Source organism: Amblyomma mixtum, chromosome 1 (genome assembly GCF_055824585.1).
Source record: "Amblyomma mixtum isolate Tamu chromosome 1, ASM5582458v1, whole genome shotgun sequence".
NCBI lineage: Eukaryota > Metazoa > Arthropoda > Arachnida > Ixodida > Ixodidae > Amblyomma > Amblyomma mixtum.
The window spans coordinates 17,579,074-17,632,190 of record NC_143012.1 but is presented as its reverse complement, the minus strand read 5'-3'; the positions used below and the strand labels follow the sequence as shown (position 1 = coordinate 17,632,190).

General features: G+C 48.1%; 1 protein-coding gene across 1 annotated transcript; it reads left to right on the top strand.

Annotated features, from left to right (window-relative positions):
• Positions 1-14,298: 14,298 nt before the first annotated feature.
• LOC149365596 (carbonic anhydrase 6-like) lies at positions 14,299-31,301 on the top strand. Its single transcript, XM_089586969.1, has 6 exons — positions 14,299-14,457; positions 18,780-18,943; positions 21,452-21,544; positions 25,763-25,849; positions 28,714-28,851; positions 31,105-31,301. Exons 1-6 carry the CDS (start codon positions 14,316-14,318, stop codon positions 31,213-31,215), a joined length of 735 nt encoding a protein of 244 aa, XP_089443095.1. The 5' UTR covers positions 14,299-14,315; the 3' UTR covers positions 31,216-31,301.
• The last annotated feature ends 21,816 nt before the right edge of the window (positions 31,302-53,117 follow it).

The window sequence follows — 53,117 nt, the reverse complement described above, 5'->3', positions numbered from 1 at the left end:
GTGCGGCGCCTTCACGCAGGGTCATGCGGTAGTGGCGTCGAACACAGCCTGTGCCGCTGAACAGGTGTCGGTAATCGGGAATGACTATCAGAATTGTTCGCTGTTACGGTGTGAACTTCCCGCGGCAGAAGCCCCAGTTCTTCGCGTGCTTCAAGACCAAGGATTGCTTGATGTCCTTTGCATACTACGAGAAAGTTGCAAACGCTCTTTCGGTTTCTCAGCCCCACTTGAGTACTGAGGATTCCCAAATGTTTGATAACGCCGCCATACGACCTCAGCATCACACTGCTCGGCTTCAATGATGGCTCGGGGTTCATCTGCCTGTACAGACCGAAGGGCAAAAGGTTAGCTTGGAATCCCGTGTCCATTTTAAACTTCACCAGCCTACGGTTCATGCGTACTTCAACGGCCCATTCATTCACGTTGACTGCTGACGCTGGTAGCCGAAACGTGGAGTACGTTGAACTCTTCGGATTCTTGCAGTGCGTCCACCTGGTTATTTGCCTTGCAGCAAACCGCGAAATGGTTCCTTGCTTGACACTTTCTGCATGTCCGTCCAAACGCTGGGCAGCTTCGCGGCGCATGCGTTCGGCCGCATTTTCTGCACTTGAGTTGCTCTGACTGCGCTTTACCCAAAGACAGGGCTTTCCTTTCGCACCAAGTCCACCGTTTGCTGCTGGCGCTCATTCCACATCTTTTGGTGTTCAGCCGCGCGTTCAGCGGCCTTGCAGATTTCTTCTGCTTTTTTCAAGGAGAGCTAGCTGTCTGCGAGAAACGTCTCTTGCACTTTGCTATCACTGATGCCGAAAACTATATGATATCTAATTACTGACTCCGTCAATGTGCCGAAACTGCATGACTGGGCTTGCGCCTTCAAATCACGCAAAAAAAGCTCGAAGGGCTCACCGGAATATTGCACTTGTTTCCTGAAGAGGTACCGCTCGTGGACATCGTTCCGTTGGGCAGCACAGTATTCTTCAAACTTTTTGACCACCGTCGCATAGTCTAGCTCGTTCTCGACGTCCGCAAAGGTAAATGTGTTGTAGAATGCGATGCCTTCCTCACCTGCGATGCTCAAAAGCTATGCGGCCTTCGCAGACGCCGGTGTAGGTTTTTCGGTTGGCTCCGCTGCAGTCAAGAAAAGATCAAATTTCTGTTTAAAGAGCTGTCAGTGCTTGCTAGTTTGCGTGCTAGTTTTATAGCCACTACTGGAAAGAAGGGCGACCTCCTCTCCCAGAGAAGGCGATTGTGTGCGCATGTCCCGTGGCTCCCGGGACGATGATTTAGCTACCTATACAGCCGTGTAAGGTGACTGCAATACCCTGGTGCTCCCTGCACAATAGGCAGACGCGGCGGGCCCATAGAAAAGGAAAGCAGCAAATGCTGTTGCAGAGAAAGAAACAATAGCCACTAGGAGTGGAAAGGGGCGCGCGCAGTGTGCTCGGTTTGGGTTAGCCGTGTTCCCTCGGCTATCCTTGACCTCTACGTATTGAAGGCGTGCATGCAGCCGCTGTGCTTTTCATGGCATGCGCTTGTGTCGGCATGCAGCTGCCAAGTAACCGAAACGAGTGACGACGTAGAAGAGGCCGCTGAAAAACGCAGTCGAGTCGCATCTAGCTATTTTTGACAGGCCCGGCAAACAAAGGAGCAGCAAATCGACGCTTGCAGCAAAGCGGCCAAAAGAGAGCTGCAGCGAAAGACAGAAGAATAGTAAGAATCGTCGGCCTAACTGAGGCACAATGGCAAGAAGGGAGAGAGCGCTTCGGTGCTCGAATGATCGTAACGAGACTGAAATGGTAAGGTGGCCAGGTATTGCGGTGGCGAAGCTTACATAGTAGCCAGGACGTGGGCTCCTTGACAGAGGGCTAGCAGTGGTGAATACCTACACGGCTTCAAACGCCGAGTGGGAGTGCGATTTCTGGATGGTTCACCGCATTCTTGTGACGCATGCGATCGGCGTTGGATTGAAGTGGACCTTGAAAAGGCGGCCTTCCCTAATTGGGTTCTTCAGTGTGGCGTTGTGCGAAAAAACAGCGGGACGTCTGTGAATTTGTGCTGTTCGTGGAACTCCCATGGGTCGTCGCGAAAGCGGAAAATTATATTAGTTACGAAGCATTGCAAGGGTTCTACGTGTTACTGGCCGAAGAACGGGATTTTAATGCCAACGTGTTCTATGTCACCAACTCGTATAGCAGAAGAGCTTGGTCTGCACGTGTACTTACAACCCTGACACAGACCAACCGTGGACAACTGCACAGTGCTGAAACTGGCGTTTCGATAGAAAACTCATAGCGTTGACCGTCTAAATTTAGCGATACGCTTCAGTGGTCATAAGCCTACTAGGTATTTTGCAGTGTAATCAATTTTGAATGGTAATGAAGCATTTGTCCTCGCTGTATAAGTTTGTACAACTTGTGTGCCGCAAAGCCTGAAGCTCACAGACTGTCACCGCTATTCTTTCGCAGGATGCGGCAAGGAACTGGGAATTTTCATTGCTACTTAAGGTCAGCGAGAAAATGCGGTAAGCACAGCAGCGTTCGAAGCAACGTTCTGCGCCTCATTTAGCAAGATTCATGTGCGTGGGAAGACTAGTCGAACATTTTGACATGTTAGAATCTATTATTCTTTTACTACTCTTCACTTCGCCGTCTCTCTATATCCACTCTATATGTTCGTGGTTTGCTTAGCGCTAATGGACGAAGCTTATCGTTTTTGTTATCCGCACCACTTATGTTAGCTGCTGCACCTTCCCACTTCAAAACAGCAACATAACCAGAAGTACAGATTTGTTGAATACGCATTAAGATCAATATCGTTCTCATACCGTTTGAAATGCAGGTCCGTATCTGCGCTCGCGGAATCCCGAGCCTATCTTCAGGCTTACACGTAACCCGGTATCACCGGTTACGGCGAAACATGTAAGGTATTCCTATGAAATTGTCGTAAAGTTGCAGCTGCAACCATGGCGTCAGCGTAAGTAAAAGCGGTAGTACTTCTTCGTGAGCGCATCACTTGAATAGGTTACGTGCTGACAGTTTCGTTTCGAAACCATCTCAGTTCATTCCTTGACAGGAACCGTAAGTAAACACACCGCGCAAATAAAATTTTCGCAGTTTCAGCTAAAATATTAATAGCTATTTCTCTCGCCGCGCTGCACTGTCTCGCTCCCGTTGGTGCGAGATTCTGTGCGGTTCCCCACTACAGCCTCAACTTCAGAGGCTGTCATCCCAAAGGTGAGCAAATGTGCTTCAAACTATATATTCTTCAGCGTGCTTCTTTGTTTTACTATGCTACGCCTCTTTTTTAGGCGAAACCGAAAGGCTTGGTAGTAACAGGTGTCCGCGACTCGCGAGCTTAACAAAAGTGGCAGAGCGGTAGTCATTACTGGCGGGGTTTTTAACTTGGAGAAGTGGCTTTAGAGATGGAGAACGTAGGTAACGCTGACAAGCCCTGTATTGACTGGCTTGCGTTTTGTTTTCCAACTCCAAACTCGCTTCTCTCAAGTTAAGCGAAGCGGTGGCATAAAAGATGCTGTTTTCAAACACACGATGCCCTGTTGCTTCGTTTGTTTCTCGGGTTTGTTTTCTCATCCCATAAACTAGCAAGATCAGTTGCACTGATCTTGCACAGGTCGCTGTTCGTGTTCGTCGTGTGGGTTCACGACGAACATGTTCGTGAACAGTTCATGCTCTCGATTTTCATCGCCTATTCCCATCGTCATTTTTTCGCATGGGTGGCAGTGACCATTTCCATGAAGATCTGTCACCCATTGGTATCATCCGACAAGCGTTAGCAAGGGAAGTCCGTACTCATGCTAATGTTTGAAGGACGATGAAACACTTCTACGTAACTGGCGGATGTGCCCCGTCTCTGACAGAAAAGCAAAGGCCACTCGCTGCCTTTCGCAAAAGCATTTCTGGCCTTTGCTTTTTTACTGTAATCTGTGTTTTTCCTTACCTCACGAGAGAGTGGTGTTGCTGGCTCTGTTTTGCGTCGCCTTCTTTTATTTTTCGGGCGCATCACTGCGGCGTTGGTGATGCCCTTTCCCGCCGTTTTCTTGTCTTGCGCAGAGAGCGGACCGGGTGAGACTGCCAGCTCGTCCACAAAGGAAGGCGACGAGAGCAAACTAGGGCACTGCCGCTTTTCGTACGACGGAAAGGAAGGTACTGAGGCGTGAAGGACGACACATATCCCGTCGCGGAATACGATGTCCGGCATACCGTAAGCGCTGTCCTCACAGCGCCAGCGTGCAATCGCATTTCAACGCTTTGAATTGATGCAATACTTTTAAACAGCGTTACTGTTGACTGTTATCGCCAGCGGCCAATAGCGCATGCAGAAATGGCCAAGAAGGACACAATGGTAGATGATTCGCCCTGTGTTCGTCGCATTTTTTTTACGTTCATTTCTCAATTCCACTGTGCGCTACTCTGGGCCTAAGGGGCTAGGTGGTGTTTTGCTGCGCATACGCTTTTTCCGGCTTGAGGGTAGAGGGAACATTAGCTACATATACGGCAAGACAATGTTGAGAGCGTGCGTATGAGATCGTGCGTACAGTTGAGAGCGTGGATGAGAGCGTGCGTACTGTTATGCGTACAGCGGGTTTTGGTACTTGTGTAATGAGCATTGTAGAAATTTTCCCTTATGAACTCTTTTGAGAACCTCGAAATACAAAGTTTACTTCGCAGCGGGAGCAGCTACTTGGAGCGTACCCGCAGGGGTACACCCGCGTGCCGGAAAACAGTAGCGTAAGGAAGACCAGACTGTTCATTTCCCGTGCGTAAAACATACTGAAGAATATCCCCAGTCTTTACGTACACCCCATTGCACGCATCGTCTGGGCTCCCGGCCACGCGTCCCTTCCTGGCGCCGAGTGCGCACATGCGCTCGCCACCGGGCGACGCGCGGTCACATCTCAAAGACGATGCACCACCGACAGCGCTAATCACGTACTCGCACACCATGGAATGCTACCGACTTCAGCTAAAAAGACTTCTACCACACAACCCATATGTTTCCAGAGCGTATCCCATGGAGCGGCTCCAGCACGAGACGGACTTCTATCCGAATCTCTACCCCAAGCACACCTAATGCCCCTCGCCATACCGCTCACCCAACCCATACTCAACCTTTAAGCCCGACCCACATGGAGCGATTTTCTCGCGAAAATCCTGCGAACGGCCGCCCGGCGGAGGCCACTTAGCAGTGCTAGATGGCTAGATACGTTCGCCCGGCGGTCAGCCGCCCACCGGAAGCGGCGAATGCGAGCTGTTTGCGCGGACCAATGAGGGCGCTCTCTTCCCGCATCTAGCTTCCGCCCGCGCGCGGCGACAAACATGGCGGCGCCCTTCGAAGCCGGACCCCTCGCTTTGGGCAGAATTCTCGTTGTTGCAGCGTTTTTCAGAGCGTTCACTGGCCGTAAATGGAGCACCGGTATTTCGCTTCGTCCCACTTTGCCTATAAGAAAACGTATAAGTGATAAATTTGGTTTTTTTTTTATTTAGAGTGTTCTCCCACTTCTAGGAGGAGAGTCGGTTTGTTTACAGTAATGGTTCCCGTCGTGAGAACCAGATGGCGCCACTATAGGCTGAGTTTATTTTTGCGTCTCTCCTAGCATACGCGGAACTAAAAGTGGGAATGTGCCTGCGTTTAGCGTACGTAAGCATGCATATGCGTATGGTACGCAGGCAGAGTAAATTTATTTTCTTTTCTCACTGTATCTGTGTACGCCGCAAGCGGCGACGTGGTGTAGAAAAGCGAGAAACGGCAGCGGCGCGGCGGTTCTGCCTCGCCCGGCAGTCGACAGATGAGAACAGGTACAGAGGGCGAAACGCTTGTCTAGACCGACCGAACTGTGTGCTCCGCAGCTCCCAGAGCCGCCGCGACCAGGAAGTAACAAAATGACGATGAAATCGTATGAGTTTAAATGCACATGCTTACATCAAAACAACTTTTAACCAAATACTATCGCTAGATATCGGGCGTTAAGCCCGAAACACGCCCATAACGTGTTCTAGACAAGCGTTTTGCTCTCTGTTATAGTGAACTAGAATTCACTATACCCTCTGTACTAGTTTTTGCGGTGAGCGGATCCGCTTCAGATTTTTGAACAAGTGTGAGCGCCTACTCTAGCCTACAGCCTGATAAATAAAGACAAAATTGATAAAATTGAAACAAATAGAAATAATAATTTGTTTCCTTTGCAGCCCTCTAAAAAACACTAGCTTTAGAGTAAGTTAAAAAAAATTGTTGCAGTTTACTAAGATTAAGGCCATGCCGTTGTTAGCAACACTGAAATCGAGAGTGAGTGAAGAAACTTTATTTCCGCCAGAAGAAGACCCGTGCCCCTCCGGGTCCGCACGCAGGCGTCCGGGGAGAGGCAGCGTCGCAGCTGGAAGACTAGCAACGGTATAGTCGCGCAGCTTCTGCTGCCAGGCGGGTAGCATATCGTTGTATGCTAAGGTCGGCACTTCTGAGTATGGTCTCCCATTCCTCTGCATTATTGATTCTGCCATATCCTGGGGCACTGGGGCATCTCCATAGTATGTGTTCGAGTGTAGCGGTATGCCCGCAGAACTCGCACACCTCCGCATCCTCCCTCGTGTCACCTCCTGTCCAGCTCCTCCAGAGCGGGGATGCGAAGTTTCTAGCTTGGAGTCTTCTCCAGTCATAGGCCTCAGCCGAGCTAAGCGATCTATCCGGAGGAGGATAGATCCTTTTGTTCTTTTTCTGAATGTCTGTGATGCTATTAAAGGTATTGGTTTCCTCTTTAGTGCTGAATTCGTATGAGGTGTCCACGGCTCTCCGAGGTAAAGAGGAGCGGGCGAGCCTGTGGGCGGCCTCGTTTCCAACAAGACCCGAGTGGGCTGGGGTCCAGATAATTAGAATATTGTGGGCTGGGATAAAGTCTTTTAGATATTTAGCCGCCATTTCGTGGATGCGTCCCTTGCTGTAATTTCTAATTGCGGCTTTGCAGTCGCTTACTACGTATTTGGTACCTGGCTGAGTTAGAGCGATCGCTATTGCAACCTCCTCCGCCACAAGGGGTTTTAAGTCAAGGTGTCTTACAACGCGTAACGTTCTGCCTGAGTCCCCGACGGCTACGGAGACGGTGTCTCCTAGCGTGCCTACCGCGGCATCAGTGTAGGCCACGGTTCCCTGTGGCATCTTGCCTAGCTTAGCAGTCAGCTGTGCGACCCTGCTTTTCGTTCTGCCTTTGTCGTGGATGGGATGCATGTTTCTAGGTATGGGAGCGATAATAAGATGCTCTCTTATTTCTCTTCCCAGATCTGTTCTGGTGTTCACTGTGCTATCTACGGTTGCCCATTTCGCTAGCTCTAGGTATTTCCTTCCTGCGGGTGTGGATGTTAGCCTTTCGATTTGCGATGTTCTAACCGCTTCAGTCAGTTCTCTCCAATTGTTATGCAAGCCCATTTTCTTCAGTATATCATTGGACGTGGAAATGGGCAGCCCTAGCGCTCGTTTGACACATTTTCTGATGATTGTGTCTAATGCCTTTTCTTCGGTTTTGTTTATTTTCAGGAATGGGGTTGCGTAACATATCCTGCTAACGATGAAGGCCTGCGTGAGTCTTAGTTTGCTGGACTCTGAGAGTCCTTCCCCCCTTCTAGATACCTTTCTGAAGGCTCTGACGACAAGTTCAGCTTGCGCTTTGAGCTTGTCTAGCGTACTTTTGTTTTTCCCTTTTCTGTTAATATACATGCCTAGGATTCTTATTTCCTCGACAATTGGTATCGTTCTATTTTCAAGTGTAACCTCGATTGCCGGTATTCTTTGACTGCGCTTGCTCATTGCTACAAATAGCTCAGACTTTTGCGGAGAGCAGCTGAGACCCACGCATTTCGCATGCTCGTTAATGATATCCGCTGCCTTCTGTAGCTTTTCTTTCATTTCTTATTCGCCTCCTTTGTTTAGCCAGACATTTACATCATCTGCGTAGAGGCTGATGTTTAAGCCTTCTATCTCTCTAAGCTTGCGGGGAAGGTCCCTCATTACCAGATTAAAGAGAAATGGGGAGAGGACAGCCCCTTGTGGGGTTCCTCTGCATCCCATGGGGAACTCATCGGATATGATGCCCTGAAAGGTAATGATAGCAGTCCTGTCCCTTAGGAACGATCGGATGTAGTTATAGGTGTTTTTTCCTACAGCTATCTCATTTAACCCATCAAGGATGGCGTCATGGCTGACATTGTCAAAGGCTTTCTTAAGATCTATACCTAAGATCGCCTCCAGGTTGCCGAGGTCCAGCTGATCTACTATATCTCCATAGAGTCTTAGCATTGTATCTTAGGTGGTGAGCCCAGGCCTAAATCCGACCATTTCATCTGGCCAGAGGCCGTTATCCTCCATGTATTTGGTCAGTCTGGTCAGGATGACCTTCTCAAGCAGTTTCCCTACACATGATGTTAGTGAGATCGGCCTGAGGTTCTCCAAGCTCGGAGGTTTGCCCTGCTTGTGTATAAGCGTGATCTTGGCCTTCTTCCACTCCTCGGGGACAGCGCCTGCTTTCCACACTTGGTTGAGATACCTAGTGAGGCTATTTATTGATTCTTCATCCAGATTTCTCAACATTCTGTTTTCTACTCTGTCGAGCCCCGGGGCTGACCTTCGTTTTAGCTTCAGCAGTTCCATTCTGACCTCGGCTCTTAATATGGGGGCATCCAACTCCTCATTTGGTTGTCCCTTATAGTCGTCATATTGAGCGGCCCCATGGGGAGCAATATACAGTGACTTGAGCGTGTCAATAAGTTGCTCATCTGTGCCATTAAACTTATACCTAGCTTTTATTTGCTCAGTTCTCATAGCCGTCTTAGATTTATTTGGGTCTATAAGAAATTTGAGCAACTGCCATGTACTAGATTTTCCCATGCTTTTCTCCATTTCCTCGCATCTATTATCCCATCTCTGAGATTCCAACTGTCGAGCATACCTTTCTAATTCTACATTGTGTCTAGCTATTTCCCTCCTTAGGTTTCTGTTCCACCTTTGGCGCTTCAGCTGGTTATTTAGCTGTTCCTTCCTTTTGTACATGCTGAAGAGCCTGCTGTCCATTCTATCTTGGGAGTCATCTACCTGAACCTCCTCAGTTGCCCTTTCTACATGCTCAAGCAGCGTTGCCGTCCAGTTCTGGATACAGGTTATGTCACTATGCTCATGTTCTTCTCTGATAGCTCTGAATTTATACCAATCCGTAAGCTTCTCTTGCCTGTAGGTTGTAGGTTTCACGCTGACTTTTCTGTTGAGCTCGAGCTCCAGCAGAAAGTGATCGCTACCCAAATCTTCCTGTCGGTTCCGCCATTTCACAATACCAGCGTTCCTACATAGCGTAAGGTCGGGAGATGTGTCCGCTGTAACGCTGTTACCAGTCCTCGTGGGACAGGAGATGTCATTGGCTATGTAGAAATTGGATGCTACTATATCATCCAGTAGGGCTTGACCCTTGGCGTTGTTGCTTACGTAACCCCATTCCTGGTGCCGGGCGTTGAAATCGCCCATTATGATCAGGGGGTTTTTCCCCGCGAGTTTAGCTGCCCTTCTAAATATTGGGCCAAATTTTACTTTCATCTTTTTTGGTGGGCTGTAAATATTAAGAAGGAATATGCTACCCCTATTCTTTTTTCCAGTTAAAATTTCTACGCATACTGTCTCCGTTTCCTGGTTTCCAATGTCGTGTTGGATTACCGCGATGTTGCTTTTAACATACGTTACTACCTTGGTGTCGTTGCCATCCTTAGCAGCGTACCCCTTATATCCCGATATATTCCACTTCCCTCCCGTCTCCTGCATTGCAATTGCTAAAGGCGGGTAGTCCTGGCTGAGGATGTACTGTTGCAATAGCGATCGTTTCCTGGCAAGATGGCGGCAGTTCCATTGCCATATTTTCGACGTGCTATTGGCCATCAATTTGGATGTTAACATTACAGGCTTGGCCTATGACTTGGATGTGCCTCGTCAGCTGTTCGAGTTGTCTGCACACTACCGACTCGAGGTTCTCTAGTCTAGCGCCGAGGATGGCCCCGTGCTGTTTGAGCTCTTCGAATGACTTCTCCATTTTTTCATTTTCCTTTGCTACTATCCTTTTAATTTGGCTCTCAACTGTTATCGTTTCATCCTGCTTTCGTTTGGCAGGCCTAACTTGGTCTACGCTCATCTCTTCAGAGATGTTTTCAGCAGAGTCGCTAAGGTCACCTGCTTTGCGGATTGCCATCGGGGTGGCTGGTCTGAGTAGCGGTTGCGGCTTTTTCAACTGCTGAAACTGCTGCGCAAGTTCATGAATTGCCTCGGAAATTTTATCTATTTTCTCATTTAGTAGCCGTATGGCTGCTGCGTTCTCATCTACTCGCGCTTCTAGCGTTTTACTTGGGTTGGAGACCACACTCGCGAAGCTAACCGACCTACCTGCTACCGGCGCCTCGCCTGGCGGTGTCTTCTTCCCCGGGAACTTGGTCTTCTCCGCCCATGAGTTTTGTCCCGATTCCCTTTGGGATCGAGGTGGCGCCTCTCTGCTCCTGCTTCTGGATTGCGAGGCACTCCTGGGTCGAGGTGTGCCGTTAGAGGACCGGCTTTCATCTCCGCTCGTCCTTTGGTGGGGACTTGCTTTTTCTTATGGTCTGCCCCTGACTTGCCCTTGCTTCTCGTTCCTTTCCTCAGCATCTTTGGCGATCTTTTCCGCCTGACGCACTTTGATGATGTGGGGTGTCCGGTAGAGATTCTTACACCGGTTGTCTCCCAGCACATGGTTCTTTCCACATAGCAAGCATTTGGGCTCACAGGTGTGGCCCTCTTCAGGATTGCTGGCTCTGCATCCCCGGCATCGGACGTTGGTGGTGTCAGGGCACACGTCCGAGCGGTGGCCGAGCTCTCCGAAGGCATAGCATACATCAAACTTCTTTCTATACAGGTTGCAGCGGTAGGCTACGCCGAAAAACCACACCTCCCTTGGGACCTCGGGACCCTCGAAGAGGATCAAGACGGTCTTTGACTTCTTTCCTAATCTTCTTGCCCCTCGGATGTCCTTATTTTCTTGGAGGCCCTCGTGAATATCTTGTGTTGTCAGGCTGAGCGGGATGTCGTAGATGACCCCTTTTCCGCCTTCCGGCATGGCCGCATGAGCAGTAGCTTCGACTGCCTGCTGTCCCACTCTGAGACTAGTAATCCTTTCGTATTTTTCAGCTCGTTCCAGCGACGGGGTCACGATGAGCAGAGACTGGTTCTTGGCATTCACGATAAACTTGTCTTCCGGGAGGACTGTCAGGCCAGCCGCCTCCACCAAAATCTTTCTTAGGAAGGGTCCAGCCTTCTTCATCAGCTGATCTGCACCGCCTTTGGGGCGAAGGACCACGCGGTGCATCTCTCCGGAGATCTTCGATCTAATTCTGCCAACAGATCTCTCCGCAATGGCTCTTCCTTCTTTGTTATAGGGCTTGGCACGCCCCTTCTCTTCCGCTTCGGGCATATTTGCCCTTTCCTCCACGTATTTGCGCCCCTGGCGGCGAAACCAGGTGCCTGTGGCTTCCTGTTGGTCGGTAATGGCATCATTTCCCTGTTCTTGGCTTATTTCGGGCGCTGTCTGGCAACCCTGGCTGGTTTCCGGTTGCCAGTCCATGATGTCACGGCACTTCCGGTCGCCCCGGCGGAGGCGCCGCTTGGAGGCTAGGCCTGACGAGGCCAAGCGTTCCGGCGTGGGCGCCCGAACTTTTTAAGAATCACAGAAAACGAACAGGTGGTCCTACCTCGAAGCGGGTGGGCTTCCCGAGTTCCTCGCACGTTCCCGGACCTCGTCCGACCAAAATTTTGGGTGAATTGGCAAGATTTCCGCCGATATAGCCATCCAAAGCGGAGCTCGGACCTCGCTGCTTCTCGACGCGTCGGAACGCCAGCGTTCCTCCCACCATAATCCGTGAAATCGAGACGGCTGCGGTCTGGCGGCGGTCGCCTCTTTTTCGCCGTATGTGGTGCAGCATGGCGGCAGTGCGTCGGCGTTCCGCCGCGCCGCATGAAATTCACAGCGTCTGTTCGCTCCATGTGGGTCGGCCTTTACACGGCACGCTGCTCACCGCAAAAACTCGTAGCTGAGGCGAAGGAGCTCGTTGTTTGAGACGACCGAAGACGACGATTCGCTGCCCAGTCTGTGGGCAAGAAGGAACATTGTTGGGGAATGGCAGGAGCCGCCCGGGGCGTGAACCGTGGACGTGGATGGTGTTGATTGTTTTCGAAGCTTATCTAAACGCGGTGCTTATAGTCCGTGGGATGAGATGATGTCGTGGTCACCTGGTCATACAGTTTCATAAAACCTTCTCACTAGTCCATAGCGAAACTTGAAGGCACCGAGCAGGAACGACCGAAAGGATTGTCACCCCTCTGACACTACTATGGCGGCCGAAGTTCAGCTCTTGTCGTGGATGTGCACCAGCTTCAAAGTATCCTTTGCAGAAAACGTTGTCTGACCTATGCCATGACGGTGTCCTGCACTTCCTCGCTTGAATTGTATCGTCCCCCTCCAACCAGTTGATCGCGGAAAAAGACGTGTTCAAGTCACACAAGGGGGAGCTGATTAGTGGTGAACTCTCGCTTCTCGCTAAAAATTTGATCCACTGAATTCACAAGTTGGTCTACTGCCACAGCATACTCTGTCAAGGCTCCTTCACCGTGAGCGCCTTTTCTGCTATCTCGAAATTGCATTCGCCAATATCGCACAAGTGTCATTAACACAGCCCTCAACGCGAACAGTGCTCGTTCTACAGTGGATTTCCTCTACAGTATGCCTGTCCACTGCAAAAATTTGGGACAACTATGTTGCTGGCATTTGGCGGGCTTCTTGATTGTCGAGACTATGCTGACAAGCTCACAGCGAAGCTTCTATTGATGCACTGGTTGCGGCAATGGAGGCGTTATTGCGCTGCCAGCTGCGCGTACGCAACTCGCAGCCTTCGTTCACATACGATTGTTTGCGGCGGCGTCATCAGCTTGAAAGGAAACATCCCTCGTAGAAGTTCGGTTTGGTTTGGTTTGTCGGGTTTAACGTCCTAAAGCCACTCATTCTATTAGGGACGCCGTAGTGAAGGGTGCGGCAGTTCAGGTACGCTGTTATTTTCGTTGTACTTAATGTACTCTGAGTACTGCTGTTCCATCTGCACTGTCTTTCTCTGTCGTAAGCAGTGCTCCTGTTTTCCCTTTATCACTGCGTTTCTGCCCTGCCTCGACCCTCGAGACTTTGTGCCCTTAAAGTTAAGACGGGACGCAAACTAAGCACTATTATCGGAGCACCGCATGGTTAAGTTCAAAAAGACCGCCTGGAGATGTGGAGCAAAAATTCTCAATGTTATTTTCCCCTAACTCGGATAGTTGGCATTGAAAGGGGGGGGGGGGGGGCTACAAGCAAATCGACAGTTAACAGCTGTACCGCATCACGCCCTCATCCTCTCTCCCCAAGGGTTCTTCTTTCCAGGCTTACCTGCGTAATGCATCGCTGCCGACGGGGCGTTCTCCAACGTGGTCACGTGACCCCGGGTGATTCGCAGTGGCCGGTGTACGCGCATTTAGCCTGGTCTCGCAATGAAACCAAGCATTACCAAGTCTGACCGTGAAACCAGGTGGTAACTAAATGGTAACATCGGATGATAGCTGGTGGTAACTATGTGGTAACCGGGTGGTAGGAAGTTAGTAAGCTAGGGCTGTATGGGGTGGTATCCGGTAGTAACCAGGCAGGAGCGGGGTGGTAAGCAGGGGATAACCAGATGGTAACCCGGAATGGTAAACTGCGAAACACAACGTTATAGGGCACATATTCGCTCTAGCTAACTCGGCTAAGCTCGGGTAAGTTCGTAGGAGCGTGGCCAGATGTGCGAGAAGTTGCTCGAGAAGAGCTACATAAGTCGCACAGTCCCTACGGGTGGCTGTGACAGGAATAGCCAGTGTAGTGGCTGATCGCTTAATCGCTGCGCCACTGCGCAGGTAGTGGTATGAGGACTAGCCGCCGGCTATGGATGTTAAGTAGAGAACGTGCAATTCTGAATATATGGGCATTAAGCCACGGAGCTCCGAATGGTGTGCGGTTTGGTGGCCAACGGGAACTAAGTTACAGAAACGCACAGACTAAAATGCATCAAAGGAAACAGCAGTAGTGCACAGTGCTTTCACGTTCATAGCACGTAAAAACACTTTAGTGTCCCCGGTAGTTTTATAATTACCGGCCTGCAGTCGAGACAAAGCAAGACGCTGCTTCTTTTCGTCGTTCGTTTCACGCAGGACCCAAGCCCGAGAAGTGGGGTCAGCTGACATGCCTGAAGGAGAACATGTGCGGCAAGGGCGACGCCCAGTCCCCCATCATCCTCCCCCGCTTCGATCCTTACACTTTAACGCAGGGGGACCTCGAGTTTAAGGGCTACGAGACAGAGTTGAAGAAGTTCGACGTCAACGCGGCGACGGGACATGCTAGTGAGTCCACGAGTATGGCCTCTATATCCCCCAAAAGGACATCACTTGCAACCCGCCGTGGTGGTTCAGTGGTTAAGGCGCTCGGCTACCGAGCCGGGGTACCCGGGTTAGAACCTGACCGCGGCGGCCGCATTTCGATGGAGGCGAAACGCAAAAAGGCGCCCGTGTGCTGTGCACGTTAAAAATCCTCAGGGGATCAAAATTATTCCGGATTCCTCCAATACGGCACCCCTTTCTTCCTTTCTTCTTTCACTTCCTCCTTTATGCCTCCTTACGGCGCATTTCGGGTGTGCGTCGAGATACATGAGACAGTTACTGCATAGGTTACTGCGCCATTGCCTTTTCTCAAAACCAGTTTTTTTTTTCAACTTTCATGCCTTGCGGTGACCGTGTGGGAGCGTGATGAATAGAGTACAGTTTTTTTTTAATTTTCTTTCTAGAGAAAGAGGCACCTGAGGCAAAATGCTGAGAAACATGACGGCGCCTCGGCACCATAATACAGTTTTACTGAGTAGACAAATGACACGATTAGAAAAAAATTATATCCCAACATAATTAGCACATATATATGTAGGAATTACACACGAAAGAGCAACAAAAAGACAAAGTATACAACGAGAATCAAAGAAAATATATAATTGCACTTCTACATACAAGTAAAGACTAATAAATACTTACAAGAGAATCGACTAATATGCAGAAAGCTTGAGGTTTTAAAGTAAAGAAAATTCAATATTGTCGACAGTATGGTATTGTTTAATATTTCGTTTAAAAGTAGTATTGCTGACTATTAAGTTAGATTGCTTAATTAATGTCTCTGATCCGATAGGAACTGAGCTAAGCGGGATCAGGGTGTAGATAAGGGCTGCATCATGTTTGCCTTACACGTGAGGGACGTGGGCTGCCTATAGTCCTCATATACTCATATACTCGGGGAGCTCTCCAAAGGATACAGTGCGGGGTGAGGGGGATGACTCAGAAGAGAGGAGACTTAATTATTCAATTAACTTTAGGTGTCCAGTTGATTATAAACGAGGCGAAATGTACCAGCAGCGAAGAACCAGTTGTTTCTGGTCCTGCACAGGCGGTTACGTGGTTCGAGCCTCCCAGGAGGTAAGAGTGGAGTTTTGATCGTTAGGACTCGTCCGTATCGGCTGGGTCATTTAAATCCAAATTTCGACAGTGTTACATGATAGACCTTATGTCTTCAAATGACACCTCAAAAAATCGCCTTACGGGCCCATGCAGCGTGAAGCAAGGCATTCGTTCAGATGTTTAGTTATCCGGAACAGCATTCAGGGCCATAACAGGCGTTGTAGTTTTCTCAGCTACGCAGGTGGGATACTCAATATCTAAGACTAGTTAGTTCATTGAAGTGCCGAATAAATAAATATATAGATAAATAAAAAGTAACTAAATAAATAAATTAAGGTATGTCACCACCTTTTTCAAAATTTTTTTTAATTTTGAGTATTAAATTTTTATTTCACATTTACGTTATAAAGCACCGTTTTATATGATATTCAAAAGGAAGAAAGAGTGAAAAAAGCCATGCTGGTATTAATAATTCACAAAAAAATGCCCAAACTTGGTTGTTATGCAAACATTCATAACTAGCGAATGGAGAGCAGCAATTGTAAACTTTTTGGCGCAGACTTAGCCAACTAACCATACTGTGCAACCAACTAGGATCTTTGCCATCTGATAATTGGGAAAAAAGTTATAGCAAAAATGCCAAAGAAAACAAAGAAATGTGTCATTTTTGCCTGCATTCCTTGACATAAAACATGATTATATCAAAACTCATCATTCGATTTAATTTATCCTAGTTCATTGCACAGGCTAATAACAAAGGAAAGAGCGTGCAAAGTTTTATTGAAAAATATTTATTTATTTCGAAGTTATGACTGTTTGCGCAACACGAAAGTGCAAGAAATAAAGTTTTGAGAAAAACAAGATTAAAGTTTTTCAGTCCTTGTAGAAAGAAGATCATCATGCCCTAGGAAGTTAAAATTCTTCAGGTTCATAGCTAGGGCCCTCTTTAGCTGATGTGAGCTCTCTTTTGGCATTTGTTGCTGCCCGTCCTTCTTTTGCGGAGATGTTTTGCCTCACCCGTTGATTGTCGTTGGGCCTTCATCACATGATAATGGTCACTGGTGCAACATGGTAGGAGAGTGTGGCGGCCAGATTCGATGCCTGCTTCCCTCAAAATATCTGCTGTACTTCTGTTGCCTTCACTTAAGGACGAATTCGGTAGCATTCAAAGCAATAGCGCGAAGCAAACAACTCAGACGCTTGTAGCCTCATGCATCCCCCTTGCGTAAATTTAAAGCAATGTTTAAAAAACAAAATAAGCCTTAAAAATTGCCTTTGAGTAATCTTTTACATATCACACTAAAACAAAACAAAAAATTTTCAATATACGCCGCTGATTATTGCCGAGTTATCATTTTCTGTTACCAAACCACATTAGTTTCGGTTTCAGAACTGTTCACCACCTGTTAGAAAGTTTTCTATAACTTTTTAACAAAATAAGATACGAACATTATTCTTGCTGCAAAACATTTTTGAATGTTTTGGGATTCCCAAAATATAAAAAAAGAAAAAATGTCATTTTTCCCAAAAAAAGCGCTTTTTCAAAGGTGGTGACATACCTTAACAAATAAATAAATAAGGTATAAATAAATAAATAAATAAATAAATATTTATGCATGTAATGTTTCCAGTATATTGCTACTTTAGTATCTACCGAAGCATACAGAGGTTTGCATACACTGTATGAGTGAAACTGCAACGTAAGTCTAAATCGCTTCGTGACTCCGGCGAAAGACCACTCACCAAAAGAAGAGGCTTCGGGCAGCGTTTACGCAACACTCTATGCTGACTTTCACCTGCTACATGCGGAAAATTAAAAGTTTCTACTAGCGCTGCGCCAGCACAGGAACAATGTCATTAACTTGTAGCGAGGGCATCGTGCGATCACGGAACATTCCGATGACTTTGACCACCCCATCGAATCGAATTCAAGCCTCGGATCCTTACGCGCCACTAAACCCACCGCAACACAACAAGCACTGTTTCCATTGTCACCCGCTTGGCTCGCATGGCGGTGAGCTCTTCCAAGGAACTGTGGCAGTGCTTCAAAGCAATGTTAGAAATCCGCCTCTATGTGCCCTATCACGTAAACCCTGAAGAAAGCGCCGAGTGGGCGCAGAAACGATGCTTCCATGCCCATGAGACGCTGCTTGGAGTTTCGCTTTCTTTTCTAATTTGCCTCCAGACCAGGCGGATCTCTGCCGATACATTCACGTTTGGACATCTCTACCTTTCGTTGTCAAAGCTTGCATAGTAGTGCGAAAGCAATATTTGGCTCATTGTTGGCGTTACTGTTGGCGTTACTGTTGACGTCAGGCGTAGCTTGTCCAGTGTATATCTAGGCAAGGAATTTACTGTAAGACTAAAGAACGTCTCTGGGCCATGCTTTCAGCCTTGAGAGTTGCTACACGCAACCAGCACTATAGCATCCGAAAGCGACTCCTCGCGTTATTAGCTCAGACCTGGTATTTTTTTTTCCTGATTAGCTCTAAATTTATCCTCCATATTTTTTTGAAGAAGAAAGTTAGGCTTTATTGGTCCCCCCCCCCCCCCCCCCCCCACAAAATACAATACAACATAAATATACAGACGAGGGTCCCAAAGTCAAAGACTGCACCGGGACCCTCAAGCATAGTCTAAAGAGAAACTGCATATGTTATACAAATCAACGAGCTTAAAAGGGCCGAATGTGTGAAGCTTGCAGGTAATGCATGCCAAGTCTTTTTGGGCTAGCACTTGAAATAGTGAAGTAATCGCCGATTGAAATTCGGACGCCCTTCAAGCTTCTCCGCAGCGGCCCCAACAAGTGGGGGGCGCATAAAGACGTCATCGAAGGTATCGGTACATTTGCAATGCACAAACGCCTGCTTTGAAGAAAAAACCAACACCACCGGAGGCGAACCCTGATAAGAGTTGTTTGGCAGCGTCTAACGCGTGAGGGCAGGGTGTGGCGGAAAGACAGCGGTAGTTTGTAATCATACCTTCCGTGACGCCACGCTGAGTTTTTCTGCACTCCTCCAGTGTATTGAGGAGAAGCGCAAAATTCAATCGTCGATTAGGTCACTATGTTAAATGCTAGTGCAAAAATACTTGGCGTGCTTTACCTGCAGCCTACATAGATTTGAATCCTTGAATGTCGCGAAATTCTCAAAAAAGTACTGCAGTTGCCATTTAAGCGCTTGTGTGCCCTCAACACATTATCTGTTGTTCCTTCGTTTCCACCACAGTCGAGGTGGTGATCAAGGAAGAAACTCTGCCCTACCTGACTGGCAAGAACACCCTCGGGGATGAGAAGTTCTACTTGAGGAGTTTCCACTTCCACCTCGGAAAGGACGACACGAGGGGGTCTGAGCACGCGCACGAGGGAATAAAGCTCCCACTTTCCATGGAGGTAAGTCCTAAGATGCTTACTGCGGTGGCCTGTGTAGCTCTGCTGTTCATTGTTGGCCATAAACACAATCGTAAAAAAATTAGCCCAGTGTTGTAAATTCCAAGCTGTGGACGACGCACATGCAGCCAGCGGTGGCATTCGCAGTTTCTTTGGCAATAGCTTCTTCAGCCGTTCGTCGTTTATTGACGACGGTTTTACGGTTAAGTATAAAAAGACAAAAATGGGTAATATAGTGTGTGTGACATTACGCGTATGCTTACTGGCTCCGTTTCTTCTGTTTTTTACCTTCTTATTATGCTCGCTTCCTGGTCCACGGAATGCGTTATGTGCGTAATGGCTTTTGCACTACGCTTCTTTCTAAACACCGGCCGTTTTCTGATTCACATATTAAGTACGGAGTGAAGGTTATTAGAAAGCGAAGTAAGTTAAAATCACTTGTTTAATCTCTTGTATAATCATGGGGCAGTGGTTTCGGATTCTAATGCATGCTGAATTTATTGTAGTTTGCTTCTATAGAGAGGCAGGGGACAGAGGCTCTAGATTTTACGTTCAGCGCAAATAAATCATGTTTGGTTACATACTTGATACCGCTGATCACGCGCTCAAAATTCAAGATGATCTCATTTCTGTGTACGAGAGGGCGAATATCTCACTGTGTGAGTAAGCGAAGGCAACACACTTATGAAAAAGCACGAACAGGATTCTGGAACGAAAGGTAAGAGGAGTGCCACGATAATATAGTGTTTTGAAAAGGAATAATGGTGCCAGGATTTATTTCTGAGAATGTAGAATTGCTCCGAAGGTAAGGACTTCAGTCGGGGGTGAGAAATTAACCAGACAGCTTTGAGCATTACGTGCTGAGGGAAAACCCTCAATATCCAGTACAGGGGGATATAGGGTGGATATTTACTGAAGCGCCGGAAGTGCCTTCTAAAATGTTGTGTAAAAAACAGGCGAGGAAAAAGAATGAAAACCGATTGGCACTTAAGTTACAGCCTTTGTAAAAAGTTAAAAGCCCATAGAGTTTTGCTTCTAAGGCTCTAGCAGCATCCAGTCCTATCCTGAGGAGGGGGAGGTTAAGAGTTCTGCTTAGCTGTCCCTTATGAAAATTTCTTTACAGAGTAGGTAAATTGATTTTTGAGGAAAGGAAATGGCGCAGTATCTGTCTCGCATATCTTGGCGGACACCTGAACCGCGCCGTACGGGAAGGGAGGAAGGTGGGAGTGAAAGAAGAGAGAAAGAGGTGCCGTAGTGGAGGTCTCCGGAATAATTTCGACCACCTGGGGATCTTTAACGTGCACTGACATCGCACAGCACACGGGCGCCTTCTGCGCTTCGCCTCCATCGATACGCGGCCGCCGTGGTCCGGATCGAACCCGGGTTCTCCGGCTCCGTAGACGAGCGCCTTAACCATTGAGCCACCGCGGCGGGTTTAGAGACTGGACTGTTCCTAGATATTTGTCTATAAAGTCTGTAGACGCTTTATCCACAATCCTATAGCCTTGTATATAGACGACGAAGATCCTATAGACTGTCTAGAGGCAGTCTTTGCAGTTATAGCCATGCACTTTCTGTAAACTTCTTTTCCTATAGACATTCTATAGGCTATGAATAGGCTAATGGAGGTATCTATAGGAAGACAACAGAAAATCTGTGCACCGTTTATAAGTTTATTTTTATAAGTTTGGTTTATTGGGGTTTAACATCCCAAAGCAACTCAGGCTATGAGGGAAGTGTCATGATATTTGGAACACTGGAAATGCATAACTAACCGCATGGCATGACCGAGAGGTAAACCCCTTGGGCTATAAACTTTTGACAAAAAGTATGCTTCAATTAAACCTATTTTACTAGAATATGGATTTTTCGATCCAGTTCTCTAGGCAGGCGCCATCGATGTCAGTAAGCACCTAGGGTCTGGGAATAATAATGTGGGCCTTAAAGCTTTCCCGGTATACGTGAGGGAAAAGTTGAATGTTTGATCTCTCACGAGCAGGCACGTGACCTAAAGATGCACGTTCTGGTTTCAAAGCGAACCCACCGAAAATATTCTGACAGGAGTGAAAACTTGCGCAAGTCGGTGTCGGTGATTCATGGCATGAGCGGTAGCGCAAACGAAGTCTACGGAAATAGAAGGCATACACACCACAGCACATGCGTTGTGTGTATTTATTATTTTGAGCTACCTTTCATATCATGGACCACCGCAAACGCAACGATGTTTGTGTCAAAAAGCTGTACAGTTGAAGACAGTATAAAGTAAGGTTGAAATGTTGAGAAAATAGATAAAAATAAATATCAATTCGAACTACATAAGCTACAAGGCTTTGGGGCACTCCGTAGGAGCTGACCAGAACTGCTGGTCACAGAGCAATTTTTATGCAGTTTAGAGGTGTACGCAATTTCAAAGAACCCCCTTGTACCGACGACGTGTGCGTGTGGACCTCAACAGCTGCAAGCGGCCCACTTCGTATACGACGATGCCCTCAAATCTTGTCTCTCATGCAGGTGCACTTCGTTCACCTCAAAGCGGGCAAGAACAGTCTTGCGGAGGCCCTCGACGAGCCGAGCAGCGTTGTCGTGCTGAGCGCGTTATACTCGGTTCGTGACTCGGCATGCTTTCGCATGAGTCCTCTATTTAAGTGGCGGTAAAATCAGCTGGTTTGAGAAGGTGGAATCCTCTGCCGCGCTCTTTTTTACCCTCTTCCCATGCGTTAGGCTTCTTGCCTGCTCCGGGCGTGCGCTAAGAGGAAGAGAGCCCCTCATCCCAATAGTGACACCCCATGGGAAATGGGCGAACGTACTTTCGTTCTCTTATTCATGAGGCTGCCCTTTACAGATGGTTTCATGAGGTTTAAGGTCGCACACCAACTCGGGCTATAAGGGACGCCGTAGTGGAGGGCACCGGATAATTTCGACCACCTGGGGTTCTTTAACGTACACTGACATCGCACAGTACGCAGGGCTCCAGCAATCCGCCTCCATCGAAAATGCGACCGCCACAACCCGTGTCGAACCCACGTCTTTGGGGTCAGCAGCCGAGTACCATAAGCACTGAACCACCGTGCTGGGCCGGCTGTTTATAGAGTAGTGATCGCCAACCATGCCAGGAGCTCGCGCTGTTACATAAGCTACCAAATCCCAACAGTGGCGTCACATCGCGAGGAGTGAATCAAAAGTGACCTCCAAGGGGCTCCCATTGTGCAGGGAACACTCTGTGGATTGCACTGAAATGGAGAAGGCGTTGGTTTATATGTGTGTAAGTCGTTACGTGCACATGCATGTCTGTGTGTGCACACACAGTTGCACAGAACTTTCGTGATTTGTGCCTAAGCAGTACTTTCAGACACATCGTAGTGATAGACCTCAGATTGATTGCTACCGTATGCTGAGGCCGAACCCGCGACCTCGTTCTTACAAGCAGAATACCAGTGCAGTGAACCACCGCAAGAATTATGAGCAGAAATTGCACTTCGCAGCGGTTTAGCACTTTGCCAAGTCAAAAAGGACGCCGAAAGCTTTATCGCAAACGATCTCCTGCGATCTCCCCAGTCGTAAAAAAATTGTGTAATTTCAATAGTTGGACTCGCGTGCTATTATTAGCCCTGAGTTATAGCGCTGTCAATATATTATTTCAGGTCTACATTTGTTGTTTTAGGAATGTTCGAATCATTGTTTTACCTTTGAAACGCTAGAAATGCACAATGTTTCACGTTTAGGAAGTCTTAATTGGTTAAAATGAACCCACAAATGTGCAAATCTTCTAGAAGCAGCTTTACTGCGGAAGAAATGGCGTGGTTGTTGTAGCATTCCGCGTTCGGTGTGATCGACGCGTAGATCTCACGTCCCTCAGCGCCGTCCCTATTCTTCAGATGGCAGTCAAGCCAGTATCTTTGCAAGAAGAGCTGCTTGTACGCTTCTCTTCATTTACTTGCCGCAGCTCAAGTTAAGGACAACGCAGCGATCTACGGAATGAATGATTGTAGGTGTAACGTTAAGAGACCGGAAGTGGGCAGAGAGGGTGAGGGAACAAACTCGGGTTAATGACATCCTACTCGAAATGAAGAGGAAGAGAGGGTCTTGGGCAGGGCATGTTACGCGAATGCAAGATAACCGCTGGCGCTTAAGTGTAACGGAGTGTATTCCAAGAAAAGGTAAGCGTAGCAGGGGGCGGCAGAAAGTTAAGTGGGCGGATGAGATTGAAAAGTTAGCGGAGATACGGTGGCCTCAGCTGGCACAAAACAGGGTCACTTGGAGAGACAGGCTTGAGGCCTTTGCCCTGCAGTCGGCGTAGTCAGGCTGATGATGATGATGTGTGGTGAGACTTGTGGGGAGGGGTGGCTTACGTCTTAGTGCGAGATGCTTGGGAACGTGGCTATATATGCGTAAAACAACACTTTGGTAGAAAAGAACGTGGTTTGCGGGAACAATCTCATGTGAGCGGCATTTGAGATAAAGACGCCGGCTTTGTGGTCTCGTGCACTTCGTGCGCAGCGTAGATAAGAGGTTCTATAGCAAATTTTTGTTTCATAGAGATGTGAAAGCTCTTAGTGGATCAAATGACAAGATCTGAATCACGGCAATGTCGCACGTTGCTGAATAGAGGCACGCACATGAGATGGCCTGCTCGCACCCGCTGTTCACAGTGGGGGCGCGCTGAGGTTCGGCTGATTGGCTGCGCAGCATTCCCTCTCCTAAATGCGATTATAAAAGCTGTGATATCTGGCTGGGCTCCTGCACAAGCGTTGCGACGTGCTTGATAATGGATAAGAAAGCACCGAGCCCGTTATGTCCCCGCTTTTCGGGGCGGCAAATCGCGAGGTGAAAAGATGTCGCCGGCAGGACCTCACAGTGCGGCCACCCAAGCTCCAACCTGCAGTGCGTTGCGCCGAATCAACTTGCCTTGAAGGATAGGTGACTTCAGCGTTGAGACCCCACGTTGCTTTCCGAATTGTTCGGAGCAAGGAAATGAAGGCGGGCGATTCCCGAACAAGCTTCGAAAGCGCTTCGCGAAACTCAAGAATAAACAGTTTGGGTTAAATCGCTTCGTACCATCGTCTGTGGTTCCACATAGACCTCGCGAAGTTACTATCAGCTTGCCACTGTAGGCTTCAAGAGGAGGTTGCGACTGCCAGCCTCAGTAGATACAACCTGTGCACCGTTGGCGCTGAATTTTGCGTTATTGCCGTCGCTGTGGCGACAGCTCTTTTTTAAATACTTGCGGTCTTAAATTTGCAGTAAAGCTCTATTATTATATTAATGGAACTTTCTATATATCTTCAAGGCCTAGAACAAAAATTTATGTTCGGTTTACTCTCTAAGCTTCGACAATGGCTTCGTATGTTTTCTTTAATTCATTAACATTTGCTCTAAGCCCAGGAAATCTGGACAAGCACTTCTAGTTCGTGCGGCTCTCACAGCATACTGCATAGTGCGTATGATCAAAGATTACCGCGGGAATTCTGAATGTTTGTTATTCCCCACTGATTTCCTATGTCCGTCAAAACTAGTCCTTGCAAGAGCAGGAAGCATTTAATAAGCGAAATTTTGCAACACGTAGTAACATCAGGGCATCAGTATCGACTTCTCGCACCATTCCTAGGGATGCATCAGTTTTCTTTCAGTCACAAATGAATATATTCTCATTCGGTTATACTGTATTTGCTTTTGGCGGCCGACAGATGACGCCAGTTGCTAAAGTCCTGGAAAGGTGTGCATGCAATAAGTAACATAGATAACGTTCCACAGCGCGGCGTACTAATCATTATAGAAGCCCTTCACACAGCTATGGGTGTGCAGATTATTTTATTTTCAGGTTTTGTTTTAAAAAAATTGGCAGTGGCTTAGCTCTGCTATACCAGGATATACGTATCATGAGCTGAGGGCGAGGTGTACACATTTCGGTGGTCGCCTCAACCATAAAGAAGGCGCATAACTGCCCTCTTGGAACAGTGGACACCTCAACCGTGCTGTAAGCTAAGTGGCGGTAGTGACAGGTTCGCTGCTTAACGAGACAGTTAATGCACGTCGTACAAACCCTCATCACCGCTCCACCTTCTTCGCCCCAATCAGACGCCGCCAAACTCGACGTTTCACGCACGTCGCTACTTACCGGCGTCAAGTCTTTTAAGTGCTGTAGTCCTTCACACACGTCGCAACCCCAGGTGGTCGAAATTTCCGGAGCCCTCCACTACGGCGTCTCTCATAGCCTTAGTCGCTTTGGGACGTTAAACCACACAAACCAAACCAAACCACACATACCAAAACGGATTGTTCACAAAGTCGGCCTGAAAGGCCCGAGTCACACTCGCACTTTCACTGAGTTTCTCCGTATAGTCGGCCGATCGGCGAGTCTTGACATCGTCTTGAGGCTGCTGCTGAGAGGCCCCGGCATGCCGCTCAGCCACCTGGCGACGCCGCTTTGCTAGGCCTTCCTCTCGTTGCTCTGACGTCTCCGCTGCGCGCTTGGCTTTCGCCTGTTCGTTCATCCTCTGGATAAGCGCCAACTGCCAGACAACCACTTCGGGATCCGACGAATTCAACTTTTCCGCTCAGCAGCGGCTTTGCTTTCCTTCTCCATGGATGTAGCCTGGCTGTTGTTCCTCATCATCCTCTCCTTCTTCTTGTCGGCTCTGGCGCACCAGCTGGGCAGCTGTGACGTCACTGGCTCCTCGCGCATGCGCAACTTGGCTCATCCACGCTCACGCGAAACTGCTAATCCACGGCCAGTGTAGCTCACGCTACAATATGCGGATGAACTTCCGCCCTAGGTTCATGCCCGCACAGCACTCTGACTTATATCTTACGAATTTTTTGCAGGCGGATGATGATGTATGGGAATATAAAGTGGACGAGGCCCTTTCCGCCATCATCGATAAGATCGGAGTCACGGGGAACGCCAGTAAGGTATCGATAACTGCAGTTTTCATGACCTTGGACGAGAGTATAATGGAAGCGATTCTTAGGACTAGTTCCTAATTTAACGATGAATCAATGTAGAAAGTGCGCTGCCAGAGGAAATTGTATATTAATGCTACAGCACTTAAGGAATGTAGACTCGAAGGAGTTTCAATATGAAAGTACGTCCGTACCACATTCGCTAGTTCAGTTGTTTTTGCTGTAAAGCGAAGCATTTCAACTGCCTTATACATTAATCCGAAACTTTTATTGAGCACCAAACGGGAGAAAATTCACTGTGTAAAATTTTCGCTCAGTGGGACTCGGTCACTGAAAAGTGCGCATATACTGTGCACATCGTTCACGAAAAAACTAATAAAGTAAGGTCGGTGCCGTCATCCGCCGTGTAAGGAAGGTCTACGTGTATTCTGGCTCAAGGTTTCACGCTTGAGATGAGTGCAGGGAGTCAGAAGCACAGTCTATAAGAAGTGGTAATTAAGAAAAGCAGAACACTCGCTCAACCATCAAGCATTTTTTTTGTGCTTGCACCTATTTTCTCTAAGAACAGAATATCCGCAGAAAAATAACCTTCAGCCTCGAGAGATAGTAGAGTGTGTCATCATAGCAGAGACTACCTCCCGTTTACCAGTGTCTTAAGTTCTTTGCAGTGTCCAGGTCTTCTACTGCTCCCTTTCTACATAGGTGTCGCTTAGTGCGGCGTACACGAGGCAGGACTACTGTTATAGCAGAGTGAAGCATTAACTTTTTGCCGATTGCCTGTACGGAAGTGACGTCACATCCGGTAAAGGCATCAACATTTGCTAAAGCTATCGTATTGCCAAACACCCAACAGATAATGAAATTAGGTGTTCCTGTGATTTTTTTCTTTCCCTACACATTATGTCTCTTCTACGGCCTTCTGTTCTTTCTCAACGGGCCGGACCGCCTTCTTTCCACGTTTGTAACAACACTGTCGCGAATGCGAGCAGCACGATTCACCGCAGTGACCGTAGGACGTAGAGAAGGCGGCCTTTTCTTACAGCTAATGATTCTGGTGGATGAGTTCGCTGTGGTTATCTGAAAGCAGGGTGAAAGAAAAATGTCTCCAAATATAACACGAGGTGTGTCTGCGAAGCTACAGCGGCCAGTATCTTGACTGTTGCATCTTCGAAAAACGTAGCGCGAAAAACAAGACACAGGTAAGGTGTAGACAGGACACGAGCGCGTTCTCACAACTGAATTTTTTATTAGGAAGGATATCAGAATATATACCATAGATATGGAAGCGAAGAGGAAAGAAGGAAAAACAAAATAACAACTCAAAAAAGGAACAAGACGAGGAGATAAAAGGCCGGCGATGGAAGAGTGTACACAGCATAGCAACATAAAAAACACGTGCACTGTTACTTGACAACCGATTGGAGGTACACCATCTCACTTTTTGTTAAGGCGATGGATGCGTCACAGATGCATTTTCCCCCCCTTTCGCGATATAGAACGCTTCAATAATCTCCCTTGTACGTTGATGATATGCTTTGTCAAGTACAACAGTCTTATCGAAAAGGGGGCGGCATTTACAATCCCTGCAATGCTTCGGTAAATTTTCAAGAGCTGTTGGCGTTAAAGAATTTCTGTGTTCGAACAGCCGGACATTTAGACAGCGCCCGGTTTGTCCTACATAGTATTTTTCACACGAAAGAGGAATCTTGTTTCCGACTAGCCCAGTTTAGCTTACTTGTCTTGACTGTTCCCTTACAAGCCTTTGAGCGCGTTGCAGCTACACTCGGTGAGAGATTTTCTTGGCAATAGGGACGGAGCGACCTTAATTGCGTCAGTCTGACAAACAGTACGACCACAGAACGGTGCCAACGGTGCACCTAGTTGTCCGGCACGTTGCTTTCTCACGCGCTTTACACTCCCTTCATCGCTGTAGACGCTGGCGCCATCTATGGAAGTTTCTTGTAATCTGATGTGCCGAGCAAACTTGTTGTAATTGTTAAAAGTGAGGCGTAGATAACGAATAGTGGCAACATAGTGTGTAAGAGAAAACAGAAAACTGCAAGCGTTGACCATATTCCTTGCGTACGAAGAGAAGACGTATTTCGGCTCCATGCTTCCGCTGCATTGCCGGAAAATGTTGTCGCTGAATGGATATACAGCATAAGCGCTTGGCGCGCAAGACTCCTAGAGCGGATTGGGGAGGATGGATGTCAAGGCACGGACAGAACTTCATTCGTTACGAGGTTCTTCCTTTCAAGATGATTAAGACGATTAAAATAATCAAATCCCATCATACTACTGTTCCCACTGATGTCCGCAAGCACAGTAAAATAAAATAGAGAAGAAACTTCCGATTTTTTCAGAAATCGCGAAAAACTACAGGCCTCACTGAAGGCACAGATCAAAAGTTAACGTAATATCTTCCGCTCACTCCGTGGCAGTGTTTTCAGTTTTGAAAATTTAAAACATAATTTACCGCTTCCTATCTGCGGCGTAGCTTAATACGTGAATATCTGCGAAAGCACAAGCAAATCTTGCACAGACTGGAGGTGTCGCACATAGGAGGACAGTGTACGCGACGAAATCATTTTAGTGAATTAAAACAAATATCTGGCTTGGCGGGACGTTTCTTGGTCCAAGCTTCCATTTCTGGACTGCTTATGAAAATACCCAATTTTCACCCGAATTTCAGCTTAAAAACTAGCCATAGATCTCAGCAGCGTGAATTACAAAAAAAAACAATTTTAAGTTAAAAACGAAGGACCCAGGTATTCATTAGTACTATTATGTCTCACATATACTGAAACTTCTAACGTACCAGTAGCCTACCTTTGCACTCTTCCCAATCATTGCACTATAATCCTGCGGCGCAGCCTCTGGTGCTTACCCAGCTCTTCGAGCAACAGCTGGGGTACTACTACGTCTACACGGGGTCCACCACGACACCCCCGTGCACTCAGGGCATCAAGTGGGTGGTCTTCTCATCCTGTTCTTTCGCCAAGTCTTCAACGGTGGGTGGATTAGGAATATTTGCGAAGTTGCTTTGCAGTGGCGCCTTCTTGCAAGCTCTGTGGCAATGGACGCGGTGGATGTTAAAGGGGGCAGCACACTCGTCTCACACGCTGATGTTTCAGTAGCTTGTTGAAGGCTTTCTGCGCCAATGTCTCCAGGGAGGCACGGTCGATAACGTCACATCGTACGCACTTCATACAAGAATTTCACAGGCTGACACTCCACTGGACGGTTTGCCGTCACAGGCTTACGTTGGTAAAACGGAGTTGATAATTTTCTCCCGATATCTAGTGAACAATATCAGAATTTCTCCTCGATACTCTCAAAAAGTAACTACCGGAGGTTTTTTTTGAGGCTCGCTTATACTGTTGCGTTTACGCTCTATAATGATTATTTCTGCAAAGTTTGACAGTGGTGCGGAATTTCGCATCTGCGAAAATTAGTGGTATGTTGCCGTTTTCACAATCTCAACACCGGGAATTTTCGCGGGAATCGTCAATTTCGATGCCGCAGACATGCCTCATACGTAGACTGTCCCCCTGAACTTTCTCAACAAGATTCCCGAGGTCCGTATTCGATAATTTCAGGCATTTCGCGAAACGTTCACTTCTTTTCAGTCCCTATTTTAGCTATCCGACGTGAGTGCGATACCTCTTCCAGTAACGTCTTTGACGTCTTTTGTGCGTCTCAAGTATATTAACCAAGCACTGCCTGTGGCATGCAGCTGAATTTCCGTTTGCAATTTCTCCTGTTTTAAAATTGTTTTAAAGGGTATTGCAATGAAACCTTGCTTTATCGAACCTGAAGTTAATCGCGAAATTGGTCGATAGATAAAAATCAATATATAACATTATCTCTAACAAGCAAGAATACAAGGCACCCACGCAGGCGACGTGCTGCTCGCAAAGGGTTGCCAGATCTATCCAGCTTTACGTCAAAGCCGCTGCGGACGGTAAGATGCCCAGTTATGTTAGCACTGCACTATAAACAGAATAATCGCAAATTAAAATTGAAGTACAGTTAGTACAACGCCTTCGGTATCGAAGGCCGCCATCCGAGGGCCACCGCTTTGTTTAGTTAGGTTGGCTTCACCTCACGAACAATGTGTTAAAAATAAATGCAAGAGACGGAAGGCCACCTTCAAGCACCCTGCACGTTCACATCGTCATGCAGTTTCATAGCGGTAGCGTTGCCAGCAAGTTCCCAATACCCCGCAGCCGACCTGTGTGGGCGCGGAAAGTAGCACTGGTAAGAAAACCCAACTTGCAGGGGCGCGGCACTCATTTCGATATACGGAACGGGTGGCGGAACTGTAGTTAGATATATACTCGGGACTTTCCTATACTTTTAGACAGGATTATCGAGGGCATAATTTGGGTGTTCGACATAGACAATAAGAGTATGGTTTTGCGTCAGCGGCACTGGGGGGCATCCAAGGCTTTGACAGTGCAGGATCGCGATGCTATCGTCTGGTGCGTCGCTCAGTTGAAAAACCTCGCACCCGCAGCAGTTGCGAAATCAACTTTTCTTTGCCTGGAATCGCCGCTTACGATGCGACGCATTAATTTTTATCGATTGAGAAAAACACACCACCGAAACCTCTAATGAAGAAATACTAACCGCGAAATGCTGCCACCATGTTGAAGCCAGTGGTTTTGCTGAGGGAATTCGCCTTAATCGCTTCTCTCTTGAGAGACGCAGCAGTCAAGCATGTCGTGAAACCCACCGCCTGGTGTCGGGACTCAGAAGCGATTTACTCTGCTCACTCGTACCTCTGCCGTTTTAACGCGACGATGTTGTTAAGGCTTCCGTTCTGCAGAAAATCTGCCGTCATCGTCGTCGGCGTTGTGGGCGAAAAGTCCCCGGAGAAGCAACCTGAGGGTTTTGGGCACCTTGGTCACGTGACCTTATGGCATCATCTAAACCTGACCATCGGATTGTTAGAAAATGAACCACCATGGCAGGTGGCAGTTGAATTAGTGATTGGTCGCGAGAGCCTGATTGGGAACAGCAACCTGGGTTGCATCTAGCCTACTGGGCGCACCGCTTGCCATCCCAGGGCAGTGGCACATCGCTGAACAGCCGCTCCACTGCGCCAGGAGGAGGTACAAGGACTGCCAGGGATCTATGAATGCAAATTCGAGAATGATCAATTCCGCATATATAGACATAACACACTAGAGCTATCGCGTCTAACCCTTAAGGCGGACCTTAAGTGTCCCCTAAAATTTTTCCTTCTTTATTTTCTCCAGTTGAAAACACTTCGAGAAATCTCTCCAAAGGTGCCCAAGGACAACTTCCGGCCGCCCAGACCGCCAACAGCCGCCCATAACCTTCAGATGATCAAAGTACCTAGAACGTAACCGCTGCTGCCACACCACCTCCGGACCACTCTAAACAGACTTTATCCAAACACTCGTCAACCCTGGTTTTTATTTCACTGCTGTGGTTCATTGAGAGAGAGATAAAGAGGCAGAGAGGGGGAACGTTCTGCATTCTTATCCCTATCAGGGTAATTAGGGTATGGCGTGTGGATTTGAAGATATGCAAGCTGAGCTTGAGGTACGATAGGCGCCATAGTGTGAGGGTGCCGTAGGAGACAAATACGTTATAGCTTTGTTTCAGCCTTATAGCTCTGCATTCTACCCTGGAATCTGAGGCGTCAGCTGCAATACCCTGATTACTTAGTGAAGTTAATGCGATTTGACTATTGTGATTTAATTACCATTTTTATTTAATTCAATCAAATTACCACTTGCAAAGCATGCAGGTGGCAAAGCGGAAACAGAGAAGAGGGAGAGGCGACGTGTGGCCAGATCAATTACGGCGATTCGCATGAGTACCGCAAAGTTTTCTGTTGCACCTGACCATGTAGATTCCGCGGCTAAATGCAGGGCAAAATGGCTAAGCGAAAACTATAAAAGTTTCTCGTGATTTATCCGCTGGTCCGGTAAGCTTAGCTTTACAGATTTTTTTTTTGTATTGCCCCTCCATCGAAATGCAGCCTCATCTAGAAGCATTGCATCCCGCGGCTTTGATCTCAAGACCCGTACGCCACAACCATTACACCACCGCGGCGGGCATTCAATTTCGTCGCAGTGCTGATTTGACGGATCGTACAAATGCCTGTATCTTATACAGGGTGATTCACGTAACTTGAACGAAGGATTTAAAGTAAGCGTTAAACCGCAGCCTGCTGAAACCTCCGATACCTTGTTCGCCATCATGTGACGCTCCTCAAAATATTTTTATTCCGCTTAATTAGTTAATTATCTAAGGTGAATTATGCAAATTTTCAAATATTCATTTTAGTGCCAAGGCCGTTCAACCGATCCAGCTTATTGTAGCATCGTGTCTCATACGGGGTCCTTTTTTCCGGTATCTAAAGAAAGCCCGCGAAATATGAAAAAATACCACGTGACTGCGCTCGTGCGCTACCATATTGCAGCGCTGTCAACGGCGCTTTGAGCAAACTGAGCATGCCCGCGGACCGTGGCGAAATGAACGGCCGCCGTTCTTAGCAGCTGCTTGACAGTGCGTCAGCACTTTCCACAGCGGGTGGCGGCCGTTCAGTGAGTGACTACGCACGGCATTATAGGAAATGGCTCACGTTAAGAAATACTCAATATTCGATTAAATGCTACGCAAGTGCGATGTCTGCTTTTTCAACAATCTAGGAGGCTTGGTTGTTCGTTGTGGATGGTAGAGAGCATGCTGTATTCTTTTTTTTTGCATTTCGTCTGTTTCGCTGTGCACAATCACCAATAAAGCTCGCCCAGCTATCTATACTTCTCCAGGCTTGCCAGATTGTGTATTTACAAGGTGTAGTTTGTGTAGGACTCTGTCAAGGATAAGCGGGCGATGGTGCGTCGTGTCGTAGGCGAAAGCCCCAGCGTTGACTTGCTGCATCAAGGGAGCGCTATAGAAGTGGCTGTGCTGTGTGAGACGTACGAGCTGTGGAGTGGAAATTGTCGTGAGCGTCTTAGAATACATCATCATCTGCCTGTCTACGTTCCCTGCAGGACAAATCTATCTTCCGTTGACCTCCATTTAACATGAAAGCAGCAATTATCCCTTGGCCCTAGAGTCCCATTAAAGAATAAAGGTCATGCGCGCTGTCGTGGGCAAGAGCAAGACCACCTCCGTTGAAATGCTACCCACTTCGCTCACTTCGCAGCTGAACACGTTTGGATGCCTGAGTTGGATTATTGGTCACGAAGCGGCGCCACATACGGGGGGCGCTCCTGGCGTCATGGTGCGAAATTCTGGCGTGACTGTCGCTCCTGTGAAGGTGAAGTGCTGCCTTGTGACGAAAACTAAACACAAGTTTGCTCGCCCATATCCTGTTAATTTGGCGCCAAAAGTAAACAGCGGGCGGAGAACAACAAAAATGACTGAGGCTTAGCTTAGGTTAAGCCTAGTCAGATGCGAAGCATATTGTCGCCGAGTTGCATATCGAGCACGCCGCTTGGCTAGACGTTCTTCACGCTCTTCATCAGTCTCTGTAGCACGCCGCAACTTTTGCTTCTCATTCCAACGAGCAGCCCTGTCTCCAGGAGGCATCTCTATCCCGTGTACGCCTAGCAGAGGCAGGCGCACTCCCTTCTATGCCACCGCTCCAGCATCACGTGTTCACTACAGCGCACCTAGCGGCAGAAGCAGGAAACACATTGGTGGCAACGCCTCGCGCGACGGCGCGAGCTGGGGCCCCGTTTCTCCTATGTCGTTACGTCACGCATCACGTGGTCGTCCTTGGTCGCGACGCCTCGCGCGACGGCGCGAGCTGGGCCCCCGTTTCTCATCTGCTGTGACGTCACGCACCACGTGGTCATCCTTGGTCACGACGCCTCGCGCGACGGCGCGAGTTGGGCCCACGCGTTTTTCATCTGCTGTGACGTCACGCATCACGTGGTATGACATGGAGGTCACGAAAAGTCAATCGTAACGACACCGCCGCGCTCGAGGAGCTGGGTTGGGCTATTTTAGTATGCTTCGCATAAAACACGAGACCCTGACGTGCTTAGTGTAAAGACGAAGACGAACATACTGTGCAGCGGCGGCAGTGCCATCGCTGCGCGTGCTTTGGGCTCGCTTTGGCTGACCGCAGACTGTTGCCGCCCTGCTCCTTTAATAAGGTCCCAGTGCCTTTAATAAACCCTCGTCTTACATTTGGTGGAGTCGTCGGGTAACGATATCGGCTCTGGAGCTCCGTAACCGCACTCTTCCAACACCTGTTATGCCTGTGGACGCCCAAAATCAAGGCGTGCAAGCAGGCCCACTAACTGTTATCTGTGCCGGCTCCCTTCGCCAGCGGGACCCGGCTGTCTTCAGCGGAACAGATGAATACGACGTGGAAGATTGGATCGCGTCTTACGAACGTGTGAGTCTCTATAACAAATGGGACGACGAGACTGAGCTCAACAATGTCATTTTTTATCTTACCGGTGTCGCCAATATATGGTACCGCAACCATGAACGGGATGTTGGAACTTGGTCGGCCTTCAAGACGAAGTTCCCCGAAATGTTTGGTCGCCCAGCCGTCAGACAACTCCGCGCCGAACAGCGCTTGCGTGAACGGTCGCAGCAGGTCGGCGAAAGCTTCACTAGCTACATAGAAGATGTAATCGCCCTCTGCAACCGAGTGAACGTCAGCATGCCGGAAGCTGACAAAATAAAGCAGATCCTGAAAGCTATTGATGATGACGCCTTTCAAATGCTGCTAGCGCGGGACTTGCTCACCGTTTCAGAAGTCATCACGCTGTGCCAGAGCTTCGAGGAGCGGCGGAAGCAGCGGGTCCTGACTCGTCAGCATTCAGCTCATGTAGAGTCACTTGCTGGACTGACACCCGCAGCTGATAACTCCTCTCTGCTGCAGCAAGTCAAAGACTCTGTGCGTGAAGAGGTGGCCCGTCAGCTTTCTCGTTTGCCTAGCCCCCAGGGGTCGCCACCATATTTGGCCCCGGCTCTCCAACATGCTATTCGCGAGCAGGTTGCTAAGGCGCTTCCGTCCGCCCATTCACCATCACATGTCGCTGCTCCGCTGACGTACGCTGACGCCGCTCCCAGACCTGTCGCCACCCCTCTGAGTTATGCCAACGTCGTCCCAAGACCTGTCGCCCGTCCACTGACTTACGCCGAGGTCGTTGGTCAAACTCAGCCGCCTACATACCCTACAGTGTCAGTGCCCGTACCAGCGCCGGCACCTTATATGCGACCCTCTCCACGAGGCCGAGATCCCTGGTGCACGACGGATAACCGGCCTATTTGCTACACCTGCGGATTGCCTGGGCACGTAGCCCGCTATTGTCGTCGCCGTCTCCCAGTCTCGGCACCGCCGGTCGGGTACTGGCCTCCATCCAGCGCGTCAGTATTCTGCGTCTGCTGAGCCCCGTCCGTCGACTCGTCCGTTCTCCCCCGACCGCTCACCACTTACCGATCGCCGTTCCCCTTCGCCGCGACGCCGCTCCATCTATCCGATGCGTCGTCGACCTAATAATTCTCAAGAGGAAAACTAGATGCCGCAGTTCCTGAGGCAAGAACTGCGTCTCCGTCGAACTACCAAAGACCTCAGCTGTCACCTGCGAACCTTATTGACGTTTCGGTCGAGGGAATTTGTCACGGCCCTTGTCGACACTGGCGCCGCAATTTCAGTAATAGACGCACAACTTTGTCGCGGCTTGAAGATAGTTAAGACGCCAATTGCCGGTCTCTCGCTGCGCACGGCCAGTGCTCAGTACATCAAGCCGTCAGCAGCTTGCACAGCACGAGTTTTGATTCAGGACGTCTTATATACGATCGAGTTCGTCGTCCTGCCGTTTTGTTCCCACGATGTTATTTTGGGCTGGGATTTCCTGTCTCGTCATGCTGCGGTCATAGATTGCGCTCGCGCTGAAGTCGGATTCTCTGCCTTGCCCCAATCGCTGCCGGACGCTGCTCTCTCGTCGCCATGTATTAAAGCCCTCGTCGCCGAAGACATCAACCTGCCTCCGTGCTCTTCCGTCCTTGTGCGCCTCTGTTGTGACCCTCTCCACGATGACATTGTACTTTTCACGCCCGCTCATACTTTTCTCCGCCGGAAGTGTCTTCCCCTGCCTTACGCCGTTCTGACTATTTCTGCTGGCCTATCCGTACTGTGGGTCTTTACCCCGTTCTCCTGCCCTAGTGCTTTGCGCCGTGGCGAATGTGTCGGCAGTGTCCAACCCATCGCGTCTATTATAACCCGTGAGGAGACTGACGAAGCATCGCACATCAATCTCACTGCGCTCAGCCCACCATTTTCTACGCCCACTCCTTCCTCTACAAAACTGTTTCTTCGCTCCATCGACGCAGATCTTCCTCCGCCGCAGCGCACGCAGCTTCTCCACTTGCTCCACCAGTTCAGCGCCTCCTTCGACTGCCATCACAGCTCCCTTGGCCAAACCTCGACTGTCACACATCGCATCGACACAGGTACCCAAGCTCCCCTACGGCAGCGCCCCTATCGTGTGTCGACAACCGAGCGCCATGTCATTGAAGATCAAGTCGACCAAATGCTCAAGAGCGGCGTCATCCAGCCCTCAAGCAGTCCTTGGGCTTCGCCAGTTGTGCTTGTCAAAAAGAAAGACGGCTCCATCCGTTTCTGTGTAGACTACCGCCGCCTTAACAAGATCACGCGCAAGGACGTATATCCCCTGCCACGCATCGATGATGCGCTAGACTGCTTGCAAGGTGCCGAAATATTTTCTTCTTTAGATTTACGCTCCGGGCACTGGCAGGTACCCATGGAAGAGGCTGATCGCCCCAAAACAGCCTTTGTAACCCCTGACGGCCTATATGAATTTACTGTGATGCCCTTCGGCCTTTGTAACGCTCCTGCCACCTTTGAGCGGATGATGGATACCATTCTGCGTGGGCTGAAGTGGAAGACCTGCCTCTGTTACCTCGACGACATCGTCGTGTTTTCGCCTGACTTTGACACTCACCTCTCCCGACTGAAGCACGTTTTGACCTGCCTCTCTGACGCCGGCCTTCAGCTCAACTTAAAGAAGTGTCATTTTGCCGCCCGCCAACTTAACATTTTAGGCCATGTGAAAGAAGCCAACAGCCACAGAAACCAAGGGGCACAGGGGCTTGGTTTCTGCGGCTGTTGGCTTCTTTCACATGGCCTAAAATGGTAAGTTGGCGGGCGGCAAAATGACACTCGGTTATAGCGAACGAGGAGGCGCCGTAAATTACCCCGGGATATGAAGAGGTGCTTCAAGTAAGCGCGGAGATGAGAGAGCGCCTCTCAACCTTCACAACACCGCCCGGGAAAGAATACGTCGACCCAAAAATGCAATAAAAGGCGTCACTGCAGTCCGCAGCGCTAACTGGAACGTGCGGCGTCTGGTAACGCTGTAAACGGTAACGTAAACACGGTAACGATATTCTATAACTTTCTATACAAACTGTAAGTAACCGCCGGCCAAGCCCGCGTCGATGGCTTTACGAGGGCAATCATTGCCTGAGTGTTCGCCGGCTGGCTAAAGCATCCAAGTGGGAGAAGCGCGGTGCGCGTGAGAAAAGGACATTGTTTAAAGCGAAATTACAGAACATGGTTGTGGATCAACTAACAGCGGTGGTTTGGTAATTTTGAAAGCCTTGCTAGCTATGCTGGTCACGTAGTATGCGTAGCCTGCCCAGTCGGCTCCATCTTTTGCACTGCTACCAAGTGCAGGCAGCGTCATAGAACGGGCAGAGCAACTGATGCACTCTGTGCCACGAGCGCTGCGCTACTTTCGTCGCTGCATGAGCCCAGGAACGAAACAAGCAGCTCGAAACACACATGACCACACGCATGTAGATTTGTAAAAACGCTTCTTTGACCGATAGCTGGCCAGATATTTCCTCGGATAACTACGTTCCTGCGGACCACAAAATCGCAGAAGCGCGTGCTCTGACGAAGACGTTGAAAACCAATTACGAGCCCTCCCGTACAGCCAGGTACCTTATTTATGTGGCCGACGTGCCAACGACTGCCGTGGTTAGTTCAACCACGATTAGTTATACCCCGTCCCTAAATTTGATAGTTGGCAGCAAGGGTCCTGACGAGGATTACATGATCGCCCTAGGTAGCCTGGAAAGATCCGCCGCAGTCTCTGCTTTGCCGAAGCAGGTGTGCATAAAGCAGTTTTATAAGAAATAAACGCCACTTTTAGAGGCATTAGTGTTTTTGGTTGTTATACGGACAGCCAACTTACAACGAACATCGGATATAACGAACAGAATTCGCGTGACCGTCAGGTTCGTTATAATGGGCTCGACTGTAGTTTCAAACGTCCGAAAAATCTTTCTCACACTTCAGACATGCACCTTACGCGTTAGGCCATACCTTCGCGCCAAGGAGGCGTTTGTGCCGTGGTCAATGAACTGCTGCCTGTGCGAGCAACAAGGAATATGGGGCACCAAAATTATTTTTTTTTCGTGATGGTGTGTTTTTTTCGGGGACATACTTCAGCAGTCTCTTAATAAAGACATTGAGATCATGCACTTCACTATAAAATTTCTGTCTGCGATGAAAAACTCCGGAATTCCATAAGAACTCTTCGTGTTTATAGGACCACTTAGCATGTGGAAAACCCGCATGATGGATGAACACGCTGAACTGCCGCGTTCAACGAGCTCAATGTTCAGAGAACAGTGCTCTTTACCGCAGAAGGAATATGCTGTGCAAGTTCAACTTCCTGACTGGTTCCTGAATTTTAATGTGCGGGCGGAGTAAGGGAGTCATGGTAGCGTAAGTACTTATACCGAGATCTCTGAATTCGACGAGATCAAGCGAGGCACGAGGAGGGTCAAAAAGGTTCCTAATAATCCATGCAACAAAGATAACAAGAACCCTCGGAGATGGCCGAGTAGCCTAAGGCATCTCTCTAAACGGGGCTCTTCTATTGCGCCGCCACTGGTACGAATGCAACTCGGAGTATGGATACCTTTTAGAGCGCAGCTCTTTGGCGTCCGTTCCTGGGTTTCGCGTCGTCGTCGGCGTTGTCGTTGTCGTCGGCCTCGTAACCAGCTCCACCCCCCTTTCATCCGCAGCTGGGGTTGACTCACTATCGGCGTCAGCGGCATCAGTCAGTCGCTGCTATCTCTTCCCTCCTCCCTTTATCGTGTTGTCCGCTTGCTGCGCGCGCTTCTGCCCCCATCGTTTGCCGCTGGGTGTACACCCCGCCCCCTCCCCCCTCTTCCTGCGAGTCTCCGGTTGTCAAAGCGCCGGCTCGAACTTAATTCCTTTCTTCGCTCCTCCTCCAATGCAACCCCTGTGCGGTGGCAATCAGAGAGCCAGATCGGTGGCGGCGGATCTGTGTATGTGCACCGCCCGAGCCGAAATTGCCGCTGCCGTTCGCCCTGTGCGGTGGCAATGAGAGAGCCAGATCGGTGGCGGCGGATCTGTATACGTGCACCGCCCGAGCCGAAATTGCCGCTGCCGTTCGCCACTGCGAAATTATCTGCCATTTCTTTCTGAGCCATGAGCGAGACGACCGATGGAAGTCCTCCGTCTGCTAAAAAAAAAATTATGTGATAGCGCATACATGTGTTGCTCGATTTCTTTGCCTCAATCTATCGAAAAGGTGAAACAGCTTATTTGCTGCGCTCAAATTTCGCATTAGGAAGTAACGTAATCGTCGGTAATTTTTTAGTTGTTCTTTTTTACTGCATCAGCAGTATAGCTCCTTTCCCTAAAGTAACCACACTCTGTGCGGGGGGGGGGGGGGGGGGGGGGGATGCGCGTGCGTGCATGCAGCCTTCACCCTTGTTGCACACCACACACCCCTGCACCCCTGTGGGCGCACATCTGGGCACTCACTGCTAAAAATGCACTTTCAACAACCTTCACCTTCCCCCCACCCCCCATCGCCCACCTGTGAGGCGGACTGTTGTAACTAACTTTCTGCCGCCCCCTGCTACGCTTGCCGACTCTTGGAATCAACTCTATTGTTCTTAAGGACCATCGGTTATCTTGCCTTCGCATTACATGCCCTGCCCAAGACCACTTCTTCCCCTTTATTTCGAACAGGATGTCATAAACCGGCGTTTGTTCCCTCAGCCACTCCGCCCGCATCCGATATCGTAACGTTACACCTACCATTATTCTTTCCATAGCTCGCTGCGTTGTCCTTAACTTAGGCTGTACACTCTTTGTTAGCCTCCACGTTTCTGCCCCATAGGTGAGTATCGGTAAGATACCGCTGTTCTATACTTTTTTCTTGAGAGATATCGATAAACTGCCATTCATGATCTGAGAGAACCTGCCATATAAGCTCCCCACCATTCGTATTCTTCTAGTTAATTCCCTCTCATGATCCGGATCAGCGGTCACTACCTACCCTAAGTAGATATATTCCCTTACTGCTTCCAGCCCCTCGCTACCAATTGCGAACTGCTGTTCCCTTGCTAGACTGTTGAATATTACTTTGGTTTTCTGGATGTTAATTGTTAGACCCATCGTTTGTCTCTGCCTGTCTACATGCTTTGCAGTTCATGTACTGAGTGACTTAGCAAGGCAGTGTCAATAGCGATTAACAGATTACTTAGGTATTCTCCATTAACTCTTATCCCCAACTGCTCCCAATTCAGGCCTCGGAATACCTCCTGTAAACAGGCAGTGAATAGCATTGGCGAGATCGTGTCTCCCTTCCCGACACGCTTCCTCATTAGAAGTTCATTGCTGACTTTATAGACTACTATGGTAGCTGTGCAGTCGTTGTAGATATCTTCCAAATTGTTGCAAATAATGCTCTTCTAGGCCCTGATTTCGCAATGCCTGCATGACAGCTGGAGTTTCCGCTGCGTCAAATGCTTGCTCGAATAAATGAAGGCTATATATATGGATCTGTTATATTCTGCGCATTTCTCGATCAAATTATTGATAGTTTGAATACGGTCTATTGTCGAGTATCCTTTGCCAAAGCCTGTCTGATCATTTGGTTGGTTGAAGTCTAAGGTTGACCTTACTCTATTAGCGAATACCTAAGTAGATACAAAAAAAATTATTTCATTGTCGTAAGTGCAACCGCTGGCACAAACCTCAGCACTGCCCAGCCTTTGGAAAGTGTCGCTTGAGTCACAGCCTGACCCTTTCGCAAGTGCCTGTGCGTCAGCCGGGGTCAGTGAAGTGCGAGAACAGCAAGACGAGGACGAGGACACGGCAAAGCGCGAGAGGGATTGGATGGTCAAGGCTCAAGTTCGTAACTGTGCGATCCGTTTCAAAGTGGACACCGGATCGCAAGCAAGCTTGTTTCCCATGTCCATTTATCAAAAACTGCGGGGAGGCGAGGAGCTGAAGCCGACTAATTCGGTCCTCTGGGCGTATAACGGTGGCACCATAACGTGTTTTGGAGCGTGTACGCTTGAAGTCTGTCATGAGAACACTACTGCCACAGTAAAGTTCTTTGTGGTGAAAAATGGGCGGCAAGCCATACTTGGGCTAGAAGCACGTGAGGCTCTGGGACTAGTCCAGCGTAGGGTATATGCCGTAGCCAAGACTGCAACTGATGTCCTACTGAAAAATTTCGGGCACATTTACAGGGCCTCGGTTGTTTGCAGCAGGCGTACAGCATGGTCCTGTCACCTGAAGCGATGGCAGTAGTGCAACCAGCGCGACGGGCTCCGGTGGCGCTAGAAGAACCCCTTTAAAAAAACTCGACAGAATGGTACGTGCTGACGTCATTGTTAGGGTGAACGAGCCTACCGACTGGGTCAGCCCTTCAGTTTTGGCAAAGAAAAAAGATGGCACGCTAAGGGTGTGTACGGATCGAAGGGCTCTCAACAAGTACATAAAGCGGCACCATTTCCCGCTTCCTAGGCGAGAAGACTTGGAAGCCCGTTTAACAAATGGCCAGTACTTCAGCTGCCTTGATGCGAACTCGTGCTATCATCAGATACCGCTTGAAGAGGGGACTTCGAGGATCTGCACTTTTTCTTCATCGTTCGGGAGATACCGTTTTCTCCGGCTGCCCTTTGGCATTTCTTCCGCGCCAGAGGTATTTCAACAAAGTAAGAGTCAAGTCTTTGATGGCCTACACGGCGCACTGATATATGTCGACGATATTTTAGTATAGGGTTCCAGTAGACAAGAACACGATGAGCGGTTGATAGTGGCGCTACAAGCCGCCCAGAAAGCCGGCTTGACTTTCAACATCCAGAAATGCAAATGTAAGGTGAAAGAAGTCTGATTCCTTGCGATATCATAGGCCGAACGGGCTTAACGCCTGACCGTAAGCTGATCAAAAACTTGGTGAATATATCAACACCAACGTCCCAGAGCGACGTCCAGCGAATGCTGAGTGTGCTCCATTACTCTGGTAAATTTGTGCCACGGCTGTCCGAGCGAACAACGCTTCTACGTGAGCTTATCAAGACACGATCAGAATTCCAATGGACAGAAAACCATGCGCAGGAGTGGGAAAAAAACTAACACAAATCCTGACCACCGCCTCCCTTCTCGCAATCTTTGATCCGCAGCGAAAAACTAAAATTACCTGTGACGCATCAAAAGACGGTGTTGGTGCAGCATTAATGCAAGACTACAGTGGTGAGTGGAGGACCGAAGCATACGCATCTCGTGTCTTAACGCAAGCCGAGAACTATGCTCAAATTGAGAAAAAGGCACTTGGGGTATGTTTTGACTGCGAAAGGTTTAAACAGTTCGTGTATGGTAGAAGGGTGCTTATCGAAATGGACCACAAACCGCTGGTAGCGATAGCGCGAAAAGAAATTCCTGGCATTCCTCCACGAGTGCAACGATTCTTTTTGCGTTTGCTAAAACAGGACTTTGTCTTCCAGTACATTCCAGGAAAACATCTGGTTCTCGCTGACATGTCACGATCAACAGAGGATCAGGTCGAAGAAAAAGGCTGCACAACACACGACGTTGAGGTTCACGCCGTCCAGTCCTTGGGCTACATGGTCACCTTCGAAACGCTGTGGTCGGTAAGCTGGAAAGTACACGGGACTGCTACCTCCAGACTGTGATGGCATGCTTGGTGGGCGGGCAGCCAGTGACAGGTGACCTCAAGCCATTTTCCCACGAACCCTCTGTCGTTAATGGAGTAGTGCTGAAAGGCACCAAAGTCGTCATACCCAAAAGTATGCGACGAATCATGCTGGCGAGAATTCATGCGGGCCACCTTGGGATGCAAAAATGTAAGGAAAGGGCTTGGAAACTTATTTTTTGGCTTGGTCTGAACGGCGACATCACTGCCAGTGTGGAAAGCTGTGCAACGTGCAGAAAATACGCGTACAGGCAGCCACAAGAACACTTGCTAATGCGACCAGTTCCAAAATGTGCTTGGTACAGGGTTGGAGTGGATATCTGCTTGGCAGCAGTGACGGCACCATGAGCACATCGCCCTTTGCTTACGTCGCTCCCTGTCTACTTACAGCACATCTGTATCTTCACCAAGGATCACTACCGACGTCGGTGCAGCTGACTCGAAGCCCAGTCGCTTCGAGCTGACAAAGCAGCCTGCGCCAGGTGCCGGCAACGCCTACAATCTGCGCCTGCGCCCTGGTCTCCTTCACCAGCGCCTCGACCGGCTTCTTGACCGTATATAAAGGCCCTCCGCGCTCGGCCCCTCTTCTTGGCAGCAGTGACGGCACCGTGAGCACATCGCCCTTTGCTTACGTCGCTCCCTGTCTACTTACAGCACATCTGTATCTTCACCAAGGATCACTACCGACGTCCGTGCAGCTGACTCGAAGCCCAGTCGCTTCGAGCTGACAAAGCAGCCTGCGCCAGGTGCCGGCAACGCCTACAATTTGCGCCTGCGCCCTGGTCTCCTTCACCAGCGCCTCGACCAGCTTCTTGACCGTATATAAAGGCCCTCCGCGCTCGGCCCCTCTTCTTGGCAGCAGTGACGGCACCGTGAGCACATCGCCCTTTGCTTACGTCACTCCCTGTCTACTTACAGCACATCTGTATCTTCACCAAGGATCACTACCGACGTCCGTGCAGCTGACTCGAAGCCCAGTCGCTTCGAGCTGACAAAGCAGCCTGCGCCAGGTGCCGGCAACGCCTACAATCTGCGCCTGCGCCCTGGTCTCCTTCACCAGCGCCTCGACCGGCTTCTTGACCGTATATAAAGGCCCTCCGCGCTCGGCCCCTCTTCTTGGCAGCAGTGACGGCACCGTGAGCACATCGCCCTTTGCTTACGTCGCTCCCTCTCTACTTACAGGTTAGTTTTATCGTATTCTTGTTACACATTCTTGTTACGCTTTGTTGCCGTCACTGCTGCCACTTTGAAGCCGCACTGTTTCTTTTCTTTTTTTTTGTCGCTTGTGCCAGTTGCCTATAGTGCCTTTTGCTATGCCTTCTGAGATGGAAAAACTTCGAGAAGAGCTGAGAAAAGAGTTCAGAAAAGAGATTGCAGCTATGCGGAACTCGCTAGAACGCGACTTGCGCAACGACTCAAGAGAATTAACTGAAAGTGTTGAACACTGCAGCAATGGATTTGATGATATGCTCGCTAGGGTTTCATCATTGCAAGAGGAAAACAAGGCATTGAAATCCGAAAATGCTGCAATTTCATCCGAATGTGAGGAACTAAAGAAGCGATGTTCCGACCTTGAGCTACGACTAATAGGCCTGGAACAGTACTCCCGAAATAAAAACATTGAGATAAAGGGACTTCCATCCCATGAAAATGAAAGCCTGCCAAACATGTTGCAAAAAATCGGCGAAATGATCGAAGAGCCAATACTGGAAAGCGATGTTGATGTTTGCCACCGTGTTCAAACGAAGAACAAGACTAGCTCGAATGTAGTCTTCCAGTTCAAAACACGAACCAAGCGTGACACTGTGCTGGCAAAAGCGAAAAAGACAAAGCTTGCAGCTGAAGACCTCGGTTACGATAGTTCGGATACTGTCTATGTGAATGAGCACTTGTGTCCCCTGCTCAAGAAATTGCTGGGCATGGCAGTAGCTCGAAAGAAGGAGCAGAATTGGAAATTTGTTTGGACGAAAAATGGGCACATTCTTGCTAGGAAGACAGAGTCATCGACGATTGTGCGTATCGCCTGCGAGCGAGACCTGGATAATATAGCATAGATCTGGCATTTTTTCTAATACCAAACAGTAAAATGATGCCCCAAGATGTGCACAATAGTTTTGCCTTCTGACCTTTGTGCTATGTCTGCTCAGAAAAAGAATGTTGTATCCTTCTTTCATCTTAACGCGCAATCTTTGCGAAGCAAGGGTGACGAGTTAGAAGCATTTTTTTGTACACTAAACTTCTGTTTCAATGTAATAATGATTACAGAAACATGGTATGAAAGCAGTAACGAAACTTTGCGCTTGCCCGGTTACAACACGCATGTGCAGAACCGTACTGGTAAACGAGGCGGTGGTGTCCTGATAGCAGCCGAACAAACTTACAAATGCAACATTCTTACAGACTTTTCTATAACCCATGAGGACTACGAAATACTGTCGTTGCAAAGCGGCAGTAGCGTCTTCTCCGTTATATACCCGCCTCCTAAAGGCAGCGTTTCTAATTTCATCTGCTTTCTTGATGAATATCTGCAATGGATTACAGAAAACAGGCTTAATCTAGTTTTAGGCGGTGATATTAACATAGACTTTCTATCCCAATCTGCAAATAAACGTGAGGTCGACTACGTATTGCACAGCAACGGATTTGTGATGTTATAAATAAACCTACACGGCCGAAGGCAGCGACCGCCATTGACGTCTTCATTAGTAACTGTTCAGTTGACTGTCTTCATTCCGGAGTCATTAATGCCCAGATAAGTGACCATCTACCCATATTCATGTTTGTAGATTCCTTAACTCCACCAAAACAACGCAAGTTTCCTGTGGTACAATATCGGCGTATAAACCAGACCACATTAAATTCCTTTCGGGCAGCACTTGCAGGCGTGGACTGGCATCATGTGATCGGCAAAAATGATCCAGAGGACGCATATGGTGCCTTTATTACTACATTTAAGTGTATCTATGAGCAAAGTTTTCCACTTGAGACTTATAAAAAACCCCGCAAGGCCCGCAAGCCCTGGATAACAAAAGAATGCCTTCAAATGATAAAACAAAAAACGAATCTTTACAACTGCTTTATCAAAAGCCGTTCCCTTGACGACCTAGCGCGCTTTAAGGTGTACCGAAACCAAGTCACTTCCTTTCTTCGCCAAGCAAAGCAAGAGTATATGGAAAAACTATTTAATCCAGACGTAATTAAAAGGAGTGACCTTGTATGGAAAACAATAAATGAAGTTTTGAACCGAGGTGGACATGCCAACGGCATACTTGAGGCCTTGGTAGATAACACACCAATGAGTGGGAAACTTTTGGCAGAAAAATTTAATGATTTCTTCGTGTCACTGGTAAATGGCAGCCACGGCCCCAATACTACGAAATGCCTTGACCCGCGGGTGTCTTCCACGGCATTCTTGATGCCAACTGACGCAAATGAAATTAAAACCTGCCTCTTGACTCTCCGCAATAGTAGGTCACGAGACGCAGACGACCTTAAACTCCAACCAATAAAATATGTAGCCGATGTAATTAGCCCAGTTTTAGAGCACATTTTTAATTGTTGCCTCGAACATGCAGTGTTTCCCCGACAATTGCAGATAGCCAAAGTAACTGTTATTCATAAGGGTGGAGACAAAAACTATATGTCAAATTATCGCCCAATTTCTATCCTTCCCATTTTCTAGAAGTGTTCCGAAAAAATACTATACAAGCGAATGTCCAGTTCCTGCGAGAAATGTAAAATAATAACACCTAGCCAGCACGGCTTCAGAAAAAAACTTTTCTACAGAAACTGCGCTTCTAACCCAGAAAGAACTAATTTTAGAGTCATTTGAACAAAACCTTCTCCCTCTCGGCATTTTTATCGACTTTTCGAAAGCATTTGATCGCATCAATCACAACACAATGTTGGCGAAACTCGAGCATTATGGTTTTCGCGGAAAATTTCATCAAATAATCAGATCCTACCTTAGTTGCCGTGTCCAACAAGTAACGGTAAACAACGAGTCATCAAATTTTAAACATCTGTTTTCTGGCGTGCCGCAAGGCAGTATTCTAGGGCCGCTGCTTTTCCTCCTTTATGTTAACGACATAGTCTGCATCAGTAAACTGCCAATTTTTGTTATCTACGCCGATGACGCCACTCTATTCTTCCGAGCGGCACATGTGCGTGATCTTGAACATCAAGCTGCAGATTGTTTGCACCAGCTTCATGAATGGTCTGAGTCGAATTCGCTGGTCATAAACACCGAAAAGAGCAAAGCTGTACTTTTTAGACCTCGCAATAAGGATCCTGCTGTCTCACAAATTTCTCTGAAAATGGGTTCATCATTCATTCAAATAGTTCCTACGGTCAAAAGTCTAGGAGTGCTTTTTAATGAAAATTTATGTTGGGATGAACACGTTTCAAAGGTCAGGGACAAGTTGTCCAAGGTTGCTGGTATCGTGTCCCGACTGCGATACCTTTTACCAAAACATATTAAGCAGATACTGTACAATGCACTGTTTTCTTCTGTTGTTAATTATTGTATTTTGGTATGGGGCACAACATCATTTATTAATATTAAACGGGTACATATACTTCAGAAGAAAATTGTTCGGAATATTGTTAATGCTTCACGATTTGAACACACCGAACCGATTTTTGCATCTCTTAGCATTACCCCCCTCCCACAAGGTTTTGAAAGTATACTGTTAAGGCGGTATAAAACAAGTATGAGACAAAACAATCCATTTATGATGAACCTGTCGAACTTAAAATGTAAAGAACAGAAGTACACCACCCGTACTGGTTTCACATGGTTCGTGCCAAAAACTCGAACGAATTACGGTCGCCAAATGCTTTGCTATACTCTTCCGTACTCATTAAATAAGGCATCTAAATTGCTGTAACCCTAGGTACCGTCAGCACTTCGTGTCACGGAGATTTTTACTCATGATTTGTATTTTATTATTATTTTTTTTCCTGTGTGCTCGCTTGCCGTGGACTGTACAACATTCTGGTGCTGCTGTCAAGTTATTGTAGGGTGCGTCGACCTCTGTCAAGCCTTCTCTCTGGCTTTTTGTCGGCGCACCCAACATCCTCAAGATGTTGAATAAAATTGAATTGAATTGAATCTTTTCCTATGCGGGCAAGTCGCACGTGGTTGCGTATGATGCAACTAGTTCTAGTTCTCTCCAGTTCTAGTTTTCCCGAGGTCTACACGCTCGACAACACAACTGCGGCAACCCCGATCGCAGCCCTTAGAGCCATGTTCGCCCGGTATGGTATACCAGTGGCAGTCTGCAAGGATAACGGAGCCCAGTTCTCGAGCCATGAATTTGCAACTTTTGCCAGAGCATATGGTTTCCATCATATAACATCAAGCCCCCGTTATCCGCAGTCGAACGGCTTGGCGGAAAAAGGAGAGCAGATCGTGAAGCGGATCCTGAAAAAGACCCTCGAGGCCCGGGAGGACTTCTGACTTGGTCTCCTTGCATATCGCTCTACACCACTTGAAGACGGGCATTCTTCGGGTGAGCTTCTTTAGGGAAGGCTCGTTCGTTCGTTCTAATCTTCCCGACTTCGGCGGGGTGTCCGTACATAAGTAAAGAAACACCACCAAGCCAGGGCTAGAAAGGCTTTGGCAGCACTACACAGAGGCACAACGGTCCGGCTTCAGGACGCTACTGGTTGGTCATGTAAGGCAAAGATCGTTGCTGAAAGCGCTCCACGATCCTACTTGGTACAAACCAAATATCAACGTATGCTGCGGCGGAACCGCCGGCATCTGCGTAGGACGGAGAAGCAGTACATCAGTGACAGCGATGACGACGAAGACGACGACACTTGCTCGTGTTCCCACTCCCGTAAACAGCAGCCTATGACACCAGCTGAATCAAGTGCACAATCCTCTAGACTGACCTCTGCAGCAAACGGCGAGGAATCGTCGCGACCAGCAAGTGGCCGTGATTCTCCGTCGAGCATCCCATCGCCGCCCACTGTGAGATCAACTCGGACCTCCCGCCCCCCACAGAGGCTACGCTATGACGAACACTTTAATCAAGTGCCCTAACTGTGACTGTTATATTTAAGTGTTATCTCTATCTCAGTGTTTCATATTCTTCCTTCTCGAGGGAAGATGTAACGGACACGTGTCATGTTTGTATCAGTGCCGCACATCAGTGATTGTATCGCGCCGATGCGCATCAGTAATGCGCAGTAGGTACAGCGCTCTCGCTCGTGCCTATAAAAGCTGTGCCCTCAGTAAACAGGGGCTCATTCTTGCACTCACCATGCTGCTTTAAGTGTCGTCCCTCCGGCTGGCTATAAAATGGAAGGTATTGTTTCTCGGTATTTAAAGTACTATGCATAACTAATTCCATTGCGCGTTTTATTTTTTTCAAATGATGCCCCAGATAACAGAATACCGGGATCACCGTGTGGTATTCGCCTACGGCCGCTGCATAATTTAGAAAAGAATGTATTGTCTCATGCTATTTCGGTTTCATCAACCGAACGATGCTGTAACTTTAGGTTCTGTGAGGTGAGGAAAAACTGATATAAACGCTGATACATTGTTTTCACTAACTACGGCACATAAACCAACCTGCTTCATAGGCTAGAATTACAGCTAATTGCATATTAGCAGTCATATGGCCGTTCTTTTTCGTGCCTGATGTAACCTGATTTCAACTACACGTCACAGCCATTTCTTTGTTGATGGAACCAAAAGCGTTTTGAAGAAGAAATTCAAATATAATTTATTTCTTGGTCGGAGGCGAATACCACGGGATGCTCCATATACATAGGGTTATTCGTTTTCGGGCAAAACCCGATTTTACCCGATTTTTGCACCCCGAACGTGTTCCTAAAATATCGGGTAAAACCCGATTTTTCCCAATTTCTGAAACAATTGTGCCCACGGAATAGCTGTGCCTCCCAGTTGGCGCGCAGGCGAGAGGCGGTCAAGGCGGCCGACAGACATACAATCGTTGACTGCAGGCCCCGTGGCGCTATCTAACGTGTTGAAGGGATGGACTATTGGAACGACGCAACTGTGCGTTACCCAAGGCTAGAAAATGCAGCGTTGTCATTGTTGTGCCTAGCTAATGGCAGCTGTGACGTTGAGCGAACGTTCTCTCAGCTAAGGTACCTGCAGAGACCAGACAGGTCTCGGATGGAAACCGAGATGTTGCGCATGCAGATGGTTATGTATGTGAATAAGAACGTGCAGAACGACGATGGCCAGCCCTCGTGAAAAAAATATTTATTTTCTCAAAACTAACCGCTGCCTCTCACTGCGAGTAATAATTACCAAAGAAACGCCAAATTTTGCAATACTTTCTTGAAAGCAGCCCAAAATATAGCCCTATAATTGTTACCCACCGGTTACAACAAATCGAATAAATTATTAGTTTGCAAATTGAACCCGATAAAACCCGAATTTCGGAGTTTTTTGACGAAAAACCCGATTTCTCCCCTATTATCAAGCAGAAAAATAACGCCCGATTTTTACCCCCCGAATTTGAAAAAATATAAAACCCGAAAACGAATAACCCTAGATATATATAGGGTTGTTCGTTTTCGGGTAAAACCCGATTTTACCCGATTTTTGCACCCGAACGAGTTCCTGAAATATCGGGTTAAACCCGATTTTCCCCGAAGCTTTGCGCCAAAATCTCCACAAAATATGACTGCACTTTGAAACGGAACGTCTCAGACAAAGACGAAAACCAGTTGACACTGTGGAAACTGGGAGCTCTACTCGATCGGTTCCAGAAGCGGCTGCTGAGTTAGTCGGTTGATGACTACCGACCTCTCTTCATTTCCGTGATGGCCGATGTAGGCTCGCTTCGCGAGGAGTTTAACAAGTACTTGCTGGAAGCAAGCCCCACAAATGAAGGTGTTGAAGTGATGGACTATTGGAACGACGCAACCGTGCGTTACCCAAGACTAGCAAATGCAGCGTTGTCATTGCTGTGTCCAGCTAATGGCAGCTGTGGCGTTGAGCGAACGTTCTCTCAGCTAAGGTACCTGCTATAGTGAACTAGAATTCTAGTTCTAGTCCACTATTCTAGTTCAATTCTAGTTCACTATAGTACCTGCAGAGACCAGACAGGTCTCGGATGGAAACCGAGATGTTGCGCATGCAGATGATTGACTAACCCCGGCCCTGCCTCACTCGAAACTGTACTTACGGAACTTAAAAAATTGTCCGCCGGTCAGTCGACATTAATCGCGGAAGTTACAGACCTCAAAAACCAGTTACTAACAACAGACAACCTTATTTCTGATCTAAGCAGGCGCATCAGCGCTCTTGAAGGTCATTACCAAACCATACAGTCACTACGCACAGAGATTGAAGGCCTAACTACTCACACCGCCCAGGCAACTCGCCAGCTCTGTGATCTCGAGGATCGCATAGACGAAGCAGAAAACCAATCACGAAGAAACAACCTCATATTCTACAACATTCCGGACCCTGACCCATCTGAAACGTGGGCCGACTCTGAAAAGCTACTAATTCGCCATTGCTCTGAATTTTTGGACATCACCCTCGACCCCAAAACAATAGACCGCACTCACCGTCTTGGGCGCCACGAACCTGATCGCTGTCGTCCGTTAATTGCCAAATTCGCACTTTTCAAAACGAAGGACGAAATTCTAGCTAATGGCCGCAAATTCAAGGACACTGACTACTCCGTCGGTGAAGATTTTTCACGCCGCGTTCGCAATGTGCGCAAACACCTAGTTACATTTGCCAAAAGCAAGACTAACCGTTTTTCTTTGCGATACAAAACCCTGTTCATCGGTTCCCGACGATATATCTTCGACGAACCATCGCAATCTGTAAAAGAGATACCATAGCGGTTGCTGCGCCGCCAGCCCCCAGCCGCTCATATACCTGCCACCCCCCAGCCTAATCTTTCCTTTTCGGCGATTTTCACAAACATACGTAGTTTTCTTCCGAAACGCGAAATCATCTCCAATCTTGTGTGTTCATCTGCTAGTAACTTGCTGATACTTACCGAAACATGGCTCACTAATGGCATCACCGATACTGAAGTTCTTGCTGACTTACCGAATTTTAACCTTTTTCGCAAAGATCGCACATCCGCTCGAGGTGGAGGCGTTTTCATCGCAGTTAACAATCAGTTCTCGTGTACAGTTATTAATATTCCATCAGACCTTGAGATACTATGGCTACTTTGTCGCGCTGCGCCCCAAACCGTACTGTTGGGCGTTTGTTATAGAGCGCCAAATACCAACTCCGATTTCTCTCGAATTCTTAACGACGTGATCAGCCAATTAATGAGGAAATACCCAAAAGCGCATATCATTCTTTTTGGAGACTTCAATTTTCCAGAAATCAACTGGCAGACACAGACAGCAGTCGGCAACAGGGAAGCGAATGATTTTATCGAGGTCTGCCTAAACTTCAACTTAACTCAAGTGGTATCTGAACCGACCCGCGTTGCAAACATCCTAGATCTAATCCTGACTACCCACCCGGAAGCCCTCTCATCTATCACTTATCTACGCGAAATCAGCGACCATAAAGTAATCCACGCCACATTTGAGTTCCACCCATCACGACGTCAGAATCAAAACAAAACTATTCGCCTATACGACAAAGGAAACTATGAAGCCTTTAGTCTTGAATTAAACCAATATCTCACAACATTTGAAGCATCTTTTCACGATCATTCAGTAAATGATAATTGGTCCCGTTTTAAGAAAAAGGTTAGCGAACTAACCGATAGATACATCCCCAAAATAAGTTTCCACTCGGACCGCCAGAAGCCATGGTATACCAAAACGATAAAAAGACTCGACAATAAAAAGAAGCGCCTTTTCCGTGCGGCAAAATTAAAGCAATACGACGAGTGCGCATGGGAAAAATACTATACAGCCGAACACACCTACCTATCAGCAATTCGCAACGCAAAATACTCTTTCCTTCACAACGACCTCCCGAAATTGTTGACTTCCAATCCCAGAAAGTTTTGGCAGGTCATAAGTGAACACCCGGCACATACCATCACTCTAACTAAAGAGTCTGGAGAAGAAGCTGATGACATTGAGTGTGCTGACATTTTTAATAACGCCTTCTCATCTGTGTTCACTAATGAAATTCACCCACCAACTGCAACTTTCGCCGTCAATATAGAGTCCAGCATGCCTGCTATCGCGTTTTCTGAAGCCGGCATTTCCTCGCTCATTGAACACCTTAAAACTTCATCATCGGCCGGCGTCGACGAAATTAACTCCAA

What these genes read in the sequence shown, in the direction of transcription:
- LOC149365596 (XM_089586969.1), top strand. Translation starts at nt 14,316, where the DNA reads ATGTGCGGCAAGGGCGACGCCCAGTCCCCCATCATCCTCCCCCGCTTC. An exon ending in CGCGGCGACGGGACATGCTA is followed by an intron (nt 14,458 to 18,779) that starts GTGAGTCCACGA and finishes TTTCCACCACAG; the next exon opens with TCGAGGTGGTGATCAAGGAA. An exon ending in AGCTCCCACTTTCCATGGAG is followed by an intron (nt 18,944 to 21,451) that starts GTAAGTCCTAAG and finishes TCTCTCATGCAG; the next exon opens with GTGCACTTCGTTCACCTCAA.